This window comes from Bos mutus, chromosome 4 (genome assembly GCF_027580195.1).
Source record: "Bos mutus isolate GX-2022 chromosome 4, NWIPB_WYAK_1.1, whole genome shotgun sequence".
Taxonomy (NCBI): domain Eukaryota; kingdom Metazoa; phylum Chordata; class Mammalia; order Artiodactyla; family Bovidae; genus Bos; species Bos mutus.
This window is the reverse complement of record NC_091620.1, coordinates 10,684,858-10,756,946: the sequence shown is the minus strand read 5'-3', so window position 1 is coordinate 10,756,946 and position 72,089 is coordinate 10,684,858. Positions and strand designations below refer to the sequence as shown.

The 72,089-nt window shown below is 41.7% G+C and overlaps 1 protein-coding gene across 1 annotated transcript; it reads right to left on the bottom strand.

Annotated features, from left to right (window-relative positions):
* Positions 1-18,265: 18,265 nt before the first annotated feature.
* Positions 18,266-51,584, bottom strand: BPGM (bisphosphoglycerate mutase). Its single transcript, XM_005911173.3, has 3 exons — positions 51,432-51,584; positions 37,979-38,628; positions 18,266-20,750 (listed from the first exon to the last, which is right to left on the bottom strand). The coding sequence occupies exons 2-3, from the start codon at positions 38,577-38,579 to the stop codon at positions 20,572-20,574; spliced, it is 780 nt and encodes a 259-aa protein (XP_005911235.2). The 5' UTR covers positions 38,580-38,628; positions 51,432-51,584; the 3' UTR covers positions 18,266-20,571.
* Positions 51,585-72,089: the final 20,505 nt, after the last annotated feature.

Here is a 72,089-nt window from a genome sequence, read left to right as displayed (position 1 = left end):
CATCACCACTAGCCATGTCCAGAATCCTTTTTATCTTGCAAAATTGAAACCTATTAAACAGTAACTTTCCATTTCCCCAGCCCCTGGCAAGCACCATTGTACTTTCTGTCTCTATGATAGTGACTACTCTAAATATCTTATATAAGTGGAATCATACAGCACATGTCTTTTTGTGACTAGCTTATGTCACTTAGCATAATATCGTCAAAGTTTACCTACATTGTAGCATATGTCAGGATTTCCTTCCTCTTTAAGGCTGAATACTGCAGAGTATGTACATACCATATTTTGTTTATCCATTCTTCTGGACACTTGGGTTGCTTCCATGTTTTAGCTATTTTAAATAATTCTGCTGTGAGCATGAGTGTACAAATATCTTTTCGAGACTTCACTTTCAGTTATTAAGGGTATGTACTTAAAAGTAGAAGTGCTGAATCATGTGGTGGTCCAGTCTTAATTTTTTAGAAACCACCGTACTGTTTCCCACAGCTGCTGTATCACTGAACGTTTTCTTGCAGCTGCTAAATGTAAAATTCCCGTCAACAGCGCACGAGTTCCAGTTTTCCTACAGGCTCACTAACACTTGTAGGTTTCTGTTTTATTTTTGGTAGTAGCCATTCTAAAGAGTATGAGGTGGCATATCTTTATAGATTTGGTTTGTATTTCCTTAAGGATTAGTGATGTTGAGAATCTTTTCGTGTGTTTATTGGCCACTAGTATATCTTCTTTGGAGAAATGTCTATTCGAGTCCTTTGTCCTTTTTTGAATTGAGTTGTTTATTGTGTTAAGTTTTCAGAGTTCTCTATGTATCCTGGATATGAATCCTTTAGCAGATATATGATATGCAAATAGTATTTCACACTCTATGGGTTGTCTTTTTACTCTGCTGATACTGTGTTCTGTTACACAAAATTTTTAATTCTCATGAAATCTGCTTTGTCTATTTTTGTTGTTGTTGCCTGTGCCTTCGGTGTCATATGAAGAAATAATTGCCAAATTCAATGTCATGAAGCTTTCTTCTAAGACTTTTACAGTTTTAGGTCTTATGCTTAGGTCTTTGAGCCATTTTGAATTAATTTTTATATACGCTATGTTGTGCTAAGTCGCTGACTCTTTAAGACCCTGTGGACCATAGTCCACCAGGCTTTTCTGTCCATGGATTCTCCAGGCAAGAATACTGGAGTGGGTTGCCATTTCCTTCTCCAGGGGATCTTGCCAACCCAGGGATTGAACCCAAGCCTCTTAGGTCTCCTGCACTGGCAGGCAGGTTCTTTACCACTAGCGCCACCTGGGAAGCCCCAGTTTTTATATATAATATTAGGTAGAGGTCTAACTGTGTTTTTTTGCAAATAAGTAGCTTTCCAGATGATGCTAATGCCTTTAGGTGTGAGAAGCCCTTGTCTCTAGCATTGTCCTCCTTCACACAGTCAGAGCCAGGACTTTGGCATGTTTTTGTGCCAGCTTGAAGGAAGGGAAGAGAGAAAGTAAATCCACAGCAGCAATTTCCTTTTAAGGATGTGGGGGTGGGAAGCTGAACACTTCATTTAAGCTCACATTCCACTAGTGAGAACTTAGAAATAGGGCCACGCAAGCTGCAAGGGAGGCTGGGAAAAGCAGTTTCTGGCTGGCTGGCTATGACCCTGCCTGCAGTGTTTATTACACAGGGAGAGAATGTGTCTTAGTGGGCAACCAGCAGCCTCTGCCACTTGTGCCATGTGCCAGGCACAGTGCTAGGGAGGAGATGATGCTCTACAGCAAGGCAGCCCATGCACTCAACAGGCTGGTCTAATAAGGTGTCCTTTGCCAGGGTAATGATTGAATCACAGGACCTGAGTGTAGGTTGGTCCCCTTAAACTATAGTGCATTAAATATGCAAGTCCTTCATCTTCTAAAAATGGTGTTAATATCTATGGACATTCACATCCTAATAAGGCCACCCAAGACATTGCTCTAAAGTGGGAATTGGTCAGCTCTGACCAGTGAACCAAATCAGACCCCTTGTAAATAAAGTTATTGGAACACAGCCACACCCTTTCATTTTTAAATAGTCCATGACTGCTCTTAAACTATGGATGACAGCAAAATTGAGTAGTTTTTGAGAGTTTGTATGACTCAGAATTGAGTAGTTTGAGAGTTTGTTTTGAGAGTTAGGATGACAATATTTATTAGCCAGCCCTTCACAGGAAACATTTCCCAAGAACTTTGCCTATAATGTGCTGAGCTCTTTTACCTATAAGAGTTATCAGCAAGTGTGAAACCATAGCAGAGATATGCAGAGATTAACAGACATTGATTTCCTCCAAGTTATGCTTTTCACAGGAGATGTTTGGCTGCTTATTCCCTACAGTCAACTGAAAGTCTCTCTGGCCAAGTCTGGATACTTGATAATTTCTTGTAAATGATAGGACAAATTTTGACAAGGGACCATCCTTTGAATTATTAGAATTTAGAAGATAATTGGAGGGGATAAGAGTATATTAGCAGAACTATTGACTGAGCTGAAGCAATATTTGTTCTATCACTTTTCCACAACCAAAACAATATAGTCAATATGTACATTTTGACTAGGGTGTCAAGGCAAACTCCATTCTAGACCCAGATTTTTATTTATTACCAGTTTGATATTTGGCAGGCTTCCCTGGTGGCTTAGCTGATAAAGAATCTGCCTGAGATGCAGGAGACCTGGGTTAGAAAGGTCCCCTGGAGAAGGTAACAGCCACCCACTCCAGTATTCTGGCCTGGAGAATCCCATAGACGGTATAGTCCATGGGGTCGCAAAGAGTTGGACTTGACTGAGCGATTTTCACTTTCACTGATATTTGGTAGGTCACTAAGTTTTTATGGGGCTCAATTTCTTCTCCTTTGCAACAGGGGATTACATATCTGCTCCTCCTGCGTTATGGGAGTAAGGTGAGGTGAGGTGAGGTGAGGTAAGGTAAGTGAAAAAAATATAGCAAACTAATAGCTCGGAGCTTTTGCTGCTGATACCTTAAAACATAGTGGCTTTTCATAATAACTATTTCTTTAGCTTGTGACTTCGTGAATTGGCTGGACTGTGTGATCTGGGCCAGCTTAGTTGATCATTGCTAGGCTCACTCATGCGTTCATGATGAATTGGCAAACTGGCTAGTGGATGGGCAGTCTAGCATGAATTCCGTCACAGGGCTGGTGTTTGTCAAGCTGTAGGTCTGGGTAACAGGAGTGACTGGGCCATGTGTATTACATCATCCGGGAGGGGTTTTAAGAAAAGACAAGCCCCATTGTGCACATTTCCAAATCTCTGCTTGTGTCACATTTTTCTGATAACCCATTGGCTGAGCCCAGAATCAGGTGGGAGGGGATACAGAGCTCCAGGTAAAGAAGCATGGATGAAAGGAGAGAGTGTGGTCATTTTTGCCATCTACCAGACCATTGCCAATTAGGATAGCAACATCAGTATTTCTAGCACCAAGTGAAGACATCCAAGTTTCTCACCTTTAAAAAATGGTGTTAATGTCTAATAAGATCACCAATGACATTGCTCCAGAGTGGAGATTGGCAAACTCTAGTCTCTGAATTAAATCAGGCCCACTGCCTTTGTTTTTGTAAGTAAAGTTTATTGGAACACTGCCACACCCACTCATTTTCATATAGTAGATGGCTGCTCTCACACTATGACATGGTAATTTTATTTTTAGGTTTTAAAGGAACCTCTATACTGCTTTTCAACAGCATCAGTGGGAGCTGCAGTAACTGAGCCCAGTAGTGGGGAGTCCTTGCTGGAGTTATTCTCATACAGTGCTTTGGATGTTATTCTCAACTGACTGGCCTTCCAAACTTAACTCTTTGGCCTTCCCAAAGAGTCTGTGAGGCATCTGATATCCTTGAAGAAATTCCTTTTCTGTTTAGACTAGAGTGGTTTCTACTGTTCCTGACTAAGGATCCTGACACTGATATTTTCTAAGGCTGGGGGTTTGTGGCTTTAAATACCCTATGCTGAAGAAGGCACAATGTTTGATTTTAATTTTTTTGCAAATAAAATGTTTAGCTCACCTACTCTTCGGTATACCTTCATATAATCCAATTAGGTTTCATATACAAGCTCTGGACTCTCTGAATAGCGAAGATGGCTTGAGAAAAGAAGGAAAGCAAACTCTACTTCCTCCAACTTGAAAAGCAAACACTTCAATTTTGTTTGAAAAAACTCAGCTCACGAGCTCCACTCAGTGTCCTGATGGACAATGTTTTCCCTATGCCGTTTGAGAAGGGCCTGTCCTTTCCTCATTGTGTAGTCTTGACACCATTGTCAAAAATCATTTGGCCGTATGTGATCAGGCTTATTTCTGGACTCTATTCTGTTCTACTGGTCTCTGCATCTGTCTCTTTGCCAGTCCCAGTGGCCTTGATTTCTGCTGCTTTGTAGTATGTTTGAAATCAGGAAGTGTGAGACCTCTGATTTTGCTCCTCTTTTTCAAGATTGTTTTAGCTACCGAAGGTCCTATGAGATTCAGTTTTAAGATTTTTTGGTCTACTTCTGCAAAAATGCCACTGGGATTTTGATGGAGATTGCACTGAATTTACAGACCACTTTCGGTAGTCTGACCATTTTAACATTAAACCTTCCAATCCATGAGTACCAGATGCCTTTCCATTTAATTGTATCTTCTTCAATTTCTTTTAGTAATATTTTGTAGTGTTCAGTATATAAGTCTTTCATCTCCCTGGGTACGTTTATTCCCAAGTATCTTATTCTTTCTGATGTTATAGTAAATGGAGATTATTTCGTTAAATTCCTTTTCAGTTTGGTCATTATTATTGTATAGAAACACAATTGATTTTTACATGTTGATTTTTTACCCTGCAACTTTGTTAAAATAATTTCTTACTTTTAACCATTTTTTGTGTGTGAAATCTTTAGGGTTTTCTTAAAGATTACGTTATCTGTAAACAGAGATAATTTTACTTCTTCCTTGTCAATTTGGGTGCCTTTTATATCTTCTTTTGATATCAGGGTGATGCTGACCTCATAGAATGAGTTTGGAGCATTCCCTTATTTTAAATTCTTTAGAAGAGTTTAAGAAGGATTAGTATTCATTCTTCTTTAAATGATTGGTACAATTCTGCTGTGAAGTCATCTGGCCCTGGACTCTTCTTTGTTGGGAGGCTTTTGATTATTGCTTTAATCTCCTTACTAGTTTTAGGTCTCTTCAGATTGTTTAATTTCTTATGATTCTTATGTTGGTTAGTTGGTAGGAATATATAATTTTCTTCCAGGTTATTCAATTTGTTGGTATATAATTGTTCACAGTAGTCTGTTATAACCCTTTTTATTTCTGAGACATCAGTTGCAATGTCCCCTATTTTATTTCCAGGTTAAGTTAACTGAGTCTCATTTTTTCTTAGTTATTCTATGTAAGGGTTTTCCAATTTTGTTGGTCTTTAAAAAAAACAAAACAGCTCTTATATAGTTCAGTCACTCAGTCATGTCCAACTCTTTGTGACCCATGGACTGCAGCATGCCTGGCTTCCCTGTCCATCATCAATTCCCAGAGCTTGCTCAAACTCATGTCCATTGAGCCAGTGATGCCATCCAACTAACTCATCCTCAGTCGTCCCCTCTCCTCCTGCCTCTTTCCCAGCATCAGTGTCTTTTCCAATCAGTCAGCTCTTTCCAGAAGGTGGCCAAAGTATTGGAGATTCAGCTTCAGCATCAGTTCTTCCAATGAATATTCAGAACTGATTTCCTTTATGATTGACTGGCTTGATCTCCTTGAAGTCCAAGGGACACTCAAGAGTCTTCTCCAACCAGTTCAAAAGCATCAATTCTTTGGCATTCAGCTTTCTTTATGGTCCAACTCTCAAATCCATACATGACTACTGGAGAAACCATAGCTTTGACTAGATGAACCTTTGTTGGTAATATCTCTGCTTTTTAATATGCTATCTAATTTGGTCATAGCTTTTCTTCCAAGGAGCAAGCATTTTTTAAATTTCATGGCTGCAGACACCATCTGCTATGATTTTGGAGCCCCACAAAATAAAGTCTGTCACTGTTTCCATTGTTTCCCCATCTATTTCCCATAAAGTGATGGGACCAGATGCCATGATCTTAGTTGTTTGAATGTTGAGTTTTAAGCCAGCTTTTTCACTATCCTCTTTCACTTTGATCAAGAGGCTCTTTAGTTCTTCTTCACTTTCTACCATAAGGGTGGTGTCATTTGCATAATTGAGGTTATTGATATTTTTCCCAGCAATCTTGATTCCTGCTTGCTCTTCATCCAGCCTAGCATTTCACATGATGTACTCTGCATATAAGTTAAATAAGCAGGGTGACAATATACAGCCTTAATGTACTCCTTTCCCAATTTGGGAAAATGTTGTTCCATGTCTGGTTCTAACTGTTGCTTCCTGATCTGCATACAGATTTCTTAGGAGGCAGGTCAGGTGGTCTGGTATTCCCATCTCATGAAAAATTTTCCACAGTTTGCTGTGATCCACACAGTCTTTAGCGTAGTCAATGAAGCAGAAGGAGATGTTTTTCTGGAACTCTCTTGCTTTTTCGATGATCCAGTGGATGTTGGCAATTTGATCTCTTGTTCCTCTGCCTTTTCTAAATCCAGCTTGAACATATGACAGTTCTCAGTTCACGTACTGTTCAAGCCTTGGTAGAAGAATTTTGAGCATTACTTTGCTAGTGTGTGAGATGAGTACAATTGTGCGGTAGTTTGAGCATTCTTTGGCATTGCCTTTCTTTGGGATTGGAATGAAAACTGACCTTTTCCAGTCCTGTGGCCACTGCTAAGTTTTCCAAATTTGCTGGCATATTGAGTGCAGCATTTTCACAGCATCATCTTTTAGGATTTGAAATAGCTTAACTGGAATTCCATCACCTCCACTAGCTTTGTTCGTAGTGATGCTTCCTTCTTAAGTCCCACTTGACTTCACATTCCAGGATGTCTGGCTCTAGGTCACACCATCATGGTTATCTGGGTCATTAAGATTTTTTTGTATAATTTTTCTGTTTTGTTGCCACCTCTTCTTAATATGTTCTGCTTCTGTTAGGTCCATACCATTTCTGTACTTTATCGAGCCTATCTTTGGTATCTCTAATTTCCTTGAAGAGATCTCTAGTCTTTCTCATTCTATTGTTTTCCTCTATTTCTTTGCATTGATCACTGAGGAAGGCTTTCTTATCTCTCCTTGCTTTTCTTTGGAACTCTGCATTCAGATGGGTATATCTTTCCTTTTGTCCTTTGCCTTTAGCTTATATATCCAGAGAAGACCATAATTCAAAAAGACATGTGCACCACAATAGTCATTGCTGAACTATTTATAATAGCCAGGGGATGGAACAGCTGAAATATTCATTGACAGAGGAATAGATAAAGAAGACGTAGTACATCTATACAATGGAATACTACTCAGCCATAGAAAATAATAAAATAATGTCATTTGCAGCAACATAGATTGACCTAGAGTTTGTCACACTGAGTGAAGTAAGTCAGATAGAGAAAGACAAATATATGATATTGCTAATATGTGAAATCTTAAAAAATGGTACAAATAAACTTATTTCAAAAACAGAAATAAAGTCATAGATAGAGAAAACAAACTTCTAATTACCAGGGAGAAGTGGGGGAGGGATAAATTGGGAGATTGGGATTGACATATCCACACTACTGTATATAAAATAGATAATAAGGACTTACTGTATAACACAGAGTACTCTTCTCAATACACTGTCATAGGAAAATAGAGAATCTAAAAACAGTGGTATGTGTGTGTGTGTATATATATATATATAACTGATTTACTTTGCTGTACAGAATACATTAGCACATTTAAACCAACTATCCTCCAATAAAAATTTTAGAAAAATCAGCTCTTGATTTTAATTTTGTCTATTTCTATTCTCTATCTCTGCTCTAATCTTTGTTATTTCCTTCTTCTCCCGAACTTTTCCTTTAGTTTGGTCTTTTCCTAATTCCTTGAGATGTAAAATTAGGTTGTTGATCTGAGAGCTTTCTTCTTCTTAATGTAAGCATTTGCCACCATAAATGTTCTTCTTATTACTGCTTTCACTGTATGTCATATGTTTTGGTGTGTTGTATTTTCATTTTATCTTCAGATATCTTCTAAATTCCCTTGTGATTTCTTTTTTGACTTGTTGGTTGTAGAAGAGTTGATTATTTTCACATTTTGGTGGATTTTCCTGTTTTCTTTATGCCGTTGGTTTCTAGTTCCATTCTATATGAAGAAGATATTTTATATGATTTCAGCTTCTCAAATGTGTGAAAACTTGTCTTGTAGATTACATGTGGTCTGTGGGAAGAATATTTTATGTGTACTTGAGAAAACTGTATTCTGCTGCTTGGAGGGAAATGTTCTGTATATGTCCATTAAGTCTAATTGGTCTAATTGTGCTGTTAAAGTCCTCTGTTTCCTTATTGATCTTCTTTCTAGCTGTTCTATCCATAGCTGAAAGGAGGAATTAAAGTCTCCCACTATTATGGTGTTGCTGTTCATTTCTCCCTTTGGTTCTTCAATGATTCATATATTTGGGAGCCTTAATCTCTCTTAAAATAATAAGGATTTATGATTCTTACAGGGATTGTATTTCTTGAGTAGAATGTAAATGTTGCTTTGGGGAGACTGTGTGTTATGTAGCTGAAGCTCTTCAGTGGCAACAAGGTCTTCAGCCATTGGACCACTCTTCTTTTCAGAGAAGACTTCCATAACCATTCCTGAAGTGTGGTGGCTTTCAGTTATATAAAAAAAATACCTTTACATATTTAGAAATATTTTTGTTATGAAAGTATATTTGTCAAGGTACATAAAATGTCTGTTAGCTTGATTGATATTTTAAAATATTTGGACAAAAGCATGTGGGCCTCCACTGTGCTCTTTCATTGGACCTCATAAACATTCAAAAAGAGTCTGGGAGAGAAGTTATAGGGACAGAATTGGTTATTATAGCAGAATGTTGAAAGCATCTAATTGCCTACTTTTGGGACATTTAAATTTTATCCAAATAATGGAATGGTATTTATCTATATAATACAATTGTTTGAAGTCTATGAAGCATAGAGAAATGCTTATGATGAAGAAAAGAATACAAAATTGAATACAAATTAAGAATATATCTATGTGAAAATTCGTACAAGGAAAAAAAATAGCTCTCTAGATTGCAGGATTAAGGAGTTTACTTATTTTTAACATATTTAGACTGATATACTTAACTCTATAATTTGAATAAAAAGCAAGAACATAGCTCCTTAACCTGTTTTCTCACCATTATAGCAGCTGCCTATGGAGAAATGCTCTGAGTTGAAGGGCTACTCAGCCTCACTTGCCTTCCACTCCACCAGCAGCAGGGTTTCCATTTCTGCTTCCATGAATTCACACAGTGGGAAGACAGCCACAAAGCATAGTACAGCTTCAGATCAAATATCTCTAGACAAGAACTATTTTAAAGAATATATCTACAAAAACTGGACAGTTTAATGCTCATGGGTGATAAATTTGGTGGATTCTGGAGAGTAAGTTTGCATGACCTTGCCTGGCACCCAGCTTTGTGAGGCAGAGAACAGCTGTGGATGTGACTGGTGATAGAAACAAGGTCCAATGCTATAAAGAGCAATATTGCATAGGAGTCTGGAATGTCAGGCCCATGAATCAAGTCAAATTGGAAGTGGTCAAATAGGAGATGGCAAGAGTGAACATCAACATTCTAGGAATCAGCGAACTAAAATGGACTGGAATGGGTGAATTTAACTCAGATGACCCTTATATCTACTACTGTGAGCAGGAATCCCTTGGAAGAAATGGGGTAGCCACCATGGTCAACAAAAGAGTCCAAAATGTAGTACTTGGATGCAATCTCAAAAACAACAGAATGATCTCTGTTCATTTCCAAGGCAGACCATTCAATATCACAGTAATCCAAGCCTATGCCCCAACCAGTAACTCTGAAGAAGCTGAACAGTTCTGTGAAGACCTACAAGACCTTTTAGAACTAACACCCAAAAAATATGTCCTTTTCATTATAGGGGACTGGAATGCAAAAGTAGGAAGTCAAGAAACACCTGGAGTAACAGGCAAATTTGGCCATGGAGTATGGAATGAAGCAGGGCAAAGGCTAATAGAGTTTTGCCAAGAGAACACACTGGTCATAACAAACACTCCCTTCCAACAACCCAAGAGAAGACTCTACACATGGACATCATCAGATGGTAAACAACGAAATCAGATTGATTATATTCTTTGCAGCCAAAGATGGAGAAGCTCTATACAGTCAGCAAAAACAAGACTGGGAGCTGACTGTGGCTCAGATCATGAACTCCTTATTGCCAAATTAAGACTTAAATTGAAGAAAGTGGGGAAAACCACTAGACCATTCAGGTATGACCTAAATCAAATCCCTTATGATTATACAGTGGAAGTGAGAAATAGATTTAAGGGACCAGATCTGATAGACAGAGTGCCTGATGAACTACTGATGGAGGTTCGTGACATTGTACAGGAGACAGGGATCAAGACCATCTCCATGGAAAAGAAATGCAAAAAAGCAAAATGGCTGTCTGAGGAGGCCTTACAAATAGCTGTTAAAGAAGAGAAGCGAAAAGCAAAGGAGAAAAGGAAAGATATAAGCATCTGAATGCAGAGTTCCAAAGAATAGCAAGGAGAGATAAGAAAGCCTTCCTCAGCGATCAATGCAAAGAAATAGAGGAAAACAACAGAATGGGAAAGACTAGAAATCTCTTCAAGAAAATTAGAGATACCAAGGGAATATTTCATGCAAAGATGGGCTTGATAAAGGACAGAAATGGTATGGACCTAACAGAAGCAGAAGATATTAAGAAGAGGTGGCAAGAATACACAGAAGAACTGTACAAAAAAGATCTTCCTGACCTAGATAATCACGATGGTGTGATCACTCACCTAGAGCCAGACATCCTGGAATGTGAAGTCAAGTGGGCCTTAGGAAGCATCACTACGAACAAAGCTAATGGAGGTGATGGAATTCCAGTTGAGCTATTTCAAATCCTGAAAGATGATGCTGTGAAAGTGCTGCACTCAATATGCCAACAAATTTGGAAAACTCAGCAGTGACCACAGGACTGGAAAAGGTCAGTTTTCATTCCAATCCCAAAGAAAGGCAATGCCAAAGAATGCTCAAACTACCACACAATTGCACTCATCTCACACGCTAGTAAAATAATGCTCAAAATTCTCCAAGTCAGGCTTCAGCAATACGTGAACCGTGAACTTCCAGATGTTCAAGCTGGTTTTAGAAAAGGCAGAGGAACCAGAAATCAAATTGCCAACATCTGCTGGATCATGGAAAAAGCAAGAGAGTTCCAGAAAAACATCTATTTCTGCTTTATTGATTATGCCAAAACCTTTGGCTGTGTGGATCACAATAAACTGTGGAAAATTCTGAAAGAGATGGGAATACCAGACCACCTGACCTGCCTCTTGAGAAACCTATATGCAGGTCAGGAAGCAACAGTAAGAACTGGACATGGAACAACAGACTGGTTCCAAATAGGAAAAGGAGTACGTCAAGGCTGTATATTGTCACCCTGCTTATTTAACTTATATGCAGAGTACATCCTGAGAAACTCTGGGCTGGAAGAAGCACAAGCTGGAATCAAGATTACCGGGAGAAATATCAATAACCTCAGATATGCAGATAACACCACCCTTATGGCAGAAAGTGAAGAGGAACTCAAAAGCCTCTTGATGAAAGTGAAAGAGGAGAGTGAAAAAGTTGGCTTAAAACTCAACATTCAGAAAACTAAGATCATGGCATCTGGTCCCGTCACTTCATGGGAAATAGATGGGGAAACAGTGGAAACAGTGTCAGACTTTATTATTTGGGGCTCCAAAATCACTGCAGATGGTGATTGCAGCCATGAAATTAAAAGACATTTACTCCTTGGAAGGAAAGTTATGACCAACCTAGATAGTATATTGAAAAGCAGAGACATTATTTTACCAACAAAGGTCTGTCTAGTCAAGGCTATGGTTTTTCCAGTGGTCATGTATGGATGTGAGAGTTGGACTGTGAAGAAAGCTGAGTGCCGAAGAATTGATGCTTTTGAACTGTGGTGTTGGAGAAGACTCTTGAGAGTCCCTTGGACTGCAAGGAGATCCAACCAGTCCATCCTAAAGGAGATCAGTCCTGGGTGTTCATTGGAAGGACTAATGATGAAGCTGAAACTCCAGTACTTTAGCCACCTCATGTGAAGAGTTGAATCATTAGAAAAGACCCTGATGCTGGGAGGGATTGGGGGAAGGAGAAGGGGATGACAGAGGATGAAATGGCTGGATGGCATCACCGACTCGATAGACATGAGTTTGAGTGAACTCTGGGTGTTGGTGATGGACAGGGAGGCCTGGTGTGCTGTGATTCATGGGGTCACAAAGAGTCAGACATGACTGAACGACTGAATTGAACTGAACTGAAATTCATTCCACTTTCCTGCCAGGGAAAAGACAAAGGAACAGATGAGATTCAGCACAGGTAAATCACAGGGATCCTTGAGAGCCTAAGAGCCCTGAGAGATAAGCAGATATTAGGCAGGAGATAAAAAGATGGAGTGGTGATGGAGGAGAAATGAGTACAAAGGCAGAGGCTTAAAAAATGTTGGTGTCCCTGAAAGTTTGTGTGAAGTACTGTGTGGTAGACCTTTTGAAAGATCACCCGGGAGAGGACTGAAGTAGAACAAAAGCAGATCATCTAGAAGACTGCTTAAATGTCTAGAGAGAGAAAAATGCCTTCTTAGTGCAGAAGGCAGCATGTGAGTCTCATAACGAGAGAAAAAGTAGAGATGTGACTCAAGGTGTGAGTGGTGGGGATAGAGATGAATTTGACAGCTAGGAGGAGAGAGAATCAACAAAAAATAAGTAATCAGAAGGAAAGTTAAGGGTGATGGCCAAATTCTGCCTGAGCATTTGAGTGCACCCATAGGACCAATGTTGCCAGACAAGTCTCCAGAAATGAAAAGGATCTGGTGTTAGTTTGTATTTCAGATTGAAAACTGTCTGCCTCCTTCTCTGGTTACAGTCCTACAGGGATCCACAATGTTTATATTTACATTTTATGTTTACCTAGGCTGGGCTCTGTAGTTACATAATCAGAGAAAGAAATCCCACAATCAACTCCAGGACTCTCTAGACATCACCTTTTGTAAGTAGCCAGAGCTAGGCTTACAGTCAAATTGAGAGGCATTTATGAATAAATACTGACCCCCAGTGTCTAGGTGCAGAAATAAAGATTAAATAAAGATTATAAAATACCAAGACTCTTGGGAGAGTACCTAGAATTCCAGCTACAAATAATGTTTCCTACAATCCAATTCAGAATCCTGGGGTGCTTCAGAAATAAAAATACTGACTAGTATTTTACTATACCAACGGCTAGTAGCTGCCTGGAGAACTCCAGTGAATGTTCTATAGAAAAAGTGTCAGAATGGATTAAATGACCTCAAACATGAGTGTACAACGATATAATGGTCTTGACCCTCTCTGCTCCAAGGTCCAGGTTTAAATACTCCAAAGTCTTCTCTGTAAAAGAGGAGATTTTTACACAATTAATTTGACTGATACAAACTCCAGCTGTGTTTTATTCTCCACCTAGGTCAACGTTGACCTTTCCTTGTGGCTCAGATGGTGAAGAATCTGCCTGCAATGCAGGAGATCTGGGTTCCAGCACTGGGTTGGGAAGATCCCCTGGAGAAGGGAATGGCAACCCACTCCAGTATTCTTGACTGGAGGGAGCCTGGTGAACTACAGCCCATAGGGTCACAAAGAGTCAGACACAACTGAGCGACTAACACTGGGTCAATATTACATCAAATGAAATTTCCTCTCAAGTGGATGCAGGGCAATGTGGTTGGCTAATGTGCCCTTTTAAGTATCTGTGTGGCTAGAGTGAATTCATGAGAAATTCTTGAGTAAAAACTCTGAAGCAAAATAGCTCCTCCAGGTGCAAGTGCTTCAGGGAAAGAAAGGCACCACCTAACATCTTGGTCTGTGGTTGCTGCAGTTGCTATCAGATGGCATCTGTTTTCTGCAGACTGGAAGTGATGCACTGGCTCTTTGGACACAAGCTTATGTTGCATTCTGGTCTATGCTGAAGTTTTTAAGAACGTGGCATTGCAGAGAATTAAATGAAGCCGTCTTGAAAAGGTAGAGCTTCCTTCATGAAAACAGGGATTGTTTTCATGAACCTTGTTTTTAAAGTAAGAATAGACTTAAGGCTTAAGTGGCCAACCACAATATAAATAAAAGGCTGGTTTTTAGTGCCAATGAGAAGCATTCATTACAGGCTACTGACCCCCAGCAGTCTTAGTAGAATGAAGCATGGAGCAGCAGTAGAGACCAGAGCTGTTTCGAGGTCACACGTATTCAAGCTGAGGTATGACACTGAGCTGAGTGAAACAAGGGACATGGGAGATGATTGCTTCGGGGAGCTAAATTCCAAGGAAATGGAGGCCCAGAGATTAAGTGGACTTTAGGAGTCAAACAGGTGTCATTAGGAAGGGATGTCAGCCTCAGGCAGGAAAAGATTAAAGCCCAAGGTTTTGCATCAGGAGAAAGAAATTCTGTTTTTTCAGCTACAAGGTGATGGCAATCATAATCCTGTTTCTGACTTGTATTAGCAGAGAAAGTATTAATAATTGTTGGTCCAATATGTAACTGTAGCACTAGATCTAGCAGAAGTAAAATAAGCATACAACTATTTGTTTCTTGACAATATAGACTTAAGAAGGTTTTCCTTTACTAACAAAGACTGAAATTTTGAGAAGAAATAAAAAGTACAGAAACCAGGCACATTTATCCAGTCATTGCAAATAGCAAAAACATGTTTTCAATACGAGGCTGTTTTGGTTGCTTATCAATGTTTCCCATTACTTTTTCTTTGGTTCTATTTTGAAAAATATCAAACCTACAGGAAAGCTGGAAGAATAGTACAGCGTTATAAATTTTCCTCCATTTATCAATTATAATTTACTAATTTGCTTTCTGTGTCTGTTTAAATATGTATGAACACTGTGTTGGCTGAACCATTTGAAGGAGAATTGCAGGCATCATGACACCTCACCCTTAAATTTTTCAGCCCCTAAAATGTCTTTTGTAACTTTTAATCAAAATATCCAATTAAGGTTCAAATCTGATTGGTAAAACTCTACTCCCCAGGGTGATGGTGTTTGGAGGTGGGGCCTTTGGGAGGTGAGCAGGTTTAGATGAGGGTATGAGGGTGGATCCCCCATGATAAGAATAGTATTCTAAAAGGAAGAGACCAGAGCCCCCTCCCTCTCCACCGTGTGAGGACACAGCCAGAAGATGTCCGTCTGAAAACCAGGAAGACAGTTCTCATCAGACACTGAATCTGCCAGTGCCTTGATCTTGGACTTCCCAGCCTTCTGAACCATGAGAGGTGTTTATTTAAGTCATCTGTGGTGCTTTGTTACAACAGCCTGAACAGACTAAGACAAAGGTTTTATAATCCATCACTGTTATTCTTTCATCTCAAACTGCCCCAAATTTGACACCTGAAGCCAATGTTTATGTCCTACCAGTCTTTGGGCATTTTCTTCTTTTCTGACTCAAGGTGTTCTAAGCTCACTTTATCTGCTTCCAACCTGGAATCAACGGTGTTTTCCCAAACATCGCTGGATCTGTGAAACAGTATTTAGAAAACAAGATCAAGGTAACTAGGTGTGTTCATTATTACTAGGTTATGGCTTCCAGGCCCTTTCAGAGCACACAGCCAGAGCTTGGGGTGGGGGAAAGGGAGAAGAAATTATATACACATTCATACAAATATCTGCAGTTAAAAACTAGTAACATGGTGGTCTTTATCTTCCTCCACCTTCTCTCTCTTCTCCCTTTGTGAGTAACCTAATTTACAATAACATCAACAAATATGCTCAATTTTTAAACCTATGAAATTCAGAATTACTTAAGTAATTCTTTAAAACAGTCTCAGGAACACTTTCATCTTTAAATACTTGAATTTAACATCAGTGTTACCAAATCATCCCAAATTATCCTGCAGAAGTCACACAGAACAGACTAACAGCTCTCTAAAGAGCAAGGACAGATAATGCAACTGTATTTAGGACCTGAATTGGACAACTTAGCAATGGCTGTTTCTTAAGAGTACCAAAATGGACAAATATCAGAAGAAATTACTGGGGCTTCCATTTTAACTGGTTGAAGACTATTAAAGGAGTTTTCCTTCTCAAAATCTATCCTATTTGATATTCAGCATTTGTTTCAAAGCAATCCAGTGGGCAGAGTGAGAAGACCCACATAATGGTGGTCACAAGTCAATGAAGGTTTCCCGGGTAGCTCAGTGGTATAGCATCTGCCTGCCAAGTAGGAGACACCGGTTCGATTTCTGGGTTGGGAAGATCCCCTGGAGAAGGAAAGGGAAATACACTCCAGCATTCTTGCCTGGGAAGAAGAGGAGCCTGGTGGGCTCTGGAATTGCAAAAAGTCAGACATGACTTAGTAACTAAACAACAACAAAGTTAATGAAGTGGTAGTGGGTGATCAGTAAATGAGTATTGCTTGTGCTATTTAGTCTCAGCTTTTGTGGACGTTTAAAATGTTTTATAATAAAAAGATATTAAAAATATATTCCTGTTAAATCAGAGTAAGCATAAGTTTAAATGGCTAGCCCCAACTAAATAAAAGGCAAATAAAATGTGGCTCTATTATGTGAAAGTCAAACGTGATGATGACAATCTGGCTCATGTTTACGATTTTGTCTAAGGAACTTACATTTTTTGGACTTAATTTCCACATCTTAAAAGCTAGTCTGTATAGTGAGATTATCCTCCAATGAATAAAATTTCGCCTATTGTAGGCAAGAGTGACTTTAATTCTGCCTATCATTTTGCTAAATAGCTTTGGCACTAGAGGGATATTACACGATTAAAATATTCTTATAGTATGGCCATTTCATATTTCCCTTGGGACAAAATTTCCCTCACAGTCCAATGTGGAAACCCTCAGGATACAGCATAACATAGCATCTGCCACAGTCAGATCTGCTGAGAGGCAAGGCATGATTTATAAGATGAGTAGTGCTATAGAAGTGAGCCCCAAACTTGCAAAATCCAACCACGCAGAAGACAAAAGTGATCAAAGGAAAAGTGATCAGAGTCTGAAATGTTGAGGCAATTTTGTGTTTCTGAGGGAAGAGAAATATATGAAAGACTTTCCAGGTGAGAGGGAACCTGAACTTTGAAGAGAGACTTGCCACTTGTAAGAGCATAAAAATGAATTAAAAATGATGCTGGGGATGATGAACTTTCTGTCCAGTAAAGCCGGTTCCCCTACTTCATTCTGTCATAAACAGAGAGGGGCTGGAAAATAAAAAATTATAACTACATGGTAGGAAGGGGGTAAACATATGTGATCTCTGTCTTCTCTTTCCTGGAAGGATTTCTGCTTCTGGCCACCAAGTTGGCCAATTGCAGCCCAACAGGGATTGGCTTTAACCAAAAAAAGCATTTTGGCAACAAAGCTACAGAGCCTCTGGGGAGGCTTCCCAGGCTAGAAGACAAATAACCACTGCCATTAATGTGCACACAAAGGGCTGCATTTTAATAAAAGTGGTCATGACCCAAGATGAGAAATAGTCTGCAAATTTGGGGCAAAAGAATCTGGTTAAGCATGGAAATAGCCAGATCATGTTAAGAAATTTTCCTTGCACATCTTTATCAAGGAAATATACATGATGTAACGTATCCTAACTGAGGATGCTTTGTTAATTCAGTGCTCAAATTTGTACTGGATGATTTTAAGAACCTTTTTTCCTGAGGCAGAATTTTTGTTGTTTTTTTTTTTTTTTTTTTTTTTAAGAAAAACAAAGTCTCAATGTACTGGGATACAGGATTCATTTGAGATATTTAAAAATGAAAATTCATAGCATCTTGCTATGGCTATTATCTTACCACACTGGACCTGCATATAACAAGCATTACAGCCTGGGTAGAAAAAACTTGTCTAGGTGGTTCCAAGGCAAGCCAAACCTGGCCTGCCAAGGACCAAATTTCTAGATAAGCTATCATTTTTTAGATTTAAAAAACTCCCCCTTTTTATGGTCCCAGCTTGACATAGTACAGAGGATACCAAGGATCCAGGTTAGGCATACTTCGAGGTACCTACATCAAAAATCCTGAATACTTTGTAAACCGTGCAAAGAAAACAGGTTCACTAGGTGGTCTCGAGGTTAACGTGCTAAAGTTGTTAAAGATAATTGTACATCAAGTTTTCATAAATATCTCTTTTATTTCAGCCAAGATCTCAAAAACAATAAAACCAAAATTGTACCAGAATGTGTCAGCAACAATTATCCCTCTCTGAGGAAGTCTGTGAGATTCCAAAGTGACTAAGTGTGAGCACAGCTTTGTGCAAGGGAGCAATCATGCTGCTGGGGGTCCTCTGGAGGTGGACGTCTAGAGGTGGGGTGAGGGAAGAATCCAAATCTGGGATCTTGAGCTGCTTTAAGACATGGTCACCACTTGGGCTGGAAAATTCAGATGCCAGTTCCAGAGATAAAGCTGTTCAAAAATGGTCTGAGTTGAAGTTTAGCCATAGGTTTGGAATTCTAGGAAGACGGTAGTTGTGTCTGTGACCCTGATCTCTGAATTATCATAAAGAGTGCTATTTGGTTGGGCAACAGGACTGAAAAGAAGGACGGCAGCAGAAAAGACAGTAGTCGGTCAGGAATGTCAAGCAGCCACACTCCACGTCCTTACACATTGCAGATGTGGCCAGGTGTGAGCAAACCACGTTCTTTTCAGCCATCTTTATCAGCTGATGCTCTAAGTCTTCTTTATTTTTTATCTTTTGGTTGTGCTACACAGCACATGGGGTCTTAGTTCCCTGACCAGGGATGGAACCCGTGTCCCCTACATTGGAAGTTCAGAGTCATAACCACTGGACTGCCAGGAAAGTCCCTCTAAATCTTGATTTAAGGATCAGTGGAGACCAAGCAGTGGCAAGGGTTTTATAGTTAGTTTCCTTCTAATGCCAATTTTACCACAAAATGGATACAAATAAACTAACCCACCAATGGAAAACCATGAAAAACTCGTGATACCTGTAATAGCTATTATAGTTGTAAACTGTTAAGATGACTCTATCATTGAAACGTATGTCACTTGCTTTGATATAAGGCAGTAGCTTAATGGAGAAGGCAATGGCAACCCACTCCAGTACTCTTGCCTGGAAAATCCCATGGATGGAGGAGCCTGGTAGGCTTCAGTCCATGGGGTCGCTGAGTCGGACATGACTGAGTGACTTCACTTTCACATTTCACTTTCATGCATTGGAGAAGGAAATGGCAACCCACTCCAGTGTTCTTGCCTAGAAAATCCCAGGGACAGAGGAGCCTGGTAGGCTGCTGTCTATGGGGTCGCACAGAGTCGGACACGACTGAAGTGGCTTAGCAGCAGCAGTAGCTTAAAGAAATGATGACATACCTGTCTACAGCATCTAAAGACATCCTGTATCATTAAGATTGATGAGCAATCAATCAGTCTGTGGTCTACCCTGAGTACTGTAGACTATGTACCATGTTTTGCCCTCAGCAGATAAAGAACAAATGTCCACTGACAAGTGCCAGTATACCATTTCCCCTGTTCAAGTGAATGAAATTACACCCACTATATTCTAACTTCACCCTGACCTAAACTTCAATTTATAGAGAATTAAGCATGTCTGTGTGTTGAAACAAGTACAACTCTTTGTGTTACAGGAAGATGAAAGCAGAGACTAATTCAGTAGCCTGTACTTAATACTTAGGAATCATATGGAAATACTTTGGAGGTACCATTTTCAGACACAGAACTTATTTTTAAATCAATTTTAAGGAGCCCAAGATTAATGTTTAAAAACAAAAGAGAACATGAACAGCTATGGCTGTCTATATGCTGCTAATTCCAGCACTAGAGAGGAATTCCACCAGATGTCAAACAGGATGTCTCTGGACTTGAGACGAGCAAAAGGCCTTGCTGTTTGTAGCTGGCTGCTTTGGAAGAACCCATCTGTGACTCTCCCATTTAATGGGCCTCTGGTCTTACCTATCAGAGTACAAAAGACTAGTAATAAATACTTAAGTAGAGCATATTATCTAATATCCTTTATTATCATCCCAGAAATTTTCTATAAATACAAACGTCTTATTGAAGTGAAGGTCTGTCAATAGTGACTCAATACTGATTTACTGAATGAGGACGACCTTGAACTTAAGCTTCACTTGTTGCTTTTCCATCTCAGAAACTTAGGACATTGATTAAGCCCCACTGGTGATTAACTTAGTGACTAATTAAAAGGAGGCTGGCAGGGGTTAGCACATAAGGCTATGGGCATCCTAAAGCCTTTAACTGGGCCAACGTTAAGACCTAATTACCTCTACAAACTCTACCCCACAGCCTAGATCTGGAAAAATCAGGTGGGAAGACAGACAAAAAAAAAAGGGGGGGGGTGTGGGAGATGAGCACTCATAACACACCGCATGCCATTCCTTCTGCAGCTATTCCTAGCCAGCACGTGGGAAAAACTTTATTTGTCAGCTCGTTTCACTTTTCCTTGATCGTCAACTTTCTTAATGGCTGCTTGGATAGCCTCTTGGTCGCCCAGGAACTGGTGAGGCCCAACAGTACGCAGGTTCTCGTCCAGTTCCAGGAGAATGGGGACTCCAGTAGGAAGAGTAATGTTGATAATTTCTTCATCCGAGATACCTGGAGATCAAGAGGGGAAGAAACAAGGTGTTAAAGACAACCCAGGAGGAAGCTCTGGTTACGTATTTACGTGCACACTTACTTAGTCCCACATTAACTGTGTGTTTGGAACCATGCCAGATACTCAAAGATTCCAGCTATGGTCACTGGAAGCCAAGGACATTCCAGAAGATTTAAAAAAAAAAAAAAAAAAGAAAGAAAGATGAGACAGAAATTTACATCAAATCTTAGGAAAACATGTTTTGGGGCAACCTGTTGCTGGTTGTTTCCTAACTAAATGATTGACAGGTCTCGTCCTCTTGCCCTTTAACATTCCAACTGCTGGGAGAGCAAGGTGTGGTGGGATCTGAGTTTCCAGACCAGGGATTAAACCCACAGCCTTGGCAATGAAAGCATGGAGTCCTTAGCCACTGGACCACCAGGGAATTCCATCAGATCTTTTTTAAGGAACCTGAATCATAGGTTGTTCAACTTTGACCAGAAGAGCTGGAGTTGTAGCAAGGGTAGTAGCAGCCGTGGTGGTTATAGGTTTTTTGGTTTTTTTTTAATGAGTGCTTTAAACGATAAATAGCTAATGTACATTTCACATGCCACATACTTTTCGAAGTACTTTATGTGTGTTAACTTGTTTAATCAGATATGCACTATTATTTTTCCATGTAACAATTTTGACACAGAGAGCTTAAGCAAACAATTCAAGATCACACAGGCTGTAAACAAAGCCTGGATTTAAACCTAGCTGAGGAGAGCGAAAAAGTTGGCTTAAAGGTCAACATTCAGAAAACTTAGCTCATGGCATATGGTCCCATCACTTCACGGCAAATAGATGGGGAAACAGTGGAAACAGTGGCTGACTTTATTTTTCTGGGCTCCAAAATCACTGCAGATGGTGATTGCAGCCATGAAATTAAAAGACACTTACTCCTTGAAAGGAAAGTTACAACCAACCTAGACAGCATATTGAAAAGCAGAGACATTATTTTGTCAACAAAGGTCCGTCTAGTCAAGGCTATGGTTTTTCCAGTGGTCATGTATGGATATGAGAGTTGGACTCTGAAGAAAGCTGAGCACCGAAGAATTGATGCTTTTGAACTGTGGTGTTGGAGAAGACTCTTGAGAGTCCCTTGGCCTGGGAGGAGATCCAACCAGTCCATCCTAAAGGAGATCGGTCCTGGGTGTTCATTGGAAGGACTGATGTTGAAGCTGAAACTCCAATACTTTGGCCACCTGATGCGAAGAGCAGACTCATTTGAAAAGACCCTGATGCTGGGAGGGATTGAGGGCAGGAGGAGAAAGGGACAACAGAGGATGAGATGGTTGGATGGCATCACTGACTCAATGGACATGGGTGTGGGTGAACTCCGGGAGCTGGTGATGGACAGGGAGGCCTGGTGTGCTGCGGTTCATGGGGTCGCAAAGAATCAGACACAACTGAGCGACTAAACTGAACTGAAACCTGCTACTGCTGCTGCTGCTAAGTTGCTTCAGTCGTGTCCGACTCTGTGCGACCCCGTAGATGGCAGCCCATCAGGCTCCCCCGTCCCTGGGATTTTCCAGGCAAGAACACTGGAGTGGGTGAACTGAAACCTAAGTGTCTGTAATTAGTATACAATGTTTTTCAAGTTTTTCTGATTCAAAATGGACAAAGAGAAGAGAGGAGACCTGAAGAAATGGAGTTAAGCTAATTAAAAGGTAACCGAAAGTGTTCAAATTATCTGCTTTAAAAACAGACATTTATTATATAGACTTCTAAACTCTAACCATATGCTTCTGTGCTATATTAACAGAAAGGACCTAGGGAGAGCAAGTTCTGAGGCAAGTTCAAGGGTCCTCCTTTACTTGGAAGGTGAGAATGGTAGAATAAGTTAGTGGCAGTTAGTTATCAATGCACTCTGTTGTTTTTATTAACTAATGGTCATAACTCGGAGGCCCTCTCTGGGCCTCCACTGCCTCTGTCTAATTAAAAAAAGAAACACACACTCTTCTCTACCACCATTACACAGGGTGTGAGGTAGAAGGAACGGACTTAAAAAGAGAAACATGACAAAGGACAGCATGAAAAGTATTTCTTCTTTCTCCACTAGGAATTCTCTTCTAGGTTGAAGATTTAAAGAGTAGGCTACTAACACATTACTTTGTCCTGCGAAGCTCCCACCCTCACACTGCAACCCTACCTATGATTACCACTCCTAACTAAAGCTGGCAAGAACAAATAAATTCAGACCAGACAGCCAGCTGTTTAGCTGGGAGATGACTGCCTTGGATTTTAAGAGCCCTCGGGCTCTGTCAGGTCAGATCTGTCAGCTGGACGCACAGCAGCTGCCGCATGTAACCCCTGGAGACAGTCAGAGCAGAATGCAACAGCACGTGGTTTAGAGCCAGCTGACTGCTAAGGATATAGAGAAACTGAAATCCTAATACATTGTAAATTAAGAGTATAAGATCCTGTGGAATCTTTGGGAAACAGTCTGGCAATTCTTCAAACAGGTAAACACAGAATTACCAGGGGACCCAGCAATTTTACTCCTAGGTACACACCCAAGAGAAATGCAAACATATGTCCACACAAAAACCCATACCCAAACCCTCAGAGCAGCATCATTCATAACAGATAAAAGATGGAAACAGCCTAAAAGTCCACCAACTGATGAATGGATGAATTAAATGTGGTAGATCCAGACAATGGATTATTATTTGACAATAAAAAGGAATGAAGTTCTGCTGCTGCTGCTAAGTCACTCCAGTCATGTCCGACTCTGTGCGACCCCACAGACGGCAGCCCACCAGGCTCCCCTGTCCCTGGGATTCTCCAGGCAAGAACACTGGAGTGGGTTGCCATTTCCTTCTCCAGTGCATGAAAGTGAAAAGTGAAAGTGAAGTCGCTCAGTCATGTCCAACTCGTAGAGACCCCATGGACTGCAGCCTGCCAGGCTCCTCCGTCCATGGGATTTTCCAGGCAAGAGTACTGGAGTGGGGTGCCATTGTCTTCTCCGGAATGAAGTGCTGATACATGCTAAACATTGATGACCCCTGGAAACAGTAGGCTAAGTGAAAGAAGCCCGTCACAAAGGAGTATATACTGCATGGTTCCATTTATACCAAATGGTGCCTTCCCAAGATGGTTCAGCAGGCAAAGAATCCGCCTTCCAATGCAGGAGACACAGGAGACGTGGGTTTGATCCCTGGGTCAAAAAGATCCTCTGGAAGAGGCCATGGCAACCCACTCCAGTATCCTTGCCTGGAGAATCCCATAGGCAGAGCAGCCAGGTAGGCTACAATCCAAATGATCACAGAGAGTCGGACACGGCTGAACAACTAAGCACGCATGAGGGCCAGAACCGGCGAATCTAACAGTGACGTAAATAGGTGTGTGGTTGCTTAGGGCCAGAGGGGATGGGAGGACTGCGCAGTGACAGCCAGGTACGGGGTGTTGTTTTTTTTTTTTTGAGGGTAATGAAAATGTTCTGAAATTGACTGTGCTAATAGATGGACAACTCTGTGAGTAAACAACTCTGTGAAAAGCCACTGAATTATATACTTTAAATGGATGAACTGTATGGCATGTGAATTATATCTCTAGAAAGATGTTTGAAAAACTACTGAACAGATCCAGAGAAGTTTATGGTTCAAATCACAAGACAGTTAAGGTAGTAAAATTGGACTTTAAAAAAAAATTCCAACTTCCAGGACTTCAGCTCTGGTCATCTGACTCGTCGATGGCTATTTCCACCTCAGTACTAGGAGAGAGGAGAATGTTTATGTCCGTGTTCTGCCCTTGTGAAGGGCTGGGTGCTAACTGAACTCCAGAACCTATAGGTCTCATGTTTTCAAGACTAGTACAGGGATGAATGGGCTTCGCCTGCGGCTCAGCAGTAAAGCATCCACCTGCAGTGCAGTAGACCAGGGCTCGATCCCTGGGTTGGGAAGATCCCCTGGAGAAGGAAATGGTAATCACTCTAGTATTCTTGCCTGGGAAATCCCATGGACAGAGGAGCCTGGCACGCTACAGTCCATGGGGTCGAAAAAGAGTAGGACATAACTTGGTGACTAAACAACAACAACAGGGATGAACTGACTTGTCCGATCCCCTTGAAATAGCTAACACACGGGGATTATCATGGGCCAGGGTTAGGGGTTATGATGTGACCTCAGAGAAAAGTGCTAGGTCTTTGGCAAGGGTCAAGGGGCACACGTGGAACTCATCTGACCATGGCCTCAGATCTAACCAGGTGTAACAAGTGTTATTTTTAAGAGCGTTACTCTCAAGCTCATGCTTATGGCTTAGATAACAACCCGGCTTTGTGTGGGACCAAATGAAAGAGCAAACTAAACAAAGGCCACGAGAACTATAATATTTCACCTATAAAGAAAGGAGAGTTCAACAAAAATAGAAATATTTCCAATAAATAAAGTTGACATTCCACTTTAATGACTACTCAAGCCATTCACAGAGCAGACTAATTACTTACAAATATTTAAAATACTTAGACCACTTAATAATCAGTCAACAGACTTAGTGACTGACATTTTAAAAAAGCAAATTAGAAAAAACCACAATGAAGCCATTACTCATTCCTCAATTTTGGCATAAGTCACATTCTTTGTCCTAAGAGAGTTAAGCAAGCAGAACTCCTAAGGCTAAAAAATGCATCTGCATTGGATTAAATCAAACCAAATCAATACTATATTATGCAATATCATATTACAAATGCATTAACGGGAACATCATATGAAAGTTATAATGAGTGGCCAGATATCACATCCTCCATCTGATAATGGGTTTAGATTGTTTTAAACGACATCTAAGAATGTTCTGAAGGGAAATATCTAATCCCGAATCAACCCCTTCTCCAACTCCCAGCTGTTGTCTTTCATTCTTGAATCTTCCACGTAGGAGCATCTGAAAGTTAACTGCAATCCATTTTAATGACTGGGATATTTCAACTAAGAAATAATGAAAGTTTGATGGTAAGTCAAAGGAGTAACTCAAAGCCAATATGGGAAGAAATCTTAACAGCTTAATTCTCTGCACACAGGACCGACTTCAAAAAATCAAGACTGTATCTACAATGATTCCCCTGACCACTGAGCAGGAACAGGAACCATGGACAGTCATGAAGATCCCCACACAGATATACAGCACTACCCCTCTGCATTCTATCAGCGGTGGCTGAGCAAATACTCACTTCTCCCACCAGGATTGTAAGGCAATGTTTTACCCACTCTTGTGATGCTCATGCTTTTGAACGGGGCCTTATGCAAGAATTTAGTAATGTTTGTTCAACTGTAAGGAATTTTATCATGTGTTGGCTGCTGGAATCCAGAAATTTTTTTAGCTTAATGATCCGATATTACAACTATATGAATTAAGTAAAGGCTGTTAGGAATAGAATGTTAACAAAAACTCTAAGACATATAGTCTGTACATATAGTCCTCAGAGGACTATGTCAGAGGTACAGTACCGGCCAAATTTCAGGAGATCGAAACGGAGACTCACAGTGTGCCTCAGAAGTACAGACTTTGCATGTCCAGGTCCAGGTGCTGCATCCTTGCACCAAGAATATACGGCACCTGACTTAATGGACCCTTGGCACATGGCCGAAATGAATGAACCTGAACTCTCTAAGCTTTCAAATTAAATCTAGTCCCTTACTGTTGAAGCTCTCACTAAAGATTGTGATTCCTTTATCACCTTTTTAAGGAAAAAAAAGAGAGACGGTCAAAAAGGCTGAAGAAAAAGTCATTTGTATTTAGTGCACAAACAGCAAATAACTGAAATTAAATTTGTCTTCTATATATTTTCTTTGGTTTTCTCCAAAGTGTTTGCCCAAAATCTTTGAATATCAGGAAACAAGAGAAAAGATGTTTGGGGAGACAGATCTATACAGGACAACGTGTGTGTGCGTGCTCAGCTGCTTCAGTCGTGTCCGACTCTTTGTGACCTTGTGGACTGTAGCCTGCCAGGCTCCTCTGTCCATGAGATTTTCCAGGCAAGAATACTGAAGTGAGTTGCCATGTCCCCCTCTAGGAGATCTTCCTGACCCAGAGATAGAACCCATGTCTCTTGTGTCTCCTGTATTGGCAAGTGGGTTCTTTACCATAAGCGCAACCTGGGAAGTCCTGGGAAACCCCAATTACATGATGCATATTTTGGGGAATTAGAGAAAGAGGGCAAAACTCCGATCAAATTATACAAATGGGAGGTGACAGCCGCGCCCCCCTTCCTTTTCCCAATCACATCAGTCACAATTAAAACCCCACTGACGGGGACTTGTGATGAGAGTTCTGTATTCTTCTGTTGCCAAAATAAGAGCTGACACAAGATTCTGAATTTCATATATGTTCCACCTACTTTTAATTTTATTTCTTTTAGGTTTGAATGCTATCCATGTACAACTTAAAAGACTGGCCAGGGGAGAATTAGAAATTGGTTATTTGAGTAGTGTAACATGATGATAACATAACAGCCTCTGATTTAGAATAAGGCAGAGAGTAGAATCCATCCTACATCTAATTTTATAGTTAAATGCTTTACAATTTTAAAAAAGGAAGGTTTCTATAAATCAATAAGAGAAAGTGTAACCATACCGCTAGATAAGCATTTGCTTCACAGAAGAGAGGCCTGATTTTGCTACTTCTGAAAATATCCCACAAAATGCCAAAGGTGACTGGTCAGTCAGTCCCTGTCCCCACAGCAAGTCCCAGCTGACCTTTCCTCCTTAAGTCTCTAATTTCACTTCATCCTTCTTTGCCTTGTTACGTGTGCAGCTGCACACAGTTCTTCAGTGGGGCAAGCCCATCTTGCATGCCACTTTTACTCCAAACTTGAAACTGCCTAGTCCTTTCTTGAACCCAGACTAAACAATCCACTTCCGCTGGCAACAACAGGCAGACTACATCCAATGCTTCAGTTCAGTACCTCGCTTCTCCTCCAATGTGGGCCTTCAGGAAACAAACAGGAAGTGGCTCTGCCAACCACAGAGAAAGAAACACACACCCGTCTGGAATGCGAAGGAACAGGGAGCTATTAGATCCTAAGCCTGGGCTAGGAGTCATCGTGGTAGTAGCTGGTGAGAGGTGGGCCCTGCTGTAATCTCGACTTCTTAGTACAGCATGGGTAGTTGTTTATGCTGTTAAAAATCAATAAAGCAGCCCTTCATGTAGAGGCTTTCTTACTATATAGTATTTCATATATTTAAGTCTTTCTTCTGAAGGAATTAAGAACTACTATAAAGTTCAAAGTAAAGCAGTCCATGTCACTATACCAAACAGAAAGCCTTTGCACAGAGAAGGAAACTATCAACAAACCAAAGGCCAGCATTCTGAATGGGGAAAGATACCTGCAAAGTGATACATCCGATAAGGGGTTCATATCCAAAGTAGACAAGGAATTCAAACAATTCAGCATTAAAAAAAAAAAAAAAAAGCAACCTGGGCAGAGGACCTGAATAGATGTTTCCCAAAGGAGAAATGCAGATGGCCAACAGACACATAAAAAGACGCTCAGCTGTACTAAACATCAGGGAAATGCAAATTAGAACCACAGTGAGATACCATTTCATTCCTCTCAGAGTGGCTATCATCAGAAAGACAACAAATAACCACTTCTGGCAAAGGTGGAGAAAAGGGGACCCTGTGCACTGTTGGCAGGACTGTAAATTGGTGCAGCCATTATAGAAAGCAATATGCAGGTTTTTCAAAACATTAAAAATAGAGCCACTATGCTGCTGCTGCTGCTTCACTTCAGTCATATCCGACTCTGTGCGACCCCATAGACGGCAGCCCACCCGGCTCCCCTGTCCCTGGGATTCTCCAGGCAAGAACACTGGAGTGGGTTGCTCTAATAATTTCACTTCTGGGTATTTATCCAAAGAAAACAAAAACACTAATTCAAAAAAAAAAATACACACAAACCAATGTTCACTGGAACATTATTTATAATAGCCAAGAAATGGAAGGAACCTAACTATTCATTGATAAATTAATGGATAAACAAGATGTGGTGCATATACACAATGACACATTACTTAGTAATAAAAAAGATAGCTTGCCATTTGTGACAATATGGATGGATCTACAGGGTATTACACTAAGTGAAATCAGGCAGAGAAAGACAAATACCATGTGATCTCACATGTGAAACCTAAAAAACCAACCAAACAAAACAAATGAAAACAATCAATGATTGTTCAAATGAAAATTTAAAAACATGACTTACAGGCTTCCCTGGTGGCTCAGTGGTAAAGAGTCCACCTGCCAATGCAGGAGACATGGGTTCAATCCCTGGTCTGGGAAGATCCCACATGCAGTGGAAAAACTAACCCCATGCATCACAACTGAGCCCACGTGCTGCAACTCCTGAAGCCCACGCACCCTTGGGCCTGTGTTCCACAACAGGAGATGCAGTGCAATGAGAAACCCACACACTGCAAGGGGAGCAGCCCCCTCTTGCACAACTAAAGAAAAGCCCATGTAGCAGCAAAGACCCCGCACAGCCAAAAATACATTTTAAAAATTAAAAAAACATGATTTGGCTATACTAAATAGCAGAGTAAGACATAGAAACAAAGCAAAACAAAATACTGAACCACAGTTTTCCAGTAAGTTCAAACACTTGTTCTAATTCCTACCAGAAACATGTATGCAAAATGCCCAGAACTGTGTTTAGCGCACAGCATGCGCTCAAAAAAGGGCCATCTCATATAGCTGTACCAGGGAGTGTCATTCACAAACCACAATGTAAAACCATAATAATATAAGACTCAATTAGTTGCATGAAATTACCTTTTTATACTTTACTTGCCAAAGATACTCAAGTCAGCTTCTCATAACAGTATTCCAAACAGAAAGATCAAGGGAAGGGCTACTTTTCAGGAAAAAAATTAAAACAGCTCAGGTGGTAAGTATCCTGTGGACAGAGGAGCCTGGTGGGCTGCCGTCTACGAGGCTGTACAGAGTCGGACACGACTGAGGCGACTTAGCAGCAGCAGCAGGTAGTAAGAGGAGACTCACTGAACTGGGTTTGGGCTTTGTTCACTTATCATGGTCATGGCTAAGCCCTGAGGTCTGTCTGGGTTTTACTTTAATTCAACAGCACCTGCCTTCTTTCCCACAGGCAGGATTTGACTGACTTTAGGACAGAATCAGGAGAAGAAATTGGCAACCCACTCCAGTATTCTTGCCTAGAGAATCCCGTGGACAGAGGAGCCTAGAGGGCTTCTGTCCATGGGGTCGCACAGAGTCGAACACGACTGAGCGACTTCACTTTCACTTTTCACTTTCATGCATTGGAGAAGGAAATGGCAACCCACTTCAGTGTTCTTGTCTGGAGAATCCCAGGAATGGGGGAGCCTGGTGGGCTTCCGTCTATGGGGTCACACAGAGTTGGACACGACTGAAGCGACTTAGCACCAAATATTTGAGAAACAAAATAACATCTTAGGAACTTTCTCCATTATCAGGGTACGTACAATCTAGAGTAGATGAGTAACACGTGTACACTCTTAGCCAAAAGATCTTAAGGCCCTTGGAGACTTCAGGGCAGACCAATTTCCCAATTAGTTCCGTGACTGGCTTATCATTCTTTCCAATCCAAAGTTACAATAAGGTATTTGTATACGACAGTATGCTGTCATTGACAGTATGCTGTCATTGATCCTCTCAGTTATCGTACTCTGCCCAACAGAAGGCAAGATGCTTTAAGTGTGTCAAACAATTTAAGAACAGTATGGGGGAAAACTGCCCACTTCCTTGAAAGATCCTGTTTGAAGGGGAGAATTTTACAGAAACATATCTAGAAAACAGGACTAGGAATCAGATCAGTCTACAACAACATTCATTGTTACCTTTGTGACCAATGCAAAGAATTTAGCAACTTTTGTACTTACAGGGAATATGGAATCGGGTCACACCCATTTCAAAGGTTCATTCTTAATACAGGTGAATAACCTTTATAATAAGATGACCATATAATTTATCATCCAAGCTGGGGCACTTCAGAAAGTGAAAGGAGATGCTGTGAATAACTGTACTAGGGTAATAGACATTAGTCAAAAACAGGGGGATGTATAGAAATATAAATTCACAGAAAAAATAAATTAGCAATTAAGATGGTAAATTTTATGGTTTTTCAAAAAAATATCTTCACTGTTGCATGAGGGCTTTCTCTAGTTGCAGGAAGTGGTACCTACCCTGTAGTTCTGGTGCACACACTTCTCATTGTGGTGGCTTCTCTTGTTGCAGAGCACAGGCTCTAGGCACATGGGCTCAGCAGTTGTGGTGCATGGGCTTAGTTGCCCCCACCACATGCGGAATCTTCCTGGGCCAGGGATTGAACCCGTGTCCCCTGCACTGGCAGGCAGATTCTTAACCACTGGACCACCAGGGAAGTCCTTTACATTTTTTTAACACAATAAACACATATAAACACAAATAAATTGGCCAGTCATCTTTTTCTATTAGAAAAATCTTGTATTTTCCCCTTAAAGTAAGGGGGTGTGTGTCTCTTGCTCAGTCATGCCTGACTCTCTGCAATCCCATGCACTGTAGACCACCAGACTCCTCTGCCTATGGAGTTTTCCAGGCAAGAATACTGGAGCAGGTTTGCCACTTTCTACTCTAGGGGATCTTCCTGACTCACAGATTGAACCCTCGTCTCCTATATCTCCTGCATTGGCAGGCGAATTCTTTACCATTGCGCCCCTTGGGAAGCCCTTTAAATAAGCGAGATTCACTTAATTTTTGGAATCTTGGAAAGTCAGTATCTGAATTCAATTTGTTGTTGCTCAGGGGCTCAGTTGTGTCCGCCTCTGTGACCCCACAGGCTGCAGCACGCCAGGCTTCCCCGTCCTGCACCACCTCCGGGAGCTTGCACAAACTCATGTCCACTGAGTTGGTGATGCCATCGAACCACCTCGTCCTCTGTCATCCCCTTCTCCTGCCTTCTATCTTTCCCAAATCAAGATATTTTCCAAATTCAATAGAATGTTTTGTTTTTTTTTAGATTGAGAATTTATCAAGTACCACATGAAAATTAGGTTTCCTAACCTTCCAAGAAGATCCACCAGCAAAGCAGGAGACCCTGGTTAGATCTCTGGGTTGGGAAGAACCCTTGGAGAAAACAATGTCTACCCACTCCAGTATTCTTGCCTGGAGAATTCCATGGACAGAAGAGCCTGGAAAACTATAGTCCATGGGGCCACAAAGAGTTGGACATGACTGAAGCGACTAACATGACACATGTAGCCTTCATACATGAACTCATGAAGGTTAATGACATATAAAATAACTAATGTTGGTATTCCTATTTGTGAGCATATACATCTACAATAAATTTTTTAAAGGGCTATGATCTCACTAAATTATCAGAAATGACATGGAAGAAATAAACACTTTCTTCTGATCTTTAAAAAGTGACTTATGCTTAATTCTTGGAGCTGTGGCATAGAATACTTGGATCTTCTTTTTCAACATACACTGTAAGAGAAATTTTAGTAGAGGGAATTAGCATTTAGAGGATTCCTAAAACAAGAGATAACAAATATTTATGATGTGACCCTAAAGCCTAGTCCAGTCTGTTTCCAGCACGTGAAGTCCTTTTCTTCCACGTTAGGCATGGACGTCACTACAGGGGATCTTAGCAGCAGCAAAGAACCTTGATGAATCTTAACAACAGTACCACCAGGGGGTACTATAGACCAAAAGGGAACAAAGCTGTTCTCCTCCCCAAGGATCGAGGAGCCAAGATCACAAACCACTCTTAAGACTTCCTCTGATTCATGTCAATGTATGGCAAAAACCACCATAACAATGTAAAGTAATTAGACTCCAATTAAAATAAATAATTAAATTAAATTAAAAAAAAAAAAAAAGACTTCCTATGGACAAACTGCAATCTTCACTCATTTGCTTCCCCAGCTATTGGCTTGTGCCTAATGATATATTCTGGTTTTTCTGCCAATTTTTTCCCCCTGAATGTCCGCCATACTTCCTGGTTACCAATCCTACCATTTCTACCTTCCCTATCTCCCTTCCATATACCTCCCTTGTCTTCTCCTGCAGACAACAGCCAGCCTTATACCTTTCTCTACACGTACCTTCTATTCTTTGTATAACTGACCTCTTCGAGCATGAACACTCCTGTTTTAAATCAGTTATTCCCCAAATGAAAACATTTTTTATACAGCTTGTTTACAGTGATAGGGATAGGAGTTATAATTTAAAGTTGCTCCTACTTCATTAATCTCTGAAAGGTAAGTTCAGTTCAATTCAGTAGCTCAGTCGTGTCCAACTCTTTGCGACCCCATGAATCGAAGCACGCCAGGCCTCCCTGTCCATCACCATCTCCCAGAGTTCACTCAAACTCACATCCATCGAGTTGGTGATGCCATCCAGCCCTCTCATCCTCTGTCATCCCCTTCTCCACCTGCCCCCAATCCCTCCCAGCATAAGAGTCTTTTCCAATGAGTCAACTCTTCACATGAGGTGGCCAAAGTACTGCAGTTTCAGCTTTAGCATCATTCCTTTCAAAGAACAGCCAGGGCTGATCTCCTCTAGAATGGACTGGTTGGATCTCCTTGCAGTCCAAGGGACCCTCAAGAGTCTTCTCCAACACAGTTCAAAAGCATCAATTCTTTGGTGCTCAGCTTTCTTCACAGTCCAATTCTCACATCCATACATGACCACTGGAAAAACCATAGCCTTCACTAGACTGACCTTTGTTGGCAAAGTAATGTCTCCACTTTTCAATATGCTATCTATGTTGGTCATAACTTTTCTTCCAAGGAGTAAGCATCTTTTAATTTCATGGCTGCAGTCACCATCTGCAGTGATTTTGGAGCCCCAAAAAATAAAGTCTGACACTGCTTCCACTGAAAGGTAAGTTAGTTCCATACAATCCATATTAAAGGAAGAAAGACCTTCACAAGAAAAGTTAATTGAAGCCTAAGAACAAATGCCCACTAATTTCTCACTCAGTCGTGTCTGGACTCTTTGTGACCCCATGGACTGTCGCCCACCAGGCTCCTCTGTCCATGGGGATTCTGCAGGTGAGAATACTGGAATGGGTTGCCATTCCCTTCTCCAGGGGATCTTCCCAACCCAGGGACTGAACCCAGGTCTCTTGCATTGCAGGTGGATTCTTTACCATCTGAGACACCAGGGAAGCCTCAGTAATGCCTATAAATCCATTTCTGCCCCAATGGTCAAAGCTGTGTTTTAATTTTTGTATTTATTCTATACTCCACATCCATGCACTTCTCCTTTGTTACCTGTCACTTCCATGTATTTGCCCCAAACTACTGCTTTCCAGGGCTATATCAAATCCTCTCATTTTTAAATCTCATTGATTATTTTGTAGCTTTAGTAATTCACATACAACTGACCCATACAACTGACCCATTGAACGTACACAATGGCTTTTAGCATATTCAGAGTTGTGCAAACATCACCACAATCAGTTTTAGAATATTTTCACCACCCCAAAAAGAAACCCTGCATATATAAGCAGTCACTCTTCACTCCACCCTCTTCCCCTCCAACTCAGTCCCAGGAGACAAACAATCTATTTTATTGTCTATATAGATTTGCTTATCCTGGAGATTTTATACCAGTACAATCCTACAATATGTGATCCTTTTTGATTGGGGTCTTTCATGTAATAATGATATCGAAGCTCATCCACATTATAGAATGTTCACTAGCTACTTTTTAATGCCGAATACTATTTAATTGTATGGACATACTACATATTTCATCTGTCCAGTCATCCACTGATGGGCATTTGGGTTGCTTCTACATTTTGTCTTTTATGAATAATGCTGCTTTGAAAGTTTGTGTACAAGTTTTTGTTTGGACATATGTTTTCATTTCTCTTAGGTATTGTTATGCACTTAACTGTATTTCCCCCAAAAAACGTATGTTGAAGGTAACCTCCAGCACCTCAGAATGTGATCTCACTTAGAAATGAGTTTTTATAGAGGTAATCATGTTAAAATGAGGTCACTGGGTTAGGCTCCAGTCCAATATTTTGGGTATCCTTATAAACAGGAAAATTTGGACAAGATGCAGAGACACACAGGTAGAACCCCAAGTGAAGATGAAGGGTTGCACTGATGCATCTACAAACCAGGAATGTTACAGATTTCTGGCAAACACCAGAAAATGCAAGAGGCAAGACAAGATTCTCTCCTACAGCCATTAGGGGGAGCAGGACCCTGCCAATACTTGATTTAGGACTTCCAGCTCCCAGGACTGTGAGACAATTATTATCTGTTTTTCTAAGCCACCCAGTTACCGGCCCTTTGTTACAGTCACCCTAGGAAATGAATACAGGAATGTATCTAGGGGTAGAACTGTTGGATCATTGTTTCACCATAAAGGAACTGCCAGATTGTTTTCTCAAAAAGCTGTATCATTTGGTTGTTTTCAATAAATTATTAGTGATTTCAAAACCTCCCTCAAATACAGTCAGCTCTTCTGTGTGTTACCTTGTCCTTGACGAGTAATTCTCTCTCCAACCCCACCAAGATGGCAATCCTCCTAACCACCATTTATTAAGCCTTCCCATATTTTTCAAAAAAGAATAATAACATGGTTAAATTACCAATGCACTAATAGAAGGGGGTATTAGAGTAAGCTATAGTTGGGGCTGTAGAATAATCTAAGCACTCTAAACGTTAAGACAGGCAAATAAGTAGTACCAGACAGCAGGAAATTGTCTTTAAAAGGAGGATTTCCAAGCTGAGATGGGGAAGAGAAGAGGATCCATAAGGAGATGATGGCAGTTTCTTGAACGAAGGGAATCTGGCCACAGAAAGATCTAAATTCCATCTCTGGAAAAAAGGAATTAGTCTGGGGAGAAGAGAATATATCTTCTGGAAGAAACTTTGAAATTCTGAATTTTGGTTTGTTGTTCTCCTGAAAGGAGCCTCAACTCTTCTTCAAACAATAAAGTACTATAATAAACCCAGTAATGATGAAGTTATATATACATATTAATCAAATATCTGACTATTCTGAACAAGGAAGAATAAAACTCTTTATACAGTTGAGTAAATAAGATACACATACATACCCACACATAAACAGATCAAGCACCATGCCTGGCCAATAAAGTTTTTAACAGCTAATAAAGTCTATAGATTTCAGATCTCTGCACAAGGAATGGATGTCAGGTATACGAGTTATGACTTGGCTCTTGGCCATGTTATAAAAATTAGAGGGGAAAAAAACACATGCTAAAGGTTTACATTAAAATCTCATAAAGATCACTTCATTTTGTTAACAATAACCTATTTTCATTTATTTCATGTGCAATGTCAACCTTTTCATTTTTCACAGCCTCGAATAGAAAAGCAAAGCAGAATGAAAAGGGAATGTTGGAGAAATACATTCTAATGCCAGTGAGCTAACTGCTGACAGTGACAAGAGACAGGAGAACACCAGACAGAGCCCATCACACAAAATGCACAACCATCAGGATTATTTGGGAAACGAGCGCATCAAGGCTGTATATTGTCACCCTGCTTATTTAACTTACACGCAGAGCACATCATGCAAAAAATGCTGGGCTGCATGAAGCACAAGCTGGAATCAAGAACGCAGGGAGAAATATTAATAACCTCAGATATGCAGATGACTCCACCCTTACGGCAGAAAGCAAAGATGAACTAAAGGGCCTCTTGATGACGGTGAAAGAGGAGAGTGAAAAAGCTGGCTTAAAACTCAACATTCAAACAACAAAGATCATGGTATCTGGTCCCATCACTTCATGGCAAATACATGGGGAAACAATGGAAACAGTGACAGACTTTATTTTCTTGGGCTCCAAAATCACTGCAGATGGTGACTGCAGCCATGAAATTAAAAGACACTTGCTCCTTGGAAGAAAAGCTATGACCAACCTAGACAGTGTATTAAAAAGCAGAGACATTGCCAACAAAGGTTCATATAGTCAAAGCTATGGTTTGTTCAGTAGTCATGTATGGATGTGAGAGTTGGACCATACAGAAGGCTAAGCACCAAAGAATTGATGCTTTTGAACTGTGGTGTTGGAGAAGACTCTTGAGAGTCCCTGGGACTGCAAGGAGATCAAACCAGCCAATCCTAAAGGAAATCAGTCCTGGAAGGATTGATGGTGAAGCTCCAATTCTTTGGTCACCTGATGTGAAAGCTAACTCATTAGAAAAGACCCTGATGCTGGGAAAAATTGAAGGCAGGAGGAGAAGGGGACGACAGAGGACAAGATGGTTGGATGGCATCACCAACTCGATGGACGTGAGTTTAAGCAAGCTCCAGGAGACGGTGAAAGTTAGGGAAGCCTGGAGTACTGCAGTCCATGGGGTCGCAAAAAGAGTCGGACTCGACTGAACAACAACCGGGATTGTTGAGTGAAGGGAGAAAGGAGAGAGAAAACCCCTGAAGATGTTACAGTGCAATCACGGTGCCCCAAACTGGTGAGCTCGAGTCCTTTGAAGAGTTCATGTTACTTAAGAGATAGGTAACAACAGTACTTTCTAGAACACAACATCAAGGAATTAAAATTAAAGCTACTGATTATCTCTAATAAGCCATCATTTTCTTTTCCTTCTCCTGAACTTTCTCCCAGTCGATGACTAAATCTGGTCTGGAAAGAGAAGACTGGAGCAAAACAATTATCCAGGAAACCTACGTCTGAAAATATAGCAATGGTTGTTTAAAGCTGGAAGAACATGAGCAAGACTAAAATCTATATAATTTTACTTATCGTGAAACACTAAACAACCAACAACAAAAAAAATGTACCTTGCATACCATTTCTACAGAAACCTCTTCCCTCCCCAGCCTCCTCTTACCTGGTTACTACAAAAGACACATAATCTTTTAAATCAGTGCTTCTCAAGCACTTGGAGAAGCCGAAGCAGCAGTATCAGCATCACCTGAAAATTCTTTGGAAAAGCAAATTATGGAGCCACACCCTGGGCCTACAGGCTCCAAGAGTGGGGCCAGAAACCAGGGGTGGTCCAAATGCTCCCTCCCTTCAGGTGATTCTGAGGCTTCCTGAAGTTAGAGCAAATAATACAAACGTAAAATACCCAGGATTTCTGATAGAACAAAACAATCCTTAAACGGCTGAAGTGACAGAAGGTGCTAGGGAAGGAAAGTCTATAATGTAAACTGTGCATTATTAGTTTAGAAACCATGTTCTTTCTAGACTAAGACCTGGTTAGTAATAGCATGAAGATGGTACCTTCCAGATATTTCAGGAGTGCCCGGCAGCTATTTCCATGAGCAGATATCAGAACGGTTTTACCACGCAATACTTCAGGAGCAATCCTCTCATTCCAATAGGGAAGGAGTCTCTCCAGAACATCCTTTAAGCTCTCGGATCGTGGCAGCTGATCCAAAGGCACATCACACACTTTATATTTCCGGTCGTTGTAGATTTCATGGTAGTAAGGATGGGACTCCTCGATGGGAGGAGGGGTCACGTTGTAGCTCCTTCTCCACAGCCTCACCTGCTCCTCACCATGATTCAATGCCATCTGCTCCCTGTTGAGACTGATCAAGGCTCCGTAGTGACGCTCGTTGAGACGCCAGGAGCTCTCCACAGGAACCCACTCCTGCCCCAGCTCTTCCAGGATCAGCCAGGCTGTGTGGATAGACCGGTTCAGGATGGATGTGAACACGAGATCAAACTCAAAGTTTAGTGCTTTGAGTTGCTTCCCACAGTTCCGCGCTTCCTGCAGTCCATCACTGTTGAGTTTCTGATCCACCCAGCTACAAAAGCGGTTCTCTTTATTCCAGGCACCCTCTCCATGTCTTAACATAATCAGTTTGTACTTGGACATATTGATGGCTGAGCTTCTCTAGGGCCAGTGTTCAGTGACAACAATATATCTAGATGGAGAAGAAAGAAGAAGTATGAAAGTTACATGTTTCATTCAAATGACTACCTGGGAGTGGAAGCACAACTTTCCAACAGCAAGTTTCTAAAATACACTGGAATGATTCCTTGAACTGTTTTGACATCAGGCATCCAGCAACGCATACACACTATGGCACATAAGGGCAGAGTCTACAGATAATTACATGGAACCTAGTTAGCTGACTTAAATTTTCTGATGGTTAGATAGTATACGTTAATTGGATGACATAAAACAACAGAACACTTCATTCTAATGGCATGCTACATTTCCATCAGATAAAAAGGCAGTTCCTGCTTACAGAAGAGACGATTTAATAGAATGAGTTGTACATGTCTAAAATGATGACTTTAGAACTGGGAACTCCCAGCTTTGAGAAGCTGATTCAAGATGGAAGGAACACCCTTCTCATTCTGTTTTCCCTCTGGTGAAGAAAGAAATATTTACAGTCTTATCTTATTATAGAAGTTATTAAACATGCTAATTCAATAAACCACATTCAGCTGGTATGTAAATCACCGAGTGGAGAAAACTGGCTCTTCAATGCCATAGTCTACACCACACACACAAGAAAATCTAAGTTTCAACATTTAAACAATACTAAGATGATTCTGAAAGAGATGGAAATACCACACCACCTGATCTGCCTCTTGAGAAATTTGTATGCAGGTCAGGAAGCTACAGTTAGAACTGGACATGGAACGACAAACTGGTTCCAAATAGGAAAAGGAGTTCGTCAAGGCTGTATATTGTCACCCTGCTTATTTAACTTCTATGCAGAGTACATCATGAGAAACTCTGGGCTGGAAGAAACACAGCTGGAATCAAGATTGCCAGGAGAAATATCAATCACCTCAGATATGCAGATGACACCACCCTTATGGCAAAAAGTGAAGAGGAACTCAAAAGCCTCTTGATGAAAGTGAAAGTGGAGAGTGAAAAAGTTGGCTTAAAGCTCAACATTCAGAAAACGAAGATCATGGCATCTGGTCCCATCACTTCATGGCAAATAGATGGGGAAACAGTGGAAACAGTGTCAGACTTTATTTTTTTGGGCTCCAAAATCACTGCAGATGGTGACTGCAGCCATGAAATTAAAAGACCCTTACTCCTTGGAAAGAAAGTTATGACCGACCTAGATCAGATCAAATCAGATCAGTTGCTCAGTCGTGTCCAACTCTTTGCGACCCCATGAATCGCAGCACGCCAGGCCTCCTTGTCCATCACCAACTCCCGGAGTTCACTGAGACCCACGTCCATCGAGTCAGTGATGCCATCCAGCCATCTCATCCTCTGTCGTCCCCTTCTCCTCTTGCCCCCAATCCCTCCCAGCATCAGAGTCTTTTCCAATGAGTCAACTCTTCACATGAGGTGGCCAAAGTACTGCAGTTTCAGCTTTAGCATCATTCCTTCCAAAGAACACCCAGGGCTGATTTCCTCTAGAATGGACTGGTTGGATCTCCTTGCAGTCCAAGGGACTCTCAAGAGTTTTCTCCAACACCACAGTTCAAAAGCATCAATTCTCCAGCGCTCAGCCTTCTTCACAGTCCAACTCTCACATCCATTCATGACCACAGGAAAAAAACCATAGCCTTGACTAGACGGACCTTTGTTGGCAAAGTAATGTCTCTGCTTTTGAATATGCTATCTAGGTTGGTCTAAATTTCCTTCCAAGGAGTAAGCGTCTTTTAATTTCATGGCTGCAGTCACCATCTCTAGTGATTTTGGAGTCCCCAAAAATAAAGTCTGACACTGTTTCCACTGTTTCCCTATCTATTTCCCATGAAGTGATGGGACCAGATGCCATGATCTTCGTTTTCTGAATGTTGAGCTTGAGGCCAACTTTTTCACTCTCCACTTTCACTTTCATCAAGAGGTTTTTTTAGTTCCTCTTCACTTTTTGTCATAAGGGTGGTGTCATCTGCATATCTGAGGTTATTGATATTTCTCCCAGCAATCTTGATTCCAACCTAGATAGCATATTCAAAAGCAGAGACATTACTTTGAGCAACTGAACTGAACTGAAGATGATTTCAACCAACCTTAGCATTCAATATGGTAGTCACTTAAATAATCTCTCACCTGACTCAAGATGACAGTTTTTGGCAGAAATAAATCTGGATACAAAACAAGCTATCAAATCAAGCAGCTGAGAGATGCTGCCTGTAGGAACAGATTACCAGAAGCAGGTCTGCAGGAGTGAGAGGAGCACACAGATAGGGAGGCCACAGCTCCTCCTCGCAACCCTTCAGCTGTCCTATCCATGCCAGCCACATCGCAGAGGAAGACTCTAGTAAGGTGGGACAGGCAACCCTAGAGTGTTCCTGAACCCCCTAACTGAAGCTGCTAGCCCAGAAATCTGGACCCACTCAGTCCCCTGGAGAAAATCTGCAGCCTGGCTGCACCAGCCTGCCTCACTGGCCTTTCACCGGACACATCCACACTGACAAATGCTACTCGGTTTGTGCACCCAGCACTTTCCACACCAGGGGGCACAGATTATACAAACATCAGGGCCTGGTATTCTGCCATTCTTGGCAACTTCCATGAACTGGAGATACTCTGTCCCACTTAAACTGTGATTCGCCCACAGTTATATAATAATCAGTGATGAAGTTAATTGGAATCTGGACCTAATTTCTTCCTTTCTTTAGTTAATTCCGAGAGATTCTGAAGTCGGAGGAAAGTCTTTACAACAAAGCTTTCAATTTCAGAGGGTCAAGAGCGGACCTGAGGGAAGAAGCAGATGGAGATGATCTGCAAGTGGTTGAAAGGTGACAGCAGTTAGGTTTATGACCTTCCCTTCTCATCGGGTGTCAGTGAAGTCTGACCTTCATTTAGTGCATTGCAAAGGGAAGCATCAGGTTATCGGAAGAGCCTGGGCTCAGGACGCAGGTGAAGATACCTTGCAGAGCCGAGACTTTCCAGAGGGAGAACGATGCCTCTCCCCTCAACCCAGATGGGCATCAAGGGGCAGAAAACTCAAAATGGGATGAAAGGCAGCTAGGCAGTGTTTGGCTAGGTGATTACTGGTACCTGGAAGTGGAGTATCCATGAAACGAATGAAGCTCAAGCTTTAGGGCCCCTCACTTGAACAAGCTACTTCTAAGGTGCTGGGAGAGACCAATTAATGAATTCACATGGATGAGAACATGTATGTGTGTTTAATCAGCAAAACAAAGACACTTGGGTATTGTTTTTTTGAACAGCCCACCCCAATCCACTAAGTGCTAGAAGCTTCTGGCCCATCAAAAACTGGATTCATGCCCATGCAACATTTTATTTACTGCCCTGTTTTTGGTGGTGGTGCTGGAGGGGGATGGAGAAAAGAGAAGCTGTCAATGGTTCTCTACCTCAGCCCTTACTGTGTCTTGTCAAGCAAGAAGCTCCTTATAGCAAAGAAGTTATTTTTCACTTCAAATGAAGAGTGTGATGCACAAATATTGTAGGCAGATGCACCTCTTCAACATCTTTTGATGATGAACTATTCTGAGGGGGAAAAAAGTGTAGCAATATCATAAACACTCAGGCACCTATCACAAAGCTTTACAGTATTTTAATCAGCTCTATTTGTTTACTTTAAGAAATAAGACACTTTCTGTTTCTTCCCTCTCAAAATATATACACTGGAGCAGAGAAATAGTGCTACAGCCACAAAGACTCTACAAATACACCAGACCCTTATTATGGTGCACAGAGGGCAAACACAGGGTAAGATACTGAACTGGAACATCTACTTCAGGTCAATAAAGTCCCTTCCCTCTCTCCTCCTTGCTATCAACTAACCTTTGCCATTTAATTAATGGCTGAGTATTTACAAAGGAACTGTTGAGGTTTACAGCTTGCAATCTTTATGATTCAATCTCTGTAGGAGCTGGTAAGCCAAGTGTTTACCAACAAATACAACACTGCAGTTTCATTTAAAGTTTCAGGCAGGGACTGCAGATCTGTGCGGGGCTGCAGGGGTAGTGGGAACATTGCTGAACTGCAGAGAACATATGTGCTTCTCTGATGGATGCAACTCATGCACATTGACACATGGATGGAGCATCTGTATAATCTAGTCTTGCTGAGCTAAGGGTACCATTCTAGAACTTTTCTGGAGAACACAGAGAAGCTGAGGGCTGCTGGAAACAGAAGACTGGAAAGAATGCAAGACTCAGACCAGAAAAAACTTGTGGATTCTGTTTTGAAGAATAAATAATTTTTTTTTTTTTTTTTTGGTAACATGATCATTTCAGCTTAGAAGCTCATAGGAAAAATGAAAGGAGTAACTACTACTTAGCTCCAGCCCATTTCTCTGTGAGACTGAGGAACTGAGGTCTTCAATTTTCCAATTTTCAAAAGAACTGGAAATGTAATTTCATGTGATAACTGATACAAATACTAGCAACTAACTAGAATACATTTTAAAAAACATGAGCTAAACAAGACCTGTCTGAGGGTAGCTTGAGTCTGCTAGTGTATGACCTGTGACTTAAAGGGGAAGTTCCTCCAGGTCACAGGTGAATGGGAAGCCCCACCCCCACCTCCTGGAGCTGGTCAGAGCCCAGGCCTCCAGGCTCTAATCTGGGCCCTTTCTCTGTGGTTGTCCAGTGCACTTTTTCAAAGGACAGACCTGCTAATCCCCACATATGCCAGGCTCCCTTGTTCCTGACCCTCCTTTCACCAAACCCTTGCCAGTGCCTTGCAGAGTCCCAGCTCTGTAATCAAACTCCTACTCAACTTTGGACTCTTCTGGAATGTTTCCTCCAGCTCTCAACATTGACCAAACTGAAAATGAACTGAGCACAAAACTATTCGCAGGTGTCTGCTTTTCCCTTTAGCAGGGTTATTTGTGCCTCATATCCTGGGGTGGAGGCAGCTGATGGTCAGGGTCCTGCTCCCTCCCTCTTGATGGTACCGCCTGACCAAATGCCTCCACCCCCACCATCTTCTGGGCAGGAGCAGGGAGCTTTGATTCTGAGAGTCGTGCAATATTCAGCCATAGTTATCTTACCCTCATGTATTAGCTACAAACTTCCTGAAAATTGAGTACCCTGTTTAAAACCCTCAAATTACTTCCTGTTGATCTTAGGACAAAACTCAAAATCCTTAATGTGACCAGTAAGGCTTTGGTTTTATTTCCTTAACATACCATGTTCTTTCTGGCCTCAGGAACTCTGCATACTCTGTATTCTACACAGAACCCTTACCCATCATCACCTCCCCTCTGACTGCCACTTCAATCCCACTCTGGTTTTTGGACCCACTAGTCATCAGCTGTGTCCAATCAAAATGTAATTCAAGCCACATATAATCGGCTTTTTAAAATTGGTCATTTTAAACTTTCTAAAAGTCATATTAAGCAGAAAAAAGTAGGTGAAAGTTTAATAATTCATTTTATTTAACCCTTTAGTTTCAAAGGATTATCATTCTAACATATGATCTATATAAAATAATTAATGAGGTATTTTTTTTTCTTAGTAAGTCTTTGAAACCTGATCTGCATTTTATACTTAAAGCACAACTCACTTTGAACTAGCCAAGTTTCAAGGGCTCCATAGCCACCCATGACCAGTGGTTACTATATTGAATGGTATGACTATAGTGCTTAGTTTAAATGTTATTTCCTCTAGGCTGGTGGTTTCTCAAACTTTAATGTGCATTGGAATCACCAAGAGAACTGTTTCAGATTACTGGGCCCCATTTCCACAGCCTGAATGAGTAGGTCTGGGGTGGGTATAACAAGATTCCAAGTGATGCTGATGCTGCTGGTTTAAGGATGATGCTTTCAGACTTCTGTGTATGCCCTTCTTTCTCACCCATTGAAAGTGGTGAGGTGCCTTCCCAAGGCCCCCTGCTTTATGACATTGGGTACAGTTGTGATGGGTCACTGTGACGGATCGCTTGTTCCCCGTCCGTGTGCCCTGTAACCTGCATTAGAGCTGATGACTCACTGCCTATCTCTGGAACCCAGCATGACTCTTGACACATACTAGGTACTTAGTAGGTGTGTTGACTGAATCAAAAGACAAGCAAAAATGATTAGACTGTGTAATAAGGCTAAGCGTGGTGCAACGAGTATTCAGAATCGTGTCCAATTCTTTGGGACCCCATGGACTGCTGGATGCCAGGCTCCTCGGCCCATGGAATTTTCCTGGTAAGAATATTGGAGGGGGTTGCCATTTCCTACTCCAGGGGATCTTCCCAGCCACATCTCTGACATCTCCTGCATTGGCAGACAGATTCTTTATCACTATGCCAGATGGGAAGTCCAGTAGTTTTTGTAGTAACTGCCAAAGCATAGTACAGTCAGTGGGGAACATCTCTGGCAATCCAGTGGTTAAGACTCCACTCTTCTACTGCAGGCAGTGTGGGTTCCATCCCTGGTTGGAACTGAGATCTCACATGTCACATGGTATGGCCAAAAAAACATATCAACAGTCAGTTGGCAGGTCCAAGATGTTAGGAAGATTTAACTCAAGAATTCCAATGTATTTTATGGCAAAGGCAGAGCCAAGAACAATCATCCATCATATTTTTGTATCTGTTACAGTTTAGCATGTTCCTAAATGGCCTTAACAATATGCACAGAGAAAAGAGATTGATTTGTTCAAACACACAGAGGCACTAAATGAGACTGGAGCTGTCATCCAGGCCCTGTGCCTCTGACACCCATGCTCTTTCTACCTCATCATGGAAGACTTGCGAGTCTGGGTGTGAGCATCTAGGCTCACTTGGCTTCACTTCACAGGAGCATCTCCAGTCACAGCTTGTCTCTCCAACCCAGGCAGACATTTCATGAGATGCTCACAAACAAGGTGAGTATAAAGGAGGGCTCGGCGTGTAACTGCTCGTGTGAACCTCAAGGCACAATGTCAAATCAGGCACCAGACACCCCCAACTTAGAAAGAGGGGCCATGCTAAGAATTAAAAACTATTCTTTTTAAAGGTGCTCATTTACCCTCTCAACAAGGGTTATTGGCACTTGAATTAAGTGCTGATTTTCGTCAACGATTTACTTCATACCCCCAAGGGGCCACACAGGTCACTGAGTGACCACACTTCAGGGTGCCTTCCTTTTTAAAATATGATGTGGCTCAAAGGAAAAAAATACTAAGCAAACATATCTTTTACATGACTCTGCATCTCCTCTTCCTGCCCCTTCCTCTTGGCTGTTTTTCCCTTCCTTCTGGCCATTATTTTTTTAGTCGTCTGACACCTCCCTTGTACCTTGCCCACTCTACTGAAACAGTCTCTCAAAAGACTGCTGATTAGTCACTTCTTAGTAAGTGGAGACCATCTTCACTCAGGACTCCCACTGCTTTGACCCCTCTGAAGCTAAGCACTTCCATCAAGGGAAGAAAAATTCTTCTAAGACTTCAGGGCTGCATTTCTCCCACCTCTTCTACTGTTACGTCCTGGTGCTGCCCACCTGTTGGCAACAGTACTAGGATGGTGAAGCATGTATCATCACGTACCTTCCCTACCCAGGGATTGAACCTGGGTCTCCTGCACTGCAGGCAGATTCTTTACCATCTGAGCCACCAGGGAAGCCGGTATGACGCCATGGCCGCTACCTTTCTTGGAGTGCTCATCGTGTGCTTGGGACGATTTGAATTCTCAACCACCATTCTATGGACAGGTTACTACAATTACTCCTATTTTATAGATGCAGAAACTCAGGAGAGGCTAACTTGCCCAAGAGGACAAAGACTGTAAGTGGCAGAGCAGGAGTTCAATATCAGGCCAGCTGGACCGCAGTGCCTATACATATGCCCTGACCCACTCTGCTTTACTACCATATTGGCACCCAAGGCTCTGTCTTCCTACCCTGGAAACCCAACTTTTCTCATGACTTTAATTACATTAAAATGGATGATGTATCCATTGACAGCCCCAGATACTCATCAGTCTGCCCAGTCTGGTCAAACAACTCATTCTTCAAACATATGCTGCAAATCTCATTTGAACATGGCATAAAGCTAGGCCTGGGGGGAACAGAGAATCGAACTTGAATGATGCCTCCAAGGGACTAATGGGGGAAAAGTGACGTGTGTGTATCACGACAGCAGAAAGTAATCCACAGCATGAGAAAGCACTTGATGTATAAGGGAGACGGAAAAGGAGTTTTTTTGTTTTTTTGAATAATGCTTCGTGGACATGGCACTATTTAAGCTGGATTTGAAAGGATGTTTAAGATTTATAGAAAAAAGAAAAGGAATTCTGCTCTAAGGGAACAGTGAATAGAGGTAAGGGAATGGGTATTTATGGAGAACCATTCAAACTGGTTTGCCTAGAACAGTCTTGCTTTAGACCTGTTTCCCCAACATAATTATTATAGGGCCCCTTTCACACTTGAAAGTCCCATCTAGAAAATTATATGATCACCCTATACTAAGTATAGGGTATAATAAGGAAGTAGGAGGACACTACTCTAGAAAGATAAGGCTGAACAGTGGCCCTGAAAGGACATTGTGCCAAAAAACACAGGTTATTCTGCAAGTACTGGGACATCATTAAAGCTTTAATAATGTGTATTTTAGGAGGATCAGGCAGCATTTACAAGTAAGGGAAATGTATGTGAATACTTATGAATCTTTTGCAACTATTCTGGCAACATTTAATGAAGACTTGGGGCAGCATAATTGCTGTTGAAATGGGATGAAGGTAATGATGTGAGAGACACTCCAGCTTAGCTGGAGGCAAAAAAAAGGGGGGGGGCAACTTTTTCTGTAAAAGGTCCAAGAGTAAATTTTTTAGGCTTTGTGGGTGATATGGTCACTCTTAAAATCACTCAATTCTGCCACTGTAGCTGAAAGCAGTCATAACCAATGCATATATGAACAAATAAGGTTATGTTCCAATAAACATATTGGAACTTTTTGTCTTTTACATATGGATAAAGAAATGAGAATTTCATATAATTTCCATGCATATGAAATATTGTTATTCTTTGACTTATTTCAACCATTAAAAAAATGTAAAAGCCATTCATAGCTTGTGGGCTGGAAAGATAGTAGGCCAGAAGGTCTTAGCTTCCTAAACCCTGGTCTAGCTGAGATTACTGGATCTACTAATCACATCAGCATTTTGAACATTTAAGCATCCTGTCATAGGATAATCCCAACATTATTAAAATCACCTTATTTTATTCTTGGCCAGCACTGCAAGTACTGTGAATAATGGAATCCCATTCATAACTGTTTTTAATCCTTCACATAAGACAATACTGAGCACATTTACATCAGTCTGAGTAGTTTATTTTGCTTCATCAAATTACTTAATAATGGGTTCAAGACAGAATAAGGAAAAAATTATTCATCTTGTTAACCAACTTCAAAAATATGTCACTTTGACATGCTTTACTTTTATTAGACATCTTTATAAATTGTCACAGTGCTTCACACTTCAAGTGAACTTGAACTGGCAACTCATGAACAGGTGGGGGAAATTATAGGATAAAGTCCAGTCTCAGCTTGTTTTCCGTTTCCAAAAATTGAGTAAGAAACGTGATCAATGATAGAATATTGAAGCAATATAAAATAAGGAATACAGAGCCAGAGTTGCTTTGATCCAAAGCCTTCTCTTCAATAATAAATATTCAAATGCTCCCCTAGACCATTTGGAGGTCTGAATCCTCACTTGCAGCTTTGAATGACTCTCAACCCCACTGCATTAGGGAGCTAGCTCTACAGAAGACAGACTGGCTAGACTTGAGGACAGGAAAAAGAGAGGTTAATCAAGTTTCTAATAAATTAAAAAGGAACAGTTCTTAAGGGAAATGAAATCTGGAGCTCAGTTCCTAAGATTCTCCGAGCCCAGCTCAATATGAAAAGTTCAAAGATGCCTGTATTCAAAAGTACCTCCTGTTCCTCATTTATTACTTTTCCAAAAGCTTGATGGTAATTTTTCCATTTGTATTTGCATTATAAGAACAACTATTTTACCAGGAGCAAACTCTATTACTTATCGGTGTTTTCCAGACACTACTACCCTGTCATTCTCCAACTCTATACCTTCTAACAGCCCTGACTGACCCCATGTTACAGAGGTAACAAACCATAGCAGGTAGACCCTTATTCACAGGGAAATGTCCAGCAACGAGATGTGTGTGCGTGGGGCATGTGGCCTGTTCCAGCTGGCATGGCATCACTCATGTGCGGAATACCCATTCAAGACTTCTCCTTCCTATCTCTGGTTACTTATTCCCCTACAGTAGTAGCATTTGTGTCAAAACAAACCATTTCCACCAAATCCCAAAAGTGTGAAGTCAAGAAACCTAGACTTTAGTCCCAGCTCTGCTACTTAATGACAGTGTCATCTTGACTAAGTTATCTGCTGCACCTCAGGTTCCTTGTCCATAAAGATGAGGATAATGAAATTACTGTTTCTCAAGGGGCTATGAGGAATACTAAATGAGATGATGGTGAAGCACGCTACCAAAGAATGCAAGGTATTCTGGGTTGAATGGCGCAGACTTTGACTAACACATGAAGACTGATACAGACCTCAGGCCCTTGAAAGTGATCCTACCTTGCTGACGGTTTGAGCAGAAACAAAAGCTGGGGATAAAATAAAATGAGGGTGGGGGTAAGGAGAAAAGGTTAAATTAGATAGGGGAAGGAGGAATGCAATCAATTGTTGTATGTGTTTCAGGGCAGGGGTGTTGATGGTAACATACAGTCCTAGAAGCATACCAAATACTAAGTGATATTCTATAATTCACATGCTTTGGTAAAGTGGCTAACATTTATTTTACATTTTATAAACTATGTTTTTTTTTTTCATATTTGTGGCCACGTTTCAGTTAAAGAGTTTTGTTATTCAGTGATACTTTTAGTCCTATTTTCCCATATAAATATCCCTTCACACCAGATTTCATTCCAAGGATGTTCAAGTGACCCATCATCAGTTCAGACACTGGCGTGTCCTCTGTGCTCTAGGCACAAGACAAAGATGAAGGTGTGGCTGAATTTAGATGTCATTACTTAATATAAATTTAAAATGAAATGTGCCACTTAATTTCAACCAACCATAGAAGGCAAAAGAGGAAAAGAGACTGAAAGATCTACCCAGACACCAACAGCAGCTGTCTCTGAGTAGTGGAATAAAGGATGACATTTTCTGTTTTACTTCTGTACAATGTTCATTCTGGACAACGACCAAATTTTCTACAATGACCCACTTGGTTTGGTTTAAATGTGGACACAAAAGAACCAGGTACGACCCTTGTAGCTGGGAGCTTTTGTTTGCTAACAGACTGGTTAGGAATTTACTGTAATGAGATTTTGCAGATGTACTTGTGGTGGAAAATGTTTAAGAATCTTTAGTTTAAAACAGACTTTGAACACAGGCATAAACCTCAGAAATAATCTAATGCAACATCCACTTTTTAAAGAGGCAGAAGTTAAGAGTCAGAGAATTGAAAGATTACACCTGGTAGCTCAGTTGGTAAAGAATCTGCCTGCAATGCAAGAGAATCTGGTTTGATTCCTGGGTCAGGAAGATCCCCTGGAGAAGGGATAGGCTACCCACTCCAGTATTCTTGGGCTTCCCTTGTGGCTTAGCCGGTAAAGAATCCGCCTGCAATGTGGGAGACCTGGGTTCAATCCTTGGGTTGGGAAGATGCCCTGGAGAAGGGAAAGGTTACCCACTCCAGTATTCTGGCATGAAGAATTCCATGGACTGTCTAGTCCACGGGGTTGCAAAGAGTTGGACATGACTGAGTGACTTTCACTTCACTAAGATCACACAACTTCAAGACTAAACCCAGGTGTCTTGACTGCCAACTCAGAGCTCCTTCCACAACACCATTTGACTGAATTATGCCTCTCTAAACCCCACCACAATTGAGTAGCATCTGTGGTATGTGAGGTGCATAGGAATACAAGGATGGAACAAACCTAGTCCCTTGGCCTCAGGGGAGGCAGTTTTAAAACACAAAATGACATGTGTTCTGCTTTCATTATAGAAACCCCTAGAAACTACTGGTGAAAGATTGCATCGGATTTTTTCTCCCCCAAAGTGGGCAGTTAACATTCTGATACCACTTATAAGCCATTAAGCCTCCATAATTTGGGAGGCGGTAAGGTAATGAGAGTTATAGTAAGTTAGCCAACAACCAATTATTCCTCACAACTCAACTGTGAATTTCACTTCCATTTGGCATTCCTACTGTCTTTCTCCAGTAACATGGCGCTCATCCCTTGGCAAGAAGAAGAAATACACTTACTTTTTCATTTGTAGTGGTTCAAAGAACCTGTGATTTAGTTCCAGATTTGAACCCTCCATGAAACCACTGCAGATATTTACCTTTCTCCTTTCATGACGTTCAGGTTTTTTCTATCTACAGAGCCTTCAAGGGCCAAGTCTGCCATCGCCCTCAATATAGCGCCAAGGCCCTGAAAACACACCGAAGCGCCCTTTCAGGGGGAGTCCTACGATGAACGGGGCTGACTGACACCCGGTACCTGAGACGTCCAGGGGAGTAGAGTTATCACTCCCTTCGACTCTCTGTTTATTCTTGCCGTCAAGACACCACTACCAACGCGGGGTCCTCCTTTCCTTTGGCAGACTAGACAGGCTTATTCTGAGAAAGGGACAGCTGAACGGGACCTGCGGGATAAGTGAGGGTCGGAGCTTGAGGGGTGGGCGTGCGAGTGCCAGACTCCCACCACAGACTGAACCTGGGGAGGAAAGAAACTGGCCCTCCAGCGCGCTGAAATAAACCACCACATCATTGACAAATGGAAAACCTTCGCAACAGCACTATTAACAACAGCAACCACTCACCTGCAAAAAGGCCACCAGTAGCAGCCGCTCCTCGGAAAACCGAACAGCCAGCGTCTCCCAGGGCTCATCACTGCGGCCCGGCATCGACTCTCTTTTCTAGCCCCCGAGCCAGAAGGGGCAGGTCCTAGAGCTCTGACTATTGGAGAGTCGAGTTGTCAATCATTCACACCCCCGCCCTACTCCCAGGAACAGGTCAAGGTCTTTTCCGTTTTTCAAATCCCCTGAGTAGAAAATGAGGCTCTGATTGGCTCTTTGAGGAGACGAGCACACTTCCGGACCAGTGAGGAGCTAGCTCTGACGCTAGTGGGCGGGCTTGTTCCGGCGGGGAAGTAGAAAAACAAAACCCGGCGCGTCGCCTGGGCAATGGGTAAACCTCGGGAACTCTTAGGCTGAGGTGCTTGAAATCTCTTAGGTTGAGGTGCTTGAAAGCGCTTACGCGTCGAAAAGGAACTATCTGCCAACCTAGTGAAGTGTCGACGGAATCTTGAAGTGATGAGGTGATGCCTCCCTTTACTCATGTGAAACTGCAGCTTGGGGATGAAGGTGGGCACTCCTCGCGGAGGAAAGCTCCTGCTTTCCTGGTGTTTTAAATCCTAAACGGTGATTAAAGTAAAAGCCTTTAAAGTGCCCGACATATGGGCAGTAACTGGCCCTCACTCTCTCCTAATACTTTTGTAGATTCCCCGTAGGCACTCAGGGACTTCCCTTGTGGCTCAGCTGGTAAAGAAGCCGCCCGCAATGCAGGAGACCTGGGTTCCATCCCTGGGCTGGGACAGTACCCTGGAGACGGGAATGGCAACCCATTCCAGTATTCTGGCCTGGAGAATTCCGTGGACAGTCCATGGGGTCGCAAAGAGTCGGGACACGACTGAGCGACTATCGCTTTCACTTAGGCAGTCCTCTTACACTGTTTTGGTTGGAGGTAGAAAAATGTTTCGTGGAAGGCACTTGAGAGCTTAGAGGACAGATGAAGGGAGCATGGAGTGAAATGACAGTTATAAATTTGGAGGCCGCAATTATTGAACAAGAAGAACCTATGAAAATACCCGAAGCTTAGCATGCTACTGCTAAATCGCTTCAGTCGTGTCCGACTCTGTGCGACCCCATAGAGGGCAGCCCACCAGGCTCCCCCGTCCCTGGGATTCTCCAGGCAAGAATACTGGAGTGGGTTGCCATTTCCTTCTCCAATGCATGAAAGTGAAAAGTCAAAGTGAAGTCGCTCAGTCGTGTCCGACTCTTAGCGACCTCATGGACTGCAGCCTACCAGGCTCCTCGGTCCATGGGATTTTCCAGGCAAGAGTACTGGAGTGGGGTGCCATTGCCTTCTCCAGAAGCTTAGCATAGGGCCCTGTAAACTTCTAAGTAAGCTTGAACCACCACACAAGCCTTTGAAGCATAACTGTCAGAGCTTTTAGGTGGGCAAGAAAGATAGTAAGGATTGGTGTGTTTGCCTGACCACATGGGAAATTTCCCTTCCTGTATTTCTGAAAGCTGTCCTTCCTAGTGTTCAGTGTCTTCTTTTTGAGTTTTTCCTATTTCATCCTCATAACAAGTCCAGTAGATATCCGACAGGCAACCAGATCCTCAGAATAATTAAACATACATTTGAAAAGGTAATTTCCACATTTTAAACTCTGTGATCCACTATATTGAATTAAGACCTTAGCATTTGTAGTTAGTTCTATTATCTCATTTATCCTTAGAGCATAACAGTTTCTCCTAGGATCTCAAAGAACAGATCCTTCTGGGAGAGCACAAATCCAAGGCTTGACAAATCTCAGCAAGGGGTTGATAACATCCAGGGATAGTTGAATTCAGCTTGTATTTGTCATTAACTAGAGGTCAGATCTAAGCAACTGGAGGAGGTGACTTCCAGTCCGGACTCCCAAGAATGTAGCTTCCAAATCCTATACTCTTACCCACTTCCTCTTCCTTTTCTCCACACCAGGTGGGGACAAAGTGAGGGGAAACTTTCCTACAGGTTGACATCAAAGCTCTCTAGAGTGCCCACCAATGGAGAATAAAGACAGCCATTCACAAATGTCTGTCTTATAGCATTTGACATTTAGGGATACTTACTCTGGACTTAAAGTCTATTTACTGTTGTTATGGATACCTGTGGAATGCTAGCTTGTCACACAGAATATTAACAACACCAAACATCACCTGCCTTTTAGAATCTCATTGTACAGGTGAGTAATCTGAAGATTAAGAGATTTATTCAGAATTACTTAGCTAGGTGAGGGCAGAGCCTAGACAAGGATCTGCACGTGCATGCTCAGTCCAACACGACTTTTCTCAACTCCATGGACTATAGCCCGCCAGGCTCCTCTGTCCAGGGGATTTTCTGGGCAAGAATACTGGAGTGACAAGGATCCAAGGTTGCTAATTCATGATTCTGGGAAAATGCTTCCTCTTCTGTTGCCTCTCCCCTTCTCCTAACACACACACACACACACACACAAAGCAATTAAAAAAAAAAAGTCAAGATTACTAAGTTGAAAATTTGCCAAGATCACTAATTTGAAAATTTGGGGCTTCCCTGGTTACTCAGTGGTAAAGAACCCACTTGCCAATGCAGAAAATGTGAGTTCGATCCCTGGGTCAGGAAGATCTCCTAGAAAAGGAAATGGCAACCTACTTCAGTATTCTTCCTGGGAAATCCCATGGACCAAGGAGCCTGGTAGGCTACAGTCCATGAGGTTGCAAAACAGTCGGACACAGCTTAGCAACTAAACAACAAAAATTTTGAAAATTTACTTCCATTAAGACCAGTCATGAGCATTTACTTCTGATATAATAAATAGTATAATGCTCAAAATTCTCCAAGCCAGGCTTCAGCAATATGTGAACCATGAACTTCCTGATGTTCAAGCTGGTTTTAGAAAAGGCAGAGGAACCAGAGATCAAATTGCCAACATCCACTGGATCATGGAAAAAGCAAGAGAGTTCCAGAAAAACATCTATTTCTGCTTTATTGACTATGCCAAAGCCTTTGACTGTGTGGATCACAATAAACTGTGGAAAATTCTGAAAGAGATGGGAATACCAGACCACCTGATCTGCCTCTTGAGAAATCTGTATGCAGGTCAGGAAGCAACAGTTAGAACTGGACATGGAACAACAGACTGGTTCCAAATAGGAAAAGGAGTTCGTCAAGGCTGTATCTTATCACCCTGCTTATTTAACTTCTATGCAGAGTACATCATGAGAAACGCTGGACTGGAAGAAACACAAGCTGGAATCAAGATTGCCGGGAGAAATATCAATAACCTCAGATATACAGATGACACCACCCTTATGGCAGAAAGTGAAGAGGAACTCAAAAGCCTCTTGATGAAAGTAAAAGTGGAGAGTAAAAAAGTTGGCTTAAGGCTCAACATTCAGAAAACTAAGATCATGGCATCCGGTCCCATCACTTCATGGGAAATAAATGGGGAAACGGTAGAAACAGTGTCAAACTTTATTTTTCTGGGCTCCAAAATCACTGCAGATGGTGACTGCAGCCATGAAATTAAAAGATGCTTACTCCTTGGAAGGAAAGTTATGACCAACCTAGATAGCATATTCAAAAGCAGAGACATTACTTTGCCAACAAAGGTCCGTCTAGTCAAGGCTATGGTTTTTCCAGTGGTCGTGTATGGATGTGAGAGTTGAACTGTGAAGAAAGCTGAGCACCGAAGAATTGATGCTTTTGAATTGTGGTGTTGGAGAAGACTCTTGAGAGTCCCTTGGACTGCAAGGAGATCCAACCAGTCCATCCTAAAGGAGATCGGTCCTGGGTGTTCATTGGAAGGACTGATGTTGAAGCTGAAACTCCAATACTTTGGCCACCTGATGCAAAGAGCTGACTCATTGGAAAAGACTCTTATGCTGGGAGGGATTGGGGGCAAGAGGAGAAGGGGACGACAGAGGATGAGATGGCTGGATGGCATCACTGACTCGATGGACGTGAGTCTGAGTGAACTCCGGGAGTTGGTGATGGACAGGGAGGCCTGGCGTACTGTGATTCATGGGGTCGCAAAGAGTCGGACACGACTGAGCGACTGATCTGATCTGATCTGATAGACAGTATGCAAATAACTCAATGTACCAGTTCACTACTTCAAACAACGTTTGGTGTTGTCTCAAATAAGAAATGAAAATGCAGTAAATTATTATAGCCATGTTGTCTTTCTTTCTGTTATGTGAGTATATCAAAAAGTCAATATTAGCACATATAGTACGTTAAGAATTAGTAGCAGAGTGTCTTATTCAGGACCTGAATAAAATACAATTTTATAGTAACCTACACACTGGGCCAAAATTATTTCACCACTATGTGAATGGAGCCACTACCTTTTACAGGTAGGGTTGAGCTGGTGCACCATTCATCAAATTCATTCAAGAACCTAGGCTCTTCTGCCTTAGCTCTCTCCTTTCTTCCAGAAGCTCCAAAGTATCTGGTCCTATATCCTCTGTACAGGTTTATCTTCTTAGCAATCTTACCACCATGATCTGGTTGTTTGCTGGTCTCCTGCCACACCCTGCCTTCTTCAAGATCAGATTACAAGCTGCTTCTCATCATCTGGGGTAACATACCCAAAATGTTTGGCTTCACCATTTTCCCAGTCAGTACACAACTCCTCTACTGAAGCCAAAAACTGGAAATGGCCTTTTGGATTAATCACAATTCTTATTTCCTTCTAATTTTTCCGCTATAAACCAATTATTTTAAAGTGGGGAATCTATAGTATATATACTGTTTCATGGCAATATTTACTTAATTCATTATGAACATCTCCCCATGTCATGAAGAACCTCAGAAAGGCCTTTGAAGCCATCTGTCCCTTCATTTCTCAAGTTAAATCATAGAATGCTCATCTCACAGAGTAGTGCAAAGAATGATGGAGGCCATTTTGAAACAGTTTTGCAATCTCCAAAGCACCTTACCTCTGCCACTTCCTCGCACTGGGAACTTAGGCACATTGTCTGACCTCTTTATCTGTGTCTTTATCTGTGAAATAGGGATAATACCTAATGGGCCATCATGAAAATTAGATGATGCAGGAGGCATCCAGCACAAATGAAGTGTTCAGTAAATGGTAGTTATTCTTAACAGCTATGCTGCTGCTGCTAAGTCGCTTCAGTCGTGTCCGACTCTGCGACCCCATAGACAGCAGCCCACTAGGCTCCTCTGTCCCTGGGATTCTCCAGGCAAGAATACTGGAGTGGGTTGCCATTTCCTTCTCCAATGCATGAAAGTGAAAAGTGAAAGTGAAGTCACTCAGTCGTGTCTGACTCTTAACGACCTCATGGACTGCAGCCTACCAGGCTCCTCCGTCCATGGGATTTTCCAGGCAAGAGTACTGGAGTGGGGTGCCATTGCCTTAGCAGTGATAAAATATATTTTAACTACTCACGCTGTATTCCTATTATACAAACTCAAGAAAGTCTGGGCCATATGCTTTCTTCCCCTTTCACACTGTCTACTCAAGTGGAGATCTGGCCTCCTGCAGAGGCTATAGGACAGGAATTTTCTTTGTTAATCTTGCTGCTAACCAGAGAGGTAACTGTCAAGATGTGAATGCTGAAGAGGGTACAAACCCCTTGTGTGGCCAGGAGCCTGTGGTATTAGGAAGTCTGAATTATATGTCTCAACTGGAGCATCATAGAGTGAACAAAGTGGTCATAATTTCTCCCTGTAGAGTTGTTTTTCAAATTCCATATCAGATTTACATATAATATTGTATGTTAAAAATATTATGTTCATTGTACAAGGCTTATAAAGGAAAAAATTTTGAACATCCATATTCCTACCACTTAGAATTTGTTAAAATCTTTAAATTTAACATGTTAAATTGTTAACAATTCTTATTTCCTTCTAATTTTTCCACTATAAACCAATTATTTTAAAGTGGGGAATCTATAGTATATATACTGTTTCATGGCAATATTAATTCATTATGAACATCTCCTCATGTCATTTAATAGTCTCTAATTACAATTCCATCATGTGACTACCTTTGGGTATTCCGTCTCACAGTTCAACCAGTCTCCTACTCTTGTGCGTTGAGGTTGTTTCAGTTACTTTCAAAGTTTCAGGGACTTAAACGGGCTGCTACTTTCCTTAAATAACAGGGTGCTCTGGGAATGTCTGTTGAAAAGAAGCTGATAAAGTTGCCAGGCATTTTTCTCTCTGTGCCCTGGCACTGCAGAGCTAAGAAAGCTGAAGCCAGGGAAGCCTGAAGGTTCCTGGAGGGTTGCCCCTTCAGCCCTGCCTCCCTCCCCTAAGTTTCCTATTCTTTAACCTGAAGAAAAGGTGTTGAGATGAGAGAAACTGGGGGAGTGATTGACTTGGGCTCCACTAATAAAACCTTACACAACTCCTGGCATATGTGTTTTCATTTTACAGATGGGGAAAGTAGGGCACAGAGAGAATCTATGCAAACCTGCTAATTAGAGCATCTGAGTTTGATTCCTGGACTTGGTTCTGAAATTTGAACTCTTCCCCACCAAGCTCCTACTTCTTCTAAAAACTGATGGCTATAACTTCATTCTTTTTTTTTTTTCCTGTGAGAAATGTGTTGTCAGTCTCCTAAGATTTATTGGTTATCTGCTCCCTTAAAAAAAAAATATTCCCTCCTGACTGTCCAAGAATTTCTTCTGCCTCTGAGTTTCCCAAGTTGGCTCCTTCTTTGCCTAAAGAATGTATCCTCATTCTTTGATGAAGAATCAGACAACTTACCTTTTTCCCACCCATATATTTGCTTGTTTTCTTACTGAAGCATTCTCACTATATATGTTGGGAAGTCAGACTCATAAAGGGAAGTTCTTTCAAGCTGCATCAGTTTAACAATATTGCATAGTTCCCTTAGCTTTGGGGAGTTATGAAGTATGACTGTATAGAGAGTAATAAGTCTTTTTCTTTGGTTTGGTTATAAACTGGTTCTGAAGGAAGTTCTAAAAGAGGCTTTACAAAATTGTTTAGAGCCATGCAGCATCATTAAAATGGGTGTATCACCTCCCAATATGACACTTTGAAGGCAGTAACACATATTTGGAAGTGTAATTTCTGGAATGTTTTGTTAAAGGCTGTATGCGTCATCAAATCACAGTTTTAACCAGGAAGACAACTTTTGGGGGACTTCCCTGGTGGTCCACTGGGTAGTACTCTGTGCTCCCAATGCAGAGGGCCCAGGTTCAGCCCCTCAGGGAACTTGATCCTGCATGCCTCAACTAAGAGTTCAAATGCTGCACTAAAGATCCTGCAAGCTGTCCCCATGCAGCTGAATAAATACTTTAAAAAAAAAAAAGATAGCTTTTTGCATCCCCCACCCCCACCCCGCCACACATATTATAGCAGTACCCTAACCCAAGCTACCATCGCCTCATGGCTGGATTTTATCAGTAACAAATCTCCCGGAATCCACTTTTGCTCCTTTTTAGCTAGACAGGGTGAGCTTTGTCATTGTGGTACAGCTAATCCCCTCCTTCCCCCAGCTTGAAACACCACAGCAGCTTCCCACTGTTCCTAATACTGGCCTTTCTTCTCCCCTATGGCCATTAGACCTTGCACGAGCATTTTCCCAACCTAGAATGCTCTTCCTTTACAGGTAGTTAAAGCGCAGAAGACGAATCCAAGTTTCATAATTCCCAGGCTGAATCTCTAACGTAAGTGTGTTCCTGGGGATTTGTTGTTATCCAGCTGGGGGAATATATGATTTGGAGGTTCAAAGGAAATTCAGTAGCACAGTGGGTAAGAGTGTGGGCTTTAGGGTCAGTCTGCCTGGATTCCAGTCCTGGTTCTATCCTGTACTAACCACATGATATTGGGCAAATTTTTTTTTTTAAACACCCTTGCTTTATTTCTTCTGTTATATAATGGGCCACTATAAGGGTATCTTGGAGGAGGGCATAGCAACCCACTCCTGTATTCCCTGGAGAATCCCATGGACAGAGGAGCCTTGGCTGGCTACAGTCCATGGGGTCACAAAGAGTCAGACACAACTGAAGCAACTTAGCACGCACGTACAAGGGTATCTACCTCATAAAGTTATACTATTTAAATAAGTTAATACATGGAAAGAACTCAGTAAATTTTTTAAAGTCTCAACAATAAATGAAGGCCCCAATATAATTCCTTATGTGGAAGGTAAAATCAACATTGCTAATTTTCTCTTGTTTTCTTCTGGAGAAAAACAGATACAGCAAGCAACTGGGAGGCCTTCCCAGGGCAGCCAAAGGCTGGTCCTAGCAGATAAGGCTTCAGGGGCTGCACTATGTAGGGAAAGACATGTGATGACTTAGTCAAAACAGGTGCCAGGCCACAGATACCAGTGAACTGAGATAATATGAAGCCTAAAAGGGGTTAAGAAATACACAAGGAAAAAAAAGAAATTTAAAAAATCACAACAGCAGGCAAAAAGATAATATATTTACAGATGAAATCAGTTTCAGCTTCTCAACTAAGCCCCATCATGTAAAATATCTTCTACTTACGTGATAAACATTTTGGAGGCTATCTGAGGTCCCAGAACTTCTTACCAGAATGTTCTCTGGCAGCTTTGAGATCCATCATTTCTAGCTACTTCTAGGTACTATTTTGTATCTACAGGAGAGAAGCTACTCTCCTGTTTATTACTCTCCTATTTCTCTCTACTTACTGTGGATCTGAGACTTCAACTTGAGTGAGACAAAGCTCTTTGTATCCCCCATTTAATGACTCACAGAGTCTTTATTAATTAAATTTAGAAAATAGTTTGACTGGCTTCACTTACTAGTGAGTTTTCAAGTAAAGAATAATGAGAATACAGGATTTGTTATGAGTTTGGTAACCATGAGTGAGTTCCAGCCACTTGTTGACCTCCTTATGCCCATTGAATCTCCTGACTAGTCTCTGCCACCATCTCTCTGTGAGGTCAGATAAGAAGAGGGAATAGGTAAATCACCTGTTGTAGGCCACAGGATGTAAAAATTAGCAAGAAAAGCTATCCTCGTATGTGGTGTTCCGTAGACTATTATCAGACTTATGAGTTATGGCAAAGGCTCTACCACTTGATGGTTCTTGGAGAGATGATGTGCTGAAACTCGGGTGGTTGTGAGCCATGGTCACTCAGTGACAGCTGAGGTGAACTATAATGCCAAATGACCTAGTTTCTTCACCTTTGAAATGTTAAGCAAGTGTATAAAGGCCAGGCGTCTATAGCTTGCTAAAACTTCCCTTGAAAATTATTTTTAGGACCAGTAGGGAAAAAAAGCAAGAGACTTCCAGAAAAATATCTATTTTTGCTTTATTGACTTTGCCAAAGCCTTTGACTGTGTGGATCACAATAAACTGTGGAAAATTCTGAAAGAGATAGGAATACCAGACCACCTGACCTGCCTCTTGCAAAATCTGTATGCAGGTCAGGAAGCAACAGTTAGAACTGGACATGGAACAACAGACTGGTTCCAGATAGGAAAAGGAGTATGTCAAGGCTGTATATTGTCACCCTGCTTATTTAACTTCTATGCAGAGTACATCATGAGAAACTCTGGGCTGAAAGAAGCACAAGCTGGAATCAGGATTACCGGGAGAAATATCAATAACCTCAGATATGCAGATGACACCACCCTTATGGCAGAAAGTGAAGAGGAACTCAAAAGCCTCTTGATGAAAGTGAAAGAGGAGAGTAAAAAAGTTGGCTTAAAGCTCAACATTCAGAAAACTAAGATCATGGCATCTGGTCCCATTGCTTCATGGGAAATAGATGGGGAAATAGTGTCAGACTTTATTTTTTGAGGCCCCAAAATCACTGCAGATAGTGATTGCAGCCATGGAATTAAAAGATGCTTACTCCTTGGAAGGAAAGTTATGACCAACCTAGATAGCATATTCAAAAGCAGAGATATTACTTTGCCAACAAAGGTCTGTCTAGTCAAGGCTATGGTTTTTCCAGTGGTCATGTATGGATGTGAGAGTTGGACTGTGAAGAAAGCTGAGCACCGAAGAACTGATGCATTTGAACTGTGGTGTTGGAGAAGACTCTTGAGAGTCCCATGGACTGCAAGGAGATCCAACCAGTCCATCCTAAAGGAGATTGTCCTGGGTGTTCATTGGAAGGAATGATGCTGAATCTGAAACTCCAGTACTTTGGCCACCTCATGCGAAGAGTTGACTCATTGGGAAAGACCCTGATGCTGGGAGGGATTGGGGGCAGGAGGAGAAGGGGACAACAGAGGATGAAATGGCTGGATGGCATCACCGACTCAATGGACATGAGTTTGGGTAAACTCCAGGAGTTGGTGATGGACAGGGAAGCCTGGCATGCTATGATTTATTGGGTCGCAAGGAGTCGGACATGACTGAGTGACTGAACTAAACTGAGGGAAAAAAAAACCTGTGTTCTCAGATCCAACCATATTAGGCAGGATATTAATAACAGGCCAACTTTTAACAAAATATTATGGTAGATGATTCATTTTTTTATCCAAAAATCATAAGTGTGTGTGTATGTATATACATTCCTCTTTGCCTAAAAACATTTAATTTCTTTATGCTTTGTTTTTCTGCCTTCTCTAAAATGGGTGAGAAAGAAGAACAAAAATAGGAAAGGAAGGAGAAAACAAGTGAAACCATCAGAAATACACAGGATCTGGTCTTAAACAGCAAATCAAACTAAAAAGTAACCAATTAGTCATTGAATGTCACCTAGTGTTTAAGAGATTGTATTAAGACATTGTTGAATTGAAGTGAAGTGCAAGTCACTCAGTCGTGTCCGACTCTTTGCGACCCCACGGACCATACAGTCCATGGAATTCTCCAGACCAGAATACTGGAGTGGGTAGCCTATCCCTTCTTCAGGGGATCTTCCCAACCCAGAGACTGAACCCAGGTTTCCTGCATTGCAGGCAGATTCTTTACCAGCTGAGCTACCAGGGAAACCCAAGAAGTTCTTAAACTTCCTAATTTTGAAGTTTTGAAGAAAGAGAATTAACAGTATTTTTAGTACTGACCATAAACTGCACCAGGAGCAAGAGAAATAAAGTGAAACATAGTCCTTGTCCTCAAGGAGCATGGCCCAGTAAGACAGAACTCATGAACTATGAATTACAGTCCAACAAATGCAAGTGCAATTATTGACGACTCAAGGTGTTTTGGTGGGTGGGGGAGGGGGAGTTCTTAAATGTGTGAGGGGAGGGGTTAGGGGTGAGAAGAGTTGATGGGATGTGAGAAATTTAAATACACAGGAGAAGAGGTAAAGTGAGCAGTGTTAAAAAAAATTGAGTAGACTTCTAGCCAGAATCCAAAACTGGATTGTGGAGATAGTTTCACAATTGTATTAAACTCACTGAAACTCATTTGGATTATATGCTAAAAATGGCTGAATTTTATGATATATATTTTTTTTTCTTAAGAACATTGGCTTTAGAAACAGATACCTGTGGACAGATTCCTGGCTCTGTAATTTACTAGCTGTGTGATCTTGGTCAAGTTAGTTAACCTCAATGTGAAGGAGGAATGATGATCTACTCTCTCTAGCTCAGGGTTGTTGCAAAGATTACATGGGATGGAGTATGTAAAGCTCCTGCTACATTATTATGCTCAGTATGAAATATTCCCTCTCACTGGGATGCTTAATGAAAGTTCGTATGTGCGGTCTACTAAACACCTCTCTTTGCTCTATTTTTCAAATGGTTTGGCAGCAGCTATAGCTTCTTTTGACTTCCTTTCAGTAGAATTTGAATATGAAACCCCCTCCTGAAACAGGAGAGAAGGGGACAGAGCACAACCTTTTAAAAAAAAAAAACGCCATAGGGACTTCCTTGTGGTCCAGTGGTTAAGACTCTGTGCTGCCAATGCAGGGGGCATGGATTCAATCCTTAGTCAAGGAACTAAGATTTCACATGCCCCAGTTCAGTTCAGTTCAGTCGCTCAGTCGTGTCCAACTCTTTGCAACCCCATGAATCGCAGCACACCAGGCCTCCCTGTCCATCACAAACTCCTGGAGTTCACTCAGACTCACGTCCATCGAGTCAGTGATGCCATCCAGCCATCTCATCCTCTGCCATCCCCTTCTCCTCCTGCCCCCAATCCCTCCCAGCATCAGAGTCTTTTCCAATGAGTCAACTCTTCGCATGAGGTGGCCAAAGTACTGGAGTTTCAGCTTCAGCATCATTCCTTCCAAAGAAATCCCAGGGCTGATCTCCTTCAGAATGGACTGGTTGGATCTCCTTGCAGTCCAAGGGACTCTCAAGAGTCTTCTCCAACACCACAGTTCAAAAGCATCAATTCTCCGGTGATCAGCCTTCTTCACAGTCCAACTCTCACATCCATACATGACCACAGGAAAAACCATAGCCTTGACTAGACGGACCTTTGTTGGCAAAGTAATGTCTCTGCTTTTGAATATGCTATCTGGGTTGGTCATAACTTTTCTTCCAAGGAGTAAGCGTCTTTTAATTTCATGGCTGCAGTCACCATCTGCAGTGATTTTGGAGTCCCCCAAAATAAAGTGTGACACTGTTTCCACTGTTTCCCCATCATTTCCCATGAAGTGATGGGATCGGATGCCATGATCTTCATTTTCTGAATGTTGAGCTTTAAGCCAACTTTTTCACTCTCCACTTTCACTTTCATCAAGAGGCTTTTGAGTTCCTCTTCACTTTCTGCCATAAGGGTGGTGTCATCTGCACATCTGAGGTTATTGATATTTCTCCCGGCAATCTTGATTTCAGCTTGTGTTTCTTCCAGTCTAGCGTTTCTCATGATGTACTCTGCATGTAAGTTAAATAAGCAGGGTGATAAGATACAGCCTTGACATCCTCCTTTTCCTATTTGGAACCAGTCTGTTGTTCCATGTCCAGTTCTAACTGTTGCTTCCTGACCTGCATACAGATTTCTCAAGAGGCAGATCAGGTGGTCTGGTATTCCCATCTCTTTCAGAATTTTCCACAGTTTACTGTGATCCACACAGTCAAAGGCTTTGGCATAGTCAATAAAGCAGAAATAGATGTTTTTCTGGAACTCTCTTGCTTTTTCCATGATCCAGTGGATGTTGGCAATTTGATCTCTGGTTCCTCTGCCTTTTCTAAAACCAGCTTGAACATCAGGAAGTTCACAGTTCACATATTGCTGAAGCCTGGCTTGGAGAATTTTGAGCATTACTTTACTAGCATGTGAGATGAGTGCAATTGTGCAGTAGTTTGAGCATCCTTTGGCATTGCCTTTCTTTGGGATTGGAATGAAAACTGACCTTTTCCAGTCCTGTGGCCACTGCTGACTTTTCCAAATTTGCTGGCATATTGAGTGCAGCACTTTCACAGCATCATCTTTCAGGATTTGAAATAGCTCAACTGGAATTCCGTCACCTCCACTAGCTTTGTTTGTAGTGATGCTTCCTAAGGCCCACGTAACTTCCCATTCCAGGATGTCTGGCTGTAGGTGAGTGATCACACCATCGAGATTATCTGGGTCGTGAAGATCTTTTTTGTACAGTTCTTCTGTGTATTCTTGCCACCCCTTCTTAATATCTTCTGCTTCTGTTAGGTCCATACCATTTCTGTCCTTTATCGAGCCCATCTTTGCTTGAAATGTTCCCTTGGTATCTCTAATTTTCTTCAAGAGATCTCTAGTCTTTCCCATTCTGTTGTTTTCCTCTATTTCTTTGCATTGATCGCTGAGGAAGGCTTTCTTATCTCTCCTTGCTATTCTTTGGAACTCTGCATTCAGATGCTTATATCTTTCCTTTTCTCCTTTGCTTTTCGCTTCTCTTCTTTTCACAGCTATTTGTAAGGTTTCCCCAGCCATTTTGCTTTTTTGCATTTCTTTTCCATGGGGATGGTCTTGATCCCTGTCTCCTGTACAATGTCACGAACCTCATTCCATAGTTCATCAGGCACTCTATCTATCAGATCTAGGACCTTAAATCTATTTCTCACGTCCACTGTATAATCATAAGGGATTTGATTTAGGTCATACCTGAATGGTCTAGTGGTTTTCCCTACTTTCTTCAATTTCAGTCTGAATTTGGCAATAAGGGGTTCATGATCTGAGCCACAATCAACTCCTGGTCTCGTTTTTGTCAACTGTATAGAGCTTCTCCATCTTTGGCTGCAAAGAATATAATCAATCTGATTTCGGTGTTGACCATCTGGTGATGTCCATGTGTAGAGTCTTCTCTTGTGTTGTTGGAAGAGGGTGTTTGCTATGACCAGTGAATTCTCTTGGCAAAACTCTAGAAGTCTTTGCCCTGCTTCATTCCATATTCCAAGGCCAAATTTGCCTGTTACTCCAGGTGTTTCTTGACTTCCTACTTTTGCATTCCAGTCCCCTATAATGAAAAAGACATCTTTTTTGGGTGTTAGTTCTAAAAGGTCTTGTAGGTCTTCATAGAACCGTTCAACTTCAGCTTCTTCAGCGTTACTGGTTGGGGCATAGGCTTGGATTACTGTGATATTGAATGATTTGCCTTGGAAATGAACAGATATCATTCTGTCGTTTTTGAGATTGCATCCAAGTACTGCATTTCTGCACTCTCGGCCGCTGCCCCTGACCTCGGACGTGGGGTAACTCCTCTTGGCCGCCGCCCTTCGGGCATGGGGTCCTCAGGCAATGCCAAAGAATTCTCAAACTACAGCACAATTGCACTCATCTCACATGCTAGTAAAGTAATGCTCAAAATTCTCCAAGCCAGGCTTCAGCAATACATGAACTATGAACTTCCTGATGTTCAAGCTGGTTTTAGAAAAGGCAGAGGAACCAGAGATCAAAATGCCAACATCCGCTGGATCATGGAAAAAGCAAGAGAGTTCCAGAAAAACATCTATTTCTGCTTTATTGACTATGCCAAAGCCTTTGACTGTGTGGATCACAATAAACTGTGGAAAATTCTGAACTGGACATGGAACAACAGACTGGTTCCAAACAGGAAAAGGAGGACGTCAAGGCTGTATCTTATCATCCTGCTTATTTAACTTACATGCAGAGTACATCATGAGAAATGCTGGACTGGAAGAAACACAAGCTGAAATCAAGATTGCCGGGAGAAATATCAATAACCTCAGATGTGCAGATGACACCACCCTTATGGCAGAAAGTGAAGAGGAACTCAAAAGCCTCTTGATGAAAGTGAAAGTGGAGAGTGAAAAAGTTGGCTTAAAGCTCAACATTCAGAAAATGAAGATCATGGCATCCGGTCCCATCACTTCATGGGAAATGATGGGGAAACAGTGGAAACAGTGTCACACTTTATTTTGGGGGACTCCAAAATCACCGCAGATGGTGACTGCAGCCATGAAATTAAAAGATGCTTACTCCTTGGAAGGAAAATTATGACCAACCCAGATAGCATATTCAAAAGCAGAGAACATTACATTGCCAACAAAGGTCCGTCTAGTCAAGGCTATGGTTTTTCCTGTGGTCATGTATGGATGTGAGAGTTGGACTGTGAAGAAGGCTGATCGCCGGAGAATTGATGCCTTTGACCTGTGGTGTTGGAGAAGACTCTTGAGAGTCCCTTGGACTGCAAGGAGATCCAACCAGTCCATTCTGAAGGAGATCCGCCCTTGGATTTCTTTGGAGGGAATGATGCTGAAGCTGAAACTCCAGTACTTTGGCCACCTCATGCGAAGAGTTGACTCATTGGAAAAGACTCTGATGCTGGGAGGGATTGGGGGCAGGAGGAGAAGGGGATGGCAGAGGATGAGATGGCTGGATGACATCACTGACTCGATGGACGTGAGTCTGAGTGAACTCCGGGAGTTTGTGATGGACAGGGAGGCCTGGCGTGCTGCGATTCATGGGGTCGCTAGGAGTCGGACATGACTGAGTGACTGATCTGATCTGATGGGGTTCTCAAGGCAAGAATACTTTAGTGGTTTACCATTCCCTTCTCCAGTGGACCACATTCTGTCAGATCTCTCCACCATGATCCGCCCATCTTGGGTTGCCCCATGGGCATGGCTTAGTTTCATTGAATTAGACAAGGCTGTCGTCCTATTGTGATTAGATTGACTAGTTTTCTGTGAGTATGGTTTCAGTGTGTCTGTCCTCTGATGCTCTCTTGCAACACCTACCATCTTACTTGGCTTTCTCTTACCTTAGGCGTGGGGTATCTCTTCACGGCTGCTCCAGCAAAGCGCAGCCACTGCTCTTTACCTTGGACCAGGGGTATCTCCTCACCGCCGCCCTTCCTGACCTTCAATGTGGGATAGCTTCTCTAGGCCCTCTTGCGCCTGTGCAGCCACCGCTCCTTGGAAGTGTGGTTGGTCCTCCCGGCCGCTGCCCCTGGCCTCGGGCGTGGGGATGTGCAACCAAAAATAAATAATGTTAAAAAAAAAAAAAAGAATTATATAGCCTGATGACTAGAACCAAATGGCTCCAAGATGGCAGATGAATTGTCTTCCACTAGACTTGAACCTCAGTATACAATCATTGTTACATATCAGCAAACTAAATGACATACCCACAGGTGCAAGGACAATGTCAAAGCAGACCACAAGGGTCAAAAAGGGTGTGGTGGCCCAATTCCTGGAAATCTCCACCCTCTTTTCCAAATAGCTGAAATATTCCTCCCACACATTAGCCTATAAAATTACTCACTCCTACAAAAACTGACAACCCCATACCCTGGGGCTGCTCTCACCTTCTGAGATGGCCTGCATTCTGTGGAGTGTGTTTCTCTCTAAACAATTTGGCTTCTTACCTATAACTTTGTCTCTCCCTGAATTTTTCCTATAAATGAGACCTCAAGAACCTGAGCTTCATTAAGTCCTGGAACCAGGTGTGTGATCACAATTAAAGGACTGTAGGTTCAAGTCCCAGTCTGAGTTACATGGTTTCGCCCCTCCCCCAATATTCTCCCATTTCTCTTCTTGCATTGCTTGCTAAGCACCTTCACCAAGCGTGTTACCCGTACTTCCAATGGTATTTCTCCATGCCTTTGCACATGCTGCGCTTTCCACCTGCGGTGTGTTTATTACCTCCTTCACTTAACTAACCCTTAATCATTCTTTTAGTTTTTAGAATTTTTAAATTATGTAATATTTCAAACATACAGATGTTGGGATCTCCTACTTCCCCAATCCTGTCTCTTATTAGAGGCTCTCTTCTTGTCTGTGAGGTCAAGCCACAGCTTGCCACCCATGTGGGGATAGGAATAGCCATCATCATAGGTGGCAAAAGATAAAATGCTCACCACTGGCCAACCCCGGCCTCCCCAGGCCCAGAAGGTGACACTTGCTTCCAGAGATGGGGCAGAGGTGGTGGTATTTTATGACAATACATTTTGAAAATACAGATTAAATGAAAAAGTATATAAAAACTACATAAGTTACTAAAATTGACTCAAGAAGAAACAGAAGACCTGAATCATTCCATAATCAATAAAGGAATGGAATCTACAGTATAAAATCTTCCCCTACCAAAATCACTGACCTGGAACATTCTGTAGCTGAGGATTGCAGGAAATGCTTATTCCTAGTGCTTGATATTTGCTACCATGTGGAAGGAACTGTGTTGGCCTAACATAGCTGGCATCTGTCTAGCTCTCAAGGTTACTTACCTTCAGGGGAAAGGGGAAAAACTGCCTCATTAGTAAATATAGGAGAATAAGCTTGAGTTCACCTGACCTCTACCTCCTTTAATTGGCTTGTTTCAGACAGAAAGTGCATGAGTGACCTTATTTATAAAGGCGCTGCCCTTCCTGGATAGATCTTAGGTTATGGTGCTGCCTATCTAGGTGGATAGTCAGTCTGTCTAGGTTTGGGGATGGTATTAAGAAGCTTGCTGCTGCTAAGTTGCTTCAGTCGTGTCCGACTCTGTGCAACCCCATAGACGACAGCCCACCAGGCTTCCCCGTCCCTGGGATTCTCCAGGCAAGAACACTGGAGTGGGTTGCCATTTCCTTCTCCAATTAAGAAGCTTACTGTTGCCTTATTCATACTTGAGCCACATTATCTAACAACTTTTTCAAGCATTGTTGTTATTCAGTCATTAATTCATATCCGACTCTTTGTGACTCCATAGACTGCAGCATGCCAGGCTTCCCTGTCCTTCACTATCTCCCAGAGTTTGCTCAAACTCGTGTCCATTGAGTCAGTGATGCTATATAACCATCTCATCCTCTGCCACCCCCTTCTTTTTTTGCCTTCAATCTTTCCCAGCATCAGTGCCTTTTCCAATGAGTCAGCTCTTCACATGAAGTGACCAAAGTATTGGAGGTTCAGCATCAGTCCTTCCAGTGAATATTCAGAACTGATCTCCTTCAGAATGGACTGGTTGGATCTCCTTGCAGTCCAAGGGACTCTCAAGAGTCTTCTCCAACACCACAGTTCAAAAGCATCAATTCTTCAGCACTCAGCCTTCTTTATGGTCTAGCTCTCACATCCATACATGACTACTGGAAAAACCATAGCTTTGAACATATGGACCTTTGTCGACAAGTGATGTCTCTGCTTTTTAATACACTGTCTAGGTTGGTTGTAGTTTTTCTTCCAAGGATCAAGTATCTTTTAATTTCATGGCTGTAGTCACCATCCACAGTGAATTTTTAGTCCAAGAAAATCCACTTTTCCCCCTTCTACTTGCCATGAAGTGATAGGACCAGATGCCATGATCTTCATTTTTTGAATGTTGAGTTTTAAGCCAGCTTTTTCACTCTCTCACACTCATCACAAGGCTCTTAATCAAGCATACAGATGATATTCTGTTTCTACCTTTATTTTCATACACCTGTTTCATACACCTACATCTATTTCTTTTCACAGTTCAGTTCAGTTCAGCCACTCGGTCGTATCAAACTCTTTGTGACCCCATGAATTGCAGCACACCAGGCCTCCCTGTCCATCACCAACTCCCGGAGTTCACCCAGACTCACGTCCATTGAGTCAGTGATGCCATCCAGCCATCTCATCCTCTGCCATCCCCTTCTCCTCCTGCCCCCAATCCCTCCCAGCATCAGAGTCTTTCCCAATGAGTCAACTCTTCGCATGAGGTGGCCAAAGTACTGGAGTTTCAGCTTTAGCATCATTCCTTCCAAAGAAATCCCAGGCTGATCTCCTTCAGAATGGACTGGTTGGATCTCCTTGCAGTCCAAGGGACTCTCAAGAGTCTTCTCCAACACCACAGTTCAAAAGCATCAATTCTCCGGCACTCAGCCTTCTTCACAGTCCAACTCTCACATCCATTCATGACCACAGGAAAAACCATAGCCTTGACTAGATGGACCTTTGTTGGCAAAGTAATGTCTCTGCTTTTGAATATGCTATCTGGGTTGGTCATAACTTTCCTTCCAAGGAGTAAGCGTCTTTTAATTTCATGGCTGCAGTCACCATCTGCAGTGATTTTGGAGTCCCCCAAAATAAAGTGTGACACTGTTTCCACTGTTTCCCCATCATTTCCCATGAAGTGATGGGACCGGATGCCATGATCTTCGTTTTCTGAATGTTGAGCTTTAAGCCAACTTTTTCACTCTCCACTTTCACTTTCATCAAGAGGCTTTTGAGTTCCTCTTCACTTTCTGCCATAAGGGTGGTGTCATCTGCACATCTGAGGTTATTGATATTTCCCCCGGCAATCTTGATTCCAGCTTGTGTTTCTTCCAGTCCAGCGTTTCTCATGATGTACTCTGCATGTAAGTTAAATAAGCAGGGTGATAAGATACAGCCTTGACATCCTCCTTTTCCTATTTGGAACCAGTCTGTTGTTCCATGTCCAGTTCTAACTTGCTTCCTGACCTGCATACAGATTTCGCAAGAGGCAGATCAGGTGGTCTGGTATTCCCATCTCTTTCAGAATTTTCCACAGTTTACTGTGATCCACACAGTCAAAGGCTTTGGCATAGTCAATAAAGCAGAAATAGATGTTTTTCTGGAACTCTCTTGCTTTTTCCATGATCCAGTGGATGTTGGCAATTTGATCTCTGGTTCCTCTGCCTTTTCTAAAACCAGCTTGAACATCAGGAAGTTCACAGTTCACATATTGCTGAAGCCTGGCTTGGAGAATTTTGAGCATTACTTTACTAGCGTGTGAGATGAGTGCAATTGTGCGGTAGTTTGAGCATTCTTTGGCATTGCTTTTCTTTGGGATCGGAATGAAAACTGACCTTTTCCAGTCCTGTGGCCACTGCTGAGTTTTCCAAATTTGCTGGCATATTGAGTGCAGCACTTTCACAGCATCGTCTTTCAGGATTTGAAATAGCTCAACTGGAATTCCATCACATCCACTAGGTTTGTTCATAGTGATGCTTTCTAAGACCCACTTGACTTCACATTCCAGGATGTCTGGCTCTAGGTCAGTGATCACACCATCGTGATTAGTTACCAATTTTACAAATTTGGACTAGTGAAGAACCGTCTTAAAAACTTTTTATGTTGAACTACATTTAGACTGATAGAAAACGTGCCAGATTAGTACAGTTTCATGTATCCTTCACCCAGCTTCCCCCAGTGTTAACATCTGACATAAGCATACTATAATCATTAGAACCAGGAAATTAGCATAGGTACAGCACTACTAGCTAAACTGAAGAGCTTATTAAAGTTTTGCCACGAATCTCCCACTAATGTCCTTTTTCTATTCCAGGATTTCATCTAGGATCTCACTTTGCATTTCATTGTTAATTGTCCTTGGTTCCCTGAGGTCTGTAATAGCGCCTCAGTCTTTCCTTGTCCTTCATGACCATGATACTCTTGAAG

Bases quoted from the DNA above. Each gene is read 5' to 3' on its own strand.
- BPGM (XM_005911173.3), bottom strand. From the start codon at position 38,579: ATGTCCAAGTACAAACTGATTATGTTAAGACATGGAGAGGGTGCCTGG. The intron at 20,751-37,978 runs GTACCATCTTCA...CTTGATCTCCAG, and splicing joins ACTCCTGAAATATCTGGAAG to GTATCTCGGATGAAGAAATT.